The 72089-nt window shown below is 43.4% G+C and overlaps 4 protein-coding genes across 8 annotated transcripts in view; all 4 read right to left on the reverse strand.

The window, feature by feature from the left end:
• Nucleotides 1-6561: 6561 nt before the first annotated feature.
• On the reverse strand, nt 6562-10002 carry LOC139388384 (angiogenin-like). Its single transcript, XM_071135020.1, has 2 exons — nt 9895-10002; nt 6562-9384 (listed from the first exon to the last, which is right to left on the reverse strand). Exon 2 carries the CDS (start codon nt 9364-9366, stop codon nt 8770-8772), a length of 597 nt encoding a protein of 198 aa, XP_070991121.1. The 5' UTR covers nt 9367-9384; nt 9895-10002; the 3' UTR covers nt 6562-8769.
• Nucleotides 10003-14735: 4733 nt separating this feature from the next.
• On the reverse strand, nt 14736-27933 carry LOC139388394 (aryl hydrocarbon receptor nuclear translocator-like). Of its 4 annotated transcripts, none has more exons than XM_071135040.1 (19): nt 27661-27905; nt 26571-26664; nt 26335-26382; nt 26168-26212; nt 25340-25553; nt 24941-25154; nt 24717-24819; nt 24569-24634; nt 22871-22956; nt 20849-20925; nt 20627-20761; nt 19986-20212; nt 19493-19615; nt 17827-17908; nt 17408-17604; nt 17133-17307; nt 16464-16635; nt 16216-16352; nt 14736-16098 (listed from the first exon to the last, which is right to left on the reverse strand). In XM_071135040.1, the coding sequence occupies exons 1-19, from the start codon at nt 27695-27697 to the stop codon at nt 16015-16017; spliced, it is 2316 nt and encodes a 771-aa protein (XP_070991141.1). In that variant the 5' UTR covers nt 27698-27905; the 3' UTR covers nt 14736-16014. The 4 variants fall into 4 exon arrangements, with proteins under 4 accessions (XP_070991141.1, XP_070991133.1, XP_070991157.1 ...); XM_071135032.1 differs by having other exon boundaries at nt 16464-16638; XM_071135056.1 differs by lacking the exon at nt 19493-19615 and having other exon boundaries at nt 27661-27933.
• Nucleotides 27934-30294: 2361 nt separating this feature from the next.
• On the reverse strand, nt 30295-59427 carry LOC139388423 (ceramide synthase 2-like). The gene is made up of 11 exons (XM_071135081.1): nt 58207-59427; nt 45724-45897; nt 43659-43776; nt 42505-42623; nt 38135-38192; nt 37352-37402; nt 36778-36870; nt 35912-36040; nt 35505-35611; nt 35138-35291; nt 30295-32361 (listed from the first exon to the last, which is right to left on the reverse strand). The coding sequence occupies exons 2-11, from the start codon at nt 45894-45896 to the stop codon at nt 32230-32232; spliced, it is 1134 nt and encodes a 377-aa protein (XP_070991182.1). The 5' UTR covers nt 45897; nt 58207-59427; the 3' UTR covers nt 30295-32229.
• Nucleotides 59428-69586: 10159 nt separating this feature from the next.
• Nucleotides 69587-72089, reverse strand: part of LOC139388431 (CUGBP Elav-like family member 3) — an 82647-nt gene continuing 80144 nt past the window's right edge. For both annotated transcript variants that reach the window (XM_071135101.1, XM_071135093.1), the window contains exon 14: nt 69587-70501. The gene's annotated coding sequence lies outside the window, so the exon portion shown is untranslated. The remainder of the gene's footprint in view (nt 70502-72089) is intronic.

Genomic DNA, 72089 nt, shown 5'->3' on the forward strand with positions numbered 1-72089 from the left:
CCGCCCCACTAAGCTGGGTTGGAGGTAGCCTTAGAAGCCCATGTTTCTCAGCTCTGGAAGGATGGCCGCCCACTAAGCTGGGCTGGAGGTAGCCTTAGAAGCCCATGTTTCTCACCTTTGGAAGGATGGCCCGCCCACTAAGCTGGGTTGGAGGTAGCCTTAGAAGCCCATGTTTCTCAGCTCTGGAAGAATGGCCCGCCCCACTAAGCTGGGTTGGAGGTAGCCTTAGAAGCCCATGTTTCTCAGCTCTGGAAGGATGGCCCGCCCCACTAAGCTGGGTTGGAGGTAATGTTATGAAAGCTTGTTATTGTGTGTTTTTTTCCTGCTCCATTCTCACACAACTGGAGCACCTAAGCATTTCACTGCACATTTTATACCTGCTGTAAACTGTGCAAGTGATGAATAAATTATATTTTTGATTTGATCTTGCAGCAGAGGGCTACTCAGAGAGCTACTCAGAGGGCTACTCAGAGGGCTACTCAGAGGGCTACTACTCATTTTGCCATTGGGCAGAGCTACTTTTTTTTCTTCTTCAGATTTACAGCTAATTTCCTGCAATGCTACCCATTTGCCATTGGGTGGAGATACATTTTTGCAGTTTTAAAGCTAATTTCCTGCAATGCTACCCATTTGCCATTGGGTGGAGATACATTTTTGCAGTTTTAAAGCTAATTTCCTGCAATTCTACACATTTTGTAATGACTTATGTTATTATAATATTTGACTGCGAATGATGAACAAAATCCATGGGGGGCACCTGGAGGTTAGAGCCCCGGGCACGTGTCCTGCATGCCTGTTGGTATTCAGCCAACATTTAGATAGATGACTAGGATAACTACCAATCCCCAAAAATGTGTTGACATTGCTAATTGAATGACTAACCAGGTTTACATCCAAACTTTTTATAGGAGTAAAGTACATGTCCGATAAAATAAATCACTACAGGCCTAATGGAAACATTACATTTGTCAGTAAACTTTCCAAATGTCCACACAACAATATAAGCTAGACAAGGTGGGATCTTTTTGAGTTGTCAAAATTATGCGAGAAACGGTGGTGGAAACGACTTTATGCACAAATATCATATCACATCATATCGAAGTAAACTCGGAGTCACCTGGTGATGGTGTGTGGTCCGCCCACTACTACTCGGTAAATGTAGTTAATTAGGCTACAGATGAAATAAATGATGATGAACATCGCGGGGATGTGAAAGTGCACGCAATGAGCTTGATGCTCCTTTCCATTAAATATCGAAGGTCTAATTCTGGTGACATGATTGGCTGCCATTTGACAAATAAAAATAATCTTGCTCTTTTGTAATGATCTCATCATGTAGGCTATACTCGCACTGGATCTGCAAGCTGTTCAATAGAGCGCTCGTGCGAAGACCTGACCGAGACATTTGCTATATAACGCAAACATTTTTGTTACAAAACCGTCAGTATTGAAAATGCGATGGAAACCCATAAAAAAAATACAGTACCAGTCAAAAGTTTGGACACACCTACTCATTCCAGGATTTTTCTTTATTTTATATTTTATTATTTTCTACATTGTAGAATAGTAGTGAAGACATCAACACTATGAAATAACACATATGGAATCATGTAGTAACCAAAAAAGTGTTAAACAAATCAAACTATATTTTATATTTGAGTTTCTTCAAATAGCCACCCTTTCCTTGATGACAGCTTTGCACACTCTTGGCATTCTCTCAACCAGCTTCATGAGGTAGTCATCTGGAATGCATTTAAATAAACAGGTGTACCTTCTTAAAAGTTAATTTGTGTAATTTCTTTCCTTCTGAAATGCATTTTGTTTGTTGATTTGTTAAAAAAGTTTGAAATATCCAATAAATGTCGTTCCACTTCATGATTGTGTCCCACTTGTTGTTGATTCTTCACAAAAAAATACAGTTTTATATCTTTATGTTTGAAGCCTGAAATGTGGCAAAAGGTCGCAAAGTTCAAGGGGGCCGAATACTTTCGCAAGGCACTGTACATCTTCAATAATGTTCCAACTGGAGAATTCCTTTGTCTGTAGAAATGCAATGGAACAGAGCTCGTTCTCACGTGAATGCGCAAGTCTGAGCTCGTGGCTCTCTGGCAGACCTCTGACTCATTCCCCTGTCATTCGCCCCCACTTCACAGTAGAAGCCTCAAACAAGGTTCTAAAGACTGTTGACTTCTAGTGGAAGCCGTAGGAAGTGCAATATGACCCCATAGACACTGTGTATTCGATAGGCCAAGAGTTCTAAAACTACAAACCTCAGATTTCCCACTTCCTGGTTGGATTTTTTTTCAGGTTTTTGCCTGCCATATGAGTTATGTTATACTCACAGACATCATTCAAACAGTTTTAGAAACGGAGTGTTTTCTATCCAAATCGACTAATAATATGCATATTATTTTATGGCTGAGTAGCAGGCAGTTGAATTTGGGCACGCTTTTCATCCAAAATTTCCAATTTTGCCCCCTACCCTAGAGAAGTTAAGAACAAATTATTGTTTACAATGACATCATACCAGGGAACAGTGGGTTAACTGCCTTGTTCAGGGGCAGAACGACAGATCTTTTACCTTGTCAACTCAGGGATTCGATCCAGCAACCTTTCGGTTACTGGCCCAACAAGGCTACCTGCCATCCCATTTTATGGCAAGAACAGCTCAAATAAGGAAAGAGAAACGACAGTCCATCATTACTTTAAGACATGAAGGTCAGTCAATAAGGAAAAGTTCAAAGAACTTTGAAAGTTTCTTGAAGTGCAGTCGCAAAAACCACCAAGCACTATGATGAAACTGGCTCTCATGAGGACCCACACAGGAAAGGAAGACCCAGAATTACCTCTGCTGCAGAGGATGCGTTCATTAGAGTTAACTGCACCTCAGATTGCAGCCCAAATAAATGCTTCACAGAGTTCAAGTAACAGACACATCTCAACATCAACTGTTCAGAGGAGACTGCGTGAATCAGGCCTTCGTGGTCGAATTGCTGCAAATAAACCACCACTAAAGGACATCAATAATAAGAAGAGACTTGCTTGAGCCAAGAAACACGAGCAAGGGACATCAGACTGGTGGAAATCTGTGCTTTGGTCTGATGAGTCCAAATTGGACATTTTTGGTTCCAACCGCCGTATCTTTGTGAGATGCAGAGTAGGTGAACGGATGATCTCCGCATGTGTGGTTCCCACTGTGAAGCATGGAGGAGGAGGTGTGATAGTGTGGGGGGGCTTTGCTGCTAACAATGTCTGTGATTTATTTAGAATTCAGGCACACTTATCCAGCATGGCTACAACAGCATTCTGCAGCGATATGTCATCCCATCTAGTTTGGGCTTAGTGGGGCTATCATTTGTTTTTCAACAGGACAATGACCCAAAACACACCTCGGCTGTGTAAGGGCTATTGGACCAAGAGATGTATCAGATTACCTGCCCTCCACAATCACCTGACCTCAACCCAATTGAGATGGTTTGGGATGAGTTGGACCGCAGAGTGAAGGAAAAGTAGCCTACAAGTGCTCAGCATTGGTGGCAACTCCTTCAAGACTGTTGGAAAAGCATTCCTCATTAAGCTGGTTGAGAGAATGCCAAGAGTGTGCAAAGCTGTCATCAAGGCAAAGGGTGGCTACTTTGAAGAATCTAAAATCTAAAATATATTTTGATTTGTTTAACACTTTTTTTGGTTACTACATGATTCCATATGTGTTATTTCATAGTTTTGATGTCTTCACTATTATTCTACAATGTAGAAAATAGTAAAAAGAAAAACTCTTAAATGAGTAAGTGTGTCCAAACTTTTGACTGGTACTGTATATTCGGTACATGGGGATTTATACGGAAAATGTATGTTTCTGTGCACTGCATCACACACAGGGTTTTATCTGCAACAAGTCAATTAGATGGAAACACATCTCTGATGGGAAAACGTGCAGATTGTTTTTATGCTGATGTTAGAATATTCACATGGAAATCTGTCACCAATTGGATGGAAACCTGCTGTCAGTGACTGACGTCAGAGAAAAAATAATAAGGAAAACCTGCTGATGCACAACCAAATGTCGAAATTGTACCTGATTAATTCTACTAGTCTTACTCTCAATATTAAGTTGAGACCCTGACTCCGTTCAGGGACTCATGTTTGTACCATGTTTTGTGTTGCTACCATGTTGTGCTGCTGCCATGTTGTGCTGCTGCCATGTTGTGTTGCTACCATGTTGTGCTGCTGCCATGTTGTGCTGCTGCCATGTTGTGTTTCTACCATGTTGTGCTGCTACCATGTTGTGCTGCTGCCATGTTGTGTTGCTACCATGCTGTGTTTTCATGTGTTGCGTCCATGCTATTTTGTCGTCTTAGGTCTCTCTTTATGTAGTGTTGTGTTGTCTCTCTTGTCATGATGTGCGTTTTGTCCTATATTTTATTTGCAGAATAAATAAAAAATCCCAGCCCCCATTCCCTCAAGAGGCCTTTTGCCTTTTGGTAGGCCGTCATTGTAAATAAGAATTTGTTCTTAAACTGACTTGCCTAGATAATTAAAGGAAAGGTAAAAAAGCCATTAGTGACTGCTTATGCCTAGAACCAGCCGTGTATGTGAGTTTATGTTGCTTATGCCTAGAACCAGCCGTGTATGTGAGTTTATGTTGCTTATGCCTAGAACCAGCTGTGTATGTGAGTTTATGTTGCTTATGCCTAGAACCAGCCGTGTATGTGAGTTTATGTTGCTTATGCCTAGAACCAGCCGTGTATGTGAGTTTATGTTGCTTATCCCGGGAACCGGTCGTGTAAGTGAGTTTATGTTGCTTATACCTGGAACCAGCCGTGTAAGTGAGTTTATGTTGCTTATCCCGGGAACCGGTCGTGTGAGTTTATGTTGCTTATACCTGGAACCAGCCGTGTAAGTGAGTTTATGTTGCTTATCCCTGGAACCAGCCGTGTATGTGAGTTTATGTTGCTTATCCCGGGAACCGGTCGTGTAAGTGAGTTTATGTTGCTTATACCTGGAACCAGCCGTGTAAGTGAGTTTATGTTGCTTATCCCTGGAACCAGCCGTGTATGTGAGTTTATGTTGCTTATACCGGGAACCGGTCGTGTATGTGAGTTTATGTTGCTTATCCAGGGAACCGGTCGTGTATGTGAGTTTATGTTGCTTATCCCGGGAACCGGTCGTGTATGTGAGTTTATGTTGCTTATCCCGGGAACCGGTCGTGTATGTGAGTTTATGTTGCTTATCCCGGGAACCGGTCGTGTATGTGAGTTTATGTTGCTTATCCTGGGAACCGGTCGTGTATGTGAGTTTATCTCGCTTATCCCTGGAACCGGTCGTGTATGTGAGTTTATGTTGCTTATCCCGGGAACCGGTCGTGTAAGTGAGTTTATGTTGCTTATCCCGGGAACCGGTCGTGTAAGTGAGTTTATGTTGCTTATCCCGGGAACCGGTCGTGTAAGTGAGTTTATGTTGCTTATCCCGGGAACCGGTCGTGTATGTGAGTTTATGTTGCTTATCCAGGGAACCGGTCGTGTATGTGAGTTTATCTCGCTTATCCCTGGAACCGGTCGTGTATGTGAGTTCCCTGGAACCGGCCGTGTATGTGAGTTCAGTTACATAGTGTGCGCGTCAGTGGAGGCTGGTGGGAGGAGCTATTGGAGGACAGGCTCATTGTAACGGCTAGAATGGAATAAATGGAATAGAGTCACACGTGTGGTTTCCATACATTAGATGTGTTTGATACCGTTCCATTTATTCCATTCCAGCCATTATACTGAGCCCGTCCTCCTATAGCTCCTCCCACCAGCCTCCACTGGTGTACATGCGTGTGTCTGTGTTTGTGTGTGCATGCAGAACAAGTTTCACCAGGTGAGCTCCACATATGGCCCTCTATTTCTAGACGTCCCTCACACAGTGCATGTGTGATAGAGAAGCTGGACCTGAGTGGCCTATAGAACAAGGAAAGGGGTCACAGTGGAGCCCTGAATAGCCCAATAGTTGAGAATTGTCTAAACCACAAACAAACTTCCTCTTTCACATTCTATTCCTGTTCAATTGCCCATTGAGCAGAACCAGGCTAAAAGTGAATGCTGTCCACCCTATAGAAACACTGAAGAATGCCCACATTCCATCTCAATACTTTTGAAGTTCTTCCTGACCACGGCACTGCTCTGATACTTTCACAATGCATCCTTAAGTGCTCCTATCCTCGTGGTGGAAGTTTTAGACTACGTTTTCTGCAATTCTACACATTTTGCAATAGGGTGAAGAGAAATGTTTGCAGTTTTTAATATGATATCTAAGTGAGAGTGACTAACATAATCAATAGGGCCCCTCGGTCCATGATTTCTACAAGTTTAGATAGCTGGACACTAGACTAACTTACCAATCTAAAACATGTTAGCAGACATGGCTAATTGAGTGAATGTCATTGACTGACATAACAAGAGAAAAACTACTGATGCACAACCAGAGTTCAAAATTGCACCTTGTGTATTCTACTATTGTAGAATTCTACTAACTATTCTACTAACTCTCAATAGTAAGTTGAGACCCAGACTGAGTTCCTAAAAATCTTTTTTATTTCTCCTTTTTTTTGCAGGCCTACAAAAGCCAATCCATGTTGTAGGCTGATGGGGGTGTATTACATGTTTACATGCTCATAGTAAAGCACTTGCCTGCCAACTCGGAATGTGCTGCTTGTGTGTGACCACTCAGATGAGGCCATGTGGTTTTAAGTCCTATGGTGCTGGCTGATGATGCTGCTCTTCAACATTCTACCAAATCAGCCTTTATTGATAGTGCATATATTCAGCATGGTACAATACACTTTTTCAAATGAAGTACAAGGTAATGAAATGCTGAGGCCAACATTAGGCGGAGGCCCACAGCCATAGACAGATGCCTGGCTGGCAAACAGGAACAGGCAACACCGTCCATAACATACATATGACAAAACAGATAGATGTCGTGAGAGAACAAAACATGGCAGTCTATTAGCTGTTGTGTGTGAAACGTCATAGCCCTAGTCTGGTACGGGTACCAGTCTGTTTAGCTATCATTTCCCATCTTGCCACTCTTTTTATGCTAAACATCTTTGGCATATGACACAGAGTACAAGGTACCCAGGCTATCATAGCCCAGGGTCAGACCCAGGGTCAGACCTGAATAGATGGCAGTTTTAAATGTTGTGAGTGAAACATTATAGCCCAGGACGAGACCTGAATAGATGGCAGTCTTTTAAATGTTGTGAGTGAAACGTTATAGCCCAGGACCAGACCTGAATACATGGCAGTCTACACCCCCTAGAGTCGATGTCTGCGCCCCCCCGCTGAAATCTAATTAGAATAATAAAAAAAATCCCCATCAAAATCCCTCTGTTTAAAGATGTACTATTAAGAAATCACTCCGCCATTTCCTGGTTGATAAACTGAAATTAGGTAAACTATTCGAATTTTATGACAAAACAGGCAGTTATTGTGTAGAGAATCATAGTACCACCTAAACTGCTGTGAAATATTTTTTCAATAACCAAAAATATTGCTTGTGTACAAATCTGAAAGTAAAAGACGCGAAAACAGCACACATAGAACAGATCTACCGCTTCTTAGACTTGATCTATAGAGATCTATATAGTTATTGATCTATATAAGATCTATAACTCATATTTCTATATGAATTTGGTTGGGTTGCCCAAAAAGTTACATATTGTAGCTTTAAGCTAGAGAGATGTAGCTTTTTGGATGGGCTGCGTCTCAATTCACCACATCCGCCAATGGCGTCCTTCCGCATCTGTGGTGAAAGGTGACCAAGCTACTGTTTGTCAGACCATGAGACATGGCGGAAATCGTTCTTCTCACAAAAACGTCTGTAGCGTCCGAACGGTTTGGCCAACAAACTAATGCGACCCCTCTATGGAAAGATGAGACTCTCACCAACATGATGGTGTTCTCAGTTTTCTACGACCCCCGCAAGTCGGTACCACTGATCTGCCAACTTCTGTCTGTAGCTTCAGAACAGTTTGGGCTACTCACCAATGAATGGTAATATATATGGAAGTATACGGAACAAAAATATAAACGCAACATGCAACTATTTCAAAGATTTTGCTGAGTTACAGTTAATTAAGGAAATCTGTCAATTTAAATAAATAAATTAGGCCTAATCTATGGATTTCACATGACTGGGCAGGGGCGCAGCCATGGGTGGGCATAGGCCCTCCTACTGGGGAGCCAGGCCCAGCCTGGCCCAGCCAATCAGAATGAGTTTTCCCCACAAAAGGGCATCATTACAGACAGAAATATGCCTCATTCTGGCTATGGATACGGAGAACATCAACACAATAACATCAACACGCCAGAGGATGTACTTCCACTGGACTTCCACTGGACTTCCACTGGACTTGGGGCTCTGCTGGGAGTTTACCTCATGTTTAGATTTTATTATTCTGCTTTTGCCACTACAATCATAATAAACACTGAGAACAATAAAATATTGTGTTATTGTTGTTTTTGTTATGCGTATTACCTTTATTAATAATAGGGGAGAGGGGTCGTTCAAAAAATGTACCCCAAAGGTTCTTCAAAAGGTTCTCTGAGGATCATTAAAAGGGGTTCTTTGAAGAACTCATAGCGGTTCACCCACACATTAAATTTGAAGAACCCCTAAAGGAAACTCCGGGAACATTTTCTTTTTAGGACAGACACTTTAAAACTAACTTCCTTTTGATGTATTGTTTGACTATCTGCCCCGCCCCCCCTCCCCCTCCCCCCCATTAACCGTTCAGAAAAGGAGTTGTGAGAGAAACATGAGTATCAATGAAGATGCCAGCCACATTCCTGATACTGTGAAGCTCGAGCCCTTCCCTTTCTCCATGCTGCCACATCCTGCAGCGTTATTGTCGGGCTTGCTGCCCTCGCGGTTCCCCTCGAAGTGGACCGGCACACACCTGTTCTCCAGCACCTCACATGCCAGGATCAAATGCTTGGTCTCCTCCCGCACGCTGGACACACCGCAGGTCCCAGTCTCACTCCTCACAGTTAGAAACGTGAACGGGCTTTGGCTGATGCACAGGTTCCCCTGGTACCTCTTTCCCCCAGAGCTGGAGCAGACCGCGTCCACCCTCTCCCGGTCTTTGGGATGGAGGAAGGACTGCGTGGGTCTTGAGCAGTCGTTTTTTCCACGTAGATACTTCTCCCACGCGTTGCGGTCCGTCGTTAACGGGGTATTTGGACGCACATGCCGGTATAGGAACTTTTCATGGCAGTTATTGCATCGGGACCGTTGACAGGGTTCAACATTACTGTAGCCACTCACCCCCAGGTTGCCCAGCAACAGGCAGATGGAGAGAGAGAGGATGAGAAGTTTAAGGTTCTTCATCCTTTAGAAGTCTTGAAGCTGCAGAGAAACAAATAGCTCAGTGAGTGAAGTGGCTTGTAGGCCCCCCCATCTCATTTAAAAAAATCTATTACAGATGCCCATCTGGATTTAAATATGCACTGGAACTGAATGGGGCCGTCCCTATCTGATCCCTGGCTCCCTGTCATTCTCTGACCCCGTTAACACTCAGAGCTTCTACAACTGTTCTACAACCCATTGGTTATTCAATCAAAATGAAATATATAATGTGAACAGGATCTCTCTTCCTCCCATCTACAATCAAACAGGGTTCCAAAACAGGCATTGTTTACACGTGCACATTTAATCTGGCCATATTAGTCAGGCAGGCTGTCTGCACTGAGGAAGGTATTCACACACAGGAAGGGCTTGAGTCTGACTCACACACAGCTCTCTCACACACAGCAGTCTCACACTCAGCTCTCTCACACACAGTTCTCGCACTACTATTTACACACGTATCCCTCTCTAACACACAGAGATATGGGTATACATTAAGTTGTACATTACCTGGTTATGGATCCGTAATGTCTGCTGCAGTGTGTCTCTGTAATGGAACTCTGTTCCAGATTGGTGGAGAATAACTTCAGCCCTCAGCTCACACGTCTCATTCTTTTATTTTCCTTACTGGACTGTAGACGGGTGTGTCCCCATGTGTACGTAACGTCCTGCTGCGTGACTGCGTCACAGTGTGCATGTCTGCATGTCACAACGGGTTAGTGTGTGTGTCCACGGAGCTAGTTAAAGGCAGGGGTTTTGCAGTGTGGCCTTTATTCTCTGTTGCTGAAGGGATCAGGTTTCAGCTAAAAATACTGTCCAGTGGGGAGGATGGGTGGGGCTAGCGTATGTAGGATGCATGTGTGCCTGTGTGTGACTAAGATTTGTCAATACATGCTCTTCAAGACCTGAATGAGTTAGTGTATGTTAGTGCTGGGCTAGAACAAAAGCCTGTTCACCCTGTATATCTCCATGGTTGGTGACGCTGATGGTGTTTTTTAGCCATCTAGTCCATTGGTACTAAACACATCTAACAACAGTCTGTGGAACAACCAGCCTATGATGAGCCAAACGATGAGGGAGAATGAGAGAGAAGCTTATTCTAAAAAGAGCAACCTTTCACTACGTAGGGAAACCATCTGTGTTTCTATAGATGGACACATAGGATGGATGGATTTATGGACTGTCTCTCTGTTCCTCTCGTATATAGGTAGAGACCATGTGAACATACTGAACATTCTAAAGACGGTTGAGGACAAAGTCATGGGTTTTATGCATATGACTCACCTCATTTCAAATGTGAATTTGAGTATGTTATTTAAATATTTTTTTCTGTGTATTTTGGTATTTCCAAATACACAACCTAAAACAAATACTTTTATTTGAACTTGTATTTGTAAAAAAAAACAAGTAGTTGACCAAATTGTATTTGAAAGTGTTTTCAAATACTATTTAAATACCTGGGAGTGTATTTGAGTCAGTGTATTTGAGTACTTCAAACACAATCCAATATTAAACTACTTGTTTTTTTCAAATAAAAGGTTATATGAATACTTGTTTTGAAATGTATTGAAAAGTAATTGAAATACCTGAAATAGTGTTATAACCCAGGTCTGATGACTAGGCCTACACATTTTATACATAGGAGTGACGTTGTACAATCATCACATTTCTCAAAAGGAACAGTTCAAGTGTTAGAGCCCCCTGACCCCTAAAATAAACAAATATCCACCCACAAGTTCTTGACAATATAACAATTTAATAGAAAAACCAAACATTTCACTTTCTCTTGTTTAACATTTCATATACATTCCTATATTTGTGTATCTGTGTGCGCTATATAAACTGCAGCTCACATCATTGTAAAAACCTGGACAGGGAACAACCAAAGTGGTTTAAAACAATAACAAGACAACACAGTCATCAAACTGCCATTTTCATCGTGTGACTATTGACACATGATGGGTTTACATACAATTCACATGTTTCGGCAAGTCTGTGAATTACGCTCACAGACATGTATACATTATCAGACTTAAAATGAAAGGCCTACACAATAACAATTTTTGTATTTCAGAACCTTAAAATTCACAGCCCTCTGTTGCCCAATCAGAATTCTTAATTCCCTGTATAAGAGTGTTATAGTGACTTACTAAACATCACAATCGATTTCAGAAAACAAATGTTTGATTCAGATCATATTTATGAATGTCAAACTATCTCGATAAGGATGAACTTTGATTGAAAAAAAAGAAGAAAAAGTGTATTAATTGCCAAAGTCACAATCAACATCTACTGCTTAATTGATTATTGGGTCATGTGTTTGGAACACGATTAGGATGACTTGAATTTCAGGCCAAACATCATGGCATGATTCTGTCATATTGAATGAGGAATCTTGTCAGTTCTAAACTGGACCTTTCTGTCCTGAACAAGATGCCCTGATCAATATACATCAAAAACAACCTATCACGAAGTAGCAATGGAGATGGCTACAAAACAGGAAGAGCCAATCAAAAGGCCAGAAAATAAAAACATCAGTTGAAGAACATTTCAGTCAATCAAATCATGACTATTTCCTGTGTATTTCCATATTCAAGAACAATAATCATGACTATTTCCTGTGTATTTCCATATTCAAGAACAATAATCATGACTATTTCCTGTGTATTTCCATATTCAAGAACAATAATCATGACTATTTCCTGTGTATTTCCATATTCAAGAACAATAATCATGACTATTTCCTGTGTATTTCCATATTCAAGAACAATAATCATGACTATTTCCTGTGTATTTCCATATTCAAGAACAATAATCATGACTATTTCCTGTGTATTTCCATATTCAAGAACAATAATCATGACTATTTCCTGTGTATTTCCATATTCAAGAACAATAATCATGACTATTTCCTGTGTATTTCCATATTCAAGAACAATAATCATGACTATTTCCTGTGTATTTCCATATTCAAGAACAATAATCATGACTATTTCCTGTGTATTTCCATATTCAAGAACAATAATCATGACTATTTCCTGTGTATTTCCATATTCAAGAACAATAATCATGACTATTTCCTGTGTATTTCCATATTCAAGAACAATAATCATGACTATTTCCTGTGTATTTCCATATTCAAGAACAATAATCATGACTATTTCCTGTGTATTTCCATATTCAAGAACAATAATCATGACTATTTCCTGTGTATTTCCATATTCAAGAACAATAATCATGACTATTTCCTGTGTATTTCCATATTCAAGAACAATAATCATGACTATTTCCTGTGTATTTCCATATTCAAGAACAATAATCATGACTATTTCCTGTGTATTTCCATATTCAAGAACAATAATCATGACTATTTCCTGTGTATTTCCATATTCAAGAACAATAATCATGACTATTTCCTGTGTATTTCCATATTCAAGAACAATAATCATGACTATTTCCTGTGTATTTCCATATTCAAGAACAATAATCATGACTATTTCCTGTGTATTTCCATATTCAAGAACAATAATCATGACTATTTCCTGTGTATTTCCATATTCAAGAACAATAATCATGACTATTTCCTGTGTATTTCCATATTCAAGAACAATAATCATGACTATTTCCTGTGTATTTCCATATTCAAGAACAATAATCATGACTATTTCCTGTGTATTTCCATATTCAAGAACAATAATCATGACTATTTCCTGTGTATTTCCATATTCAAGAACAATAATCATGACTATTTCCTGTGTATTTCCATATTCAAGAACAATAATCATGACTATTTCCTGTGTATTTCCATATTCAAGAACAATAATCATGATAAAAACATGTAGGACAACAAAAAAGAATGGCTTTAAAAAATAACATCATTCCTGCTTGTAAATTATTGCTTTCCAATGTCTTTTTTCATTTTCCTTTTCCTAGTGTAAGTAGAAAAAAAAGCACACTTGGGAGGGTGATTGAGGAAGAGCATGAGTGGAGGAAGAGTGTGCTGGGTAACCCTGGGCAACAGAGGAAGGAATACAAACGAGTGAGAAAGGGACCCTGGGATTGCTGTGCATTCAGGTTGAGATCAATAAAGTTATACAAACACCTCCAGTAGACATATAACCGTATATAAAAACTTGACTTATATACTGGGTATATGTAGGAATACATCAGGTTGTAGTTTCATATCCCCCTCTTCCCTTTACTAGTCATAGACATCTCTCTCCCCCTCACTAGTCATAGACATCTCTCCCCCTCACTAGTCATAGACATCTCTCTCCCCCTCACTAGTCATAGACATCTCTCTCCCCCTCACTAGTCATAGACATCTCTCTCCCCCTCACTAGTCATAGACATCTCTCTCCCCCTCACTAGTCATAGACCTCTCTCTCCCCCTCACTAGTCATAGACATCTCTCTCCCCCTCACTAGTCATAGACATCTCTCTCCCCCTCACTAGTCATAGACATCTCTCTCCCCCTCACTAGTCATAGACATCTCTCCCCCTCACTAGTCATAGACATCTCTCTCCCCCTCACTAGTCATAGACATCTCTCCCCCTCACTAGTCATAGACCTCTCTCTCCCCCTCACTAGTCATAGACATCTCTCTCCCCCTCACTAGTCATAGACATCTCTCTCCCCCTCACTAGTCATAGACATCTCTCTCCCCCTCACTAGTCATAGACCTCTCTCTCCCCCTCACTAGTCATAGACATCTCTCTCCCCCTCACTAGTCATAGACATCTCTCTCCCCCTCACTAGTCATAGACCTCTCTCTCCCCCTCACTAGTCATAGACATCTCTCTCCCCCTCACTAGTCATAGACCTCTCTCTCCCCCTCACTAGTCATAGACATCTCTCTCCCCCTCACTAGTCATAGACATCTCTCTCCCCCTCACTAGTCATAGACATCTCTCTCCCCCTCACTAGTCATAGACATCTCTCTCCCCCTCACTAGTCATAGACATCTCTCTCCCCCTCACTAGTCATAGACATCTCTCTCCCCCTCACTAGTCATAGACATCTCTCTCCCCCTCACTAGTCATAGACATCTCTCTCCCCCTCACTAGTCATAGACATCTCTCTCCCCCTCACTAGTCATAGACATCTCTCTCCCCCTCACTAGTCATAGACATCTCTCTCCCCCTCACTAGTCATAGACATCTCTCTCCCCCTCACTAGTCATAGACATCTCTCTCCCCCTCACTAGTCATAGACATCTCTCTCCCCCTCACTAGTCATAGACATCTCTCTCCCCCTCACTAGTCATAGACATCTCTCTCCCCCTCACTAGTCATAGACATCTCTCCCCCTCTCTAGTCATAGACATCTCTCCCCCTCACTAGTCATAGACATCTCTCCCCCTCACTAGTCATAGACATCTCTCTCCCCCTCACTAGTCATAGACATCTCTCCCCCTCACTAGTCATAGACATCTCTCTCCCCCTCACTAGTCATAGACATCTCTCTCCCCCTCACTAGTCATAGACATCTCTCCCCCTCACTAGTCATAGACATCTCTCTCCCCCTCACTAGTCATAGACATCTCTCCCCCTCACTAGTCATAGACCTCTCTCTCCCCCTCACTAGTCATAGACATCTCTCTCCCCCTCACTAGTCATAGACATCTCTCTCCCCCTCACTAGTCATAGACATCTCTCTCCCCCTCACTAGTCATAGACATCTCTCTCCCCCTCACTAGTCATAGACATCTCTCTCCCCCTCACTAGTCATAGACATCTCTCTCCCCCTCACTAGTCATAGACATCTCTCTCCATCTCTCCCTCACTAGTCATAGACATCTCTCTCCATCTCTCTCTCACTAGTCATAGACATCTCTCCCCATCTCTCCCTCACTAGTCATAGACATCTCTCCCTCTTTTCCACCTGAAACCACCATAACCACATTGTTAGGTGACATCGTCAATGTAGAAATATAAAATGTTTGTACAGTGTTTGTATAAATCTGCCTGCGTGAGGACTGTCCTTTTGAACATGTTACGGGTCGCTAAGTTAAAACAGCGAGGGGAGCAGATAGAGGATATTCACAGGCTTCAGATCAGAATATTCCCATATATATATTCCCACATATTCCCCCAAAGCTGTAGATCACCTGGATTGCCTGAGGCTTCAAGTGAATGATTGGACTGATCTATCCATATGATGTACAGACCAGTGGAGCAGCATAGATCTAAACACACAGCTGACTCGGTTAGTGAAAGGCCATTGTGTGTTACTGGTGAAGCAGTGCCTGCCTCAGGGCCTTGTGCATGCTCAGGTGGGATTGTGTGTTACATCTCTACAACAAATCCACTGGCTGTGGAGCTTGGGCAATGCTAGCTACAGATGTCATTTTACATTTGCCCAACTATCGCTGAACCCTGAATCTCTTCTCTCTCTCTCCCCCTTTCACGTGTTTATTGAACCTGCATTTGCATACCTAAACTTGGTTTCACTCTCTCTTTTCCCTGATTAACTCGCTTTCTCCATCCTGGCAGTGCAATCATCTGAGCGATAATTAGACATGCTCTCTTTGGATCACGACAGGCGAAGAAAGAGAGCAAAGTGCACCAAATGAGAGAGAAGGAGACATTTGAGAGACAGAGGAGGTAAGTGGAAGAGTGTATGTGAGGTCACTCGTTGAAAGAGGGGTAGATGGGAATCTCAAAGTCATCGTTGTTGAAGTTGGCTGGCTGGTCCAGCATGGCGAGAACATCCTAGAGAGAGAGAAAGATTTAACTTGAAAGCAACATGACAACACATAACAAAAGGTACAGATGGAGACATGGGGAAGGGAAAGGCAGAATGATATAGGTAGAGGGAGAGAGACTTACAGGGAAGATATCAGGCTGGTTGTTCTGTGTGTGGGGGTGCTGCTCTGCCCTGTTCTGAGCCTGCTGCTGGCCCTGCCACTGGGGCCACACTGGCTCCATTGCCCTGGAGGGGAACTGCTGCCCCGACCCCAAGCCATCTATCAGAGACAATGGGCGATTCAGTATCTAACTACACCAGCATACACAAACACATAAAAACACTACTGTAGTTGACACACACACACACACACACTCTAAGGGTCACGTACCATATCCGTTGGAATTGAGGCTGGCGCGGGGGTTGATATTTGGGTAGTTAGCCCCCATGGTGGGGGTCGGAGCGGCAGTGGTGGGCATCGCCCCAAATGAGGAGGAAGAGCCCCCAACAAAACTCCCCATGGCAAACTGGGGAGACAGGGCCTTCCCTGCCTGGGGCACCACCTGCTGGGCGGGAGGTGAACAACACCATGTTATTATTCACACTTTATAAACGTACAAGGTTTCTGTTCTACATTTACTGTTGAACCTGTCTGGGTGTGATACTCAAAACACAGGTTACACAGGAATAACAGACGAGGTCCTTTACAACGCTAAGATACAGAGATGCAAGAGCCTCAGAGCACTCATCCCCATCACGCCAGCTACAGATGTAGGATTTCAATTTGATAACCCTGTTCAAGGAAAACGGTCCTGCAATGCAGCCAATTTTAAACTTGGATTGTATTTGAGGTTTAAAAAAAGCTTCTGACAATTGTAATTTCCACAAACAAATTATAATCCACAAAATAATTCATATTTCCTGTTGCTGCAGGATTATTTTCCTGCTGTAGAAAAGTCTTAAATTAAGATTCTACATCTGTAGCACTTTGGGCAACAACAGAGGGTCTAAACTTCAGGTTGTTTGGACAGCTTCTACCTGCAGCTGCCAGCTGTCTCACCTGGTTGTTGAAGGGGGGTCTAGCCCCTGCTGCTGGCCCCGGCCAGCTCACCGCTGCCCCTCCCTGTAGGGGGCTGCTGTTGGAGGGGGGTGCCCCGTTCTGACGGGACATCTGAGCCAGCACCTGGCCTGCGGAGTGGGATGGCTGCACCATCTGAGGGGCCATCCCTACTGACCTGGAATTAGTTCATAACAACAGGACATTACAATCTCTTATTCAGTATACATGGCCCTTAGATCAGTTTAAAACAGTACAACAGAGGCTAGTGGTCATACCTGCTGTATGTGTCGTTGGAGCGGTTGGCAGTGGTGTAGTTGTTGTTGTCCTGAGGGTAGATGGGTACTCCGGGGGCAGAGGTGGAGGGCAGGAACTTGGCCTGGTCTGGGTTGGGGTACATGGAGGGGTGCATCTCTGCATTGTCCATGGTCTTACTGTGGTCAGTTCCAGCTGCGGTCACGGCCTGGACAGGCATCTGACATGGACAACGGTCAACAAGCGGTCAATACTCACTAAAGGCTTGGAGGTAGGTACAACAATACAACTTTATTGTCCATGTTACAGCGAACAGTAGAAGGATCTCGCCCCCAAGACATCACACATACAGTGAGATCAGCACAGGATCAAGCTGCAGTCCAGAACCGCTGGATGGAGGGCTTGTTGTGGGGTTAAGGCCCCAGTTAGGTGTGTGTTTTACCTGTGGAAGTGTAACCTGTCCTGCCTCGTACAGACCATCTCTCCCTCCTCCCCCCAACTCTGCTTGCTGCTGCTGCAACTGTCTGGAAAGGGGGGGAAAGGGGAGAGAGACAAAAGAGAGGGAGAAAAGAGGGGGTGGTAGAGAGTGGTAGAGGGAGAAAATAGGGGGTGGTAGAGAGTGGTAGAGGGAGAAAATAGGGGGTGGTAGAGAGTGGTAGAGGGAGAAAAGAGGGGGTGGTAGAGAGTGGTAGAGGGAGAAAAGAGGGGGTGGTAGAGAGTGGTAGAGGGAGAAAAGAGGGGGTGGTAGAGAGTGGTAGAGGGAGAAAATAGGGTGTGGTAGAGAGTGGTAGAGGGAGAAAAGAGGGGGTGGTAGAGAGTGGTAGAGGGAGAAAATAGGGGGTGGTAGAGAGTGGTAGAGGGAGAAAAGAGGGGGTGGTAGAGAGTGGTAGAAGGAGAAAAGAGGGGGTGGTAGAGAGTGGTAGAGGGAGAAAAGAGGGGGTGGTAGAGAGTGGTAGAGGGAGAAAAGAGGGGGTGGTAGAGAGTGGTAGAGGGAGAAAAGAGGGGGTGGTAGAGGGAGAAAAGAGGGAGTGGTAGAGGGAGAAAATAGGGGGTGGTAGAGAGTGGTAGAGGGAGAAAAGAGGGGGTGGTAGAGAGTGGTAGAAGGAGAAAAGAGGGGGTGGTAGAGAGTGGTAGAGAGAGAAAAGAGGGAGTGGTAGAGAGTGGTAGAGGGAGAAAAGAGGGAGTGGTAGAGAGTGGTAGAGGGAGAAAAGAGGGAGTGGTAGAGAGTGGTAGAGGGAGAAGAGAGAGGGAGTGGTAGAGAGTGGTAGAGGGAGAAAAGAGGGGGTGGTAGAGTGGTAGAGGGAGAAAATAGGGGGTGGTAGAGAGTGGTAGAGGGAGAAGAGAGAGGGAGTGGTAGAGAGTGGTAGAGAGAGAAAAGAGGGAGTGGTAGAGAGTGGTAGAGAGAGAAAAGAGGGAGTGGTAGAGAGTGGTAGAGGGAGAAAAGAGGGGTGGTAGAGAGTGGTAGAGGGAGAAAAGAGGGGTGGTAGAGAGTGGTAGAGGGAGAAAAGAGGGGTGGTAGAGAGTGGTAGAGGGAGAAAAGAGGGAGTGGTAGAGAGTGGTAGAGGGAGAAAAGAGGGAGTGGTAGAGAGTGGTAGAGGGAGAAGAGAGGGAGTGGTAGAGTGGTAGAGAGAGAAAAGAGGGAGTGGTAGAGTGGTAGAGAGAGAAAAGAGGGAGTGGTAGAGAGTGGTAGAGGGAGAAAAGAGGGAGTGGTAGAGAGAGAAAAAAAGAGAGTGTTAGCAGTGACAACAGAAAATATCATTTGTCAAGGCCCTCCACCACTGCTCGGGAAACCAAAACACCTGCCGACCAACAGCACTTGCCCCACCACCAGTCACTATGGTAACCAAGAAGAAAAGAGCAGAGGGGGTTCATTACCAACACCGTGGTCATGATGGATATCTTACTGCTGTTGAGGAGGGAGAGGGAGACGGGGAATCACCCAAAAACAGAAAGGTCCGGTCAAGTCAAGTAACAATCCACAGCCCTTACCAAGGGGTGAACTCTGAACCAGACCAGAGAGAACAAGAGATAAATAGAGTTGTAGTCTCCAGTGAAGCAGCAGCAGCAGCCCCAGCTGACCCATGCTTAGAGGGGGGGTCTGGTCTCACCTGGCAGCCACCTGCCCTGGGCTGTGGGACACAGGGGGGAAGTTAGGACTGCTCTCCCCCAGCGAGGGGGGCAAAGACACCCCTGAGGACGAGAGGGGGGTGAGGGTGTCCTGAGTCGAGGTTCTACTGGCCCACAACAAAAACAAGGGGTGAGGAGGAAAGGAAGGGAGAGAAAGATATGGAGGGGAGGTGAACATACTGACAAACACACATCCTGGAAGAGATGACATCACATTTCCTAAGGTGGCTCAACAGATTGGTTAGACAGAGTGGAGATGTTCAGATGTTGAGGTGGAATAGAGTTGTGGTGTCTATGTGTTGTAGGCGTCTCACACTCAGGTGACTTGCGTTGGTGTAGATAATACGTGTGTGCGTGTTGATACTTGAAGTTTGAGTTGGTGCAGATGTGTGTGTATGTGTGTGTGTGTGTGTGTGTGTACCTACTTGGCGTTGGTGCAGATGATGTGTGTCTGTGTGTGTATACAGCACCTACTTGACGTTGGCGTTGGTACAGATGATGTACTCTATCTCCTCAGAGAAGGGGTTCTGGAAGGTGAAGGAGCTGGTCCTGATCCAGAGCCAGTCTCTAGTCTTGGACAGGAAGCGGAACATGACGGACAGCACCTGACCCTTCAGCTTGACCACCTGCTGGAAGCTGTCTCTCAGCAGTTCCTGGTCCTCAGGGTGGGCCAGTTCCAAGATGTTCTTACCCAGCAGTTCCTGGGGAACACACACACACACACACACGCACCCACACACCAACACACACAACACAGAAAAAGTTAGATCAAGCTTACAGCTGTCACAGAGTTTAAACACATACTGTATTCTGGTACACAGTTTAAACACATACTGTATCCTGATACACAGTTTAAACACATACTGTATCCTGATACACAGTTTAAACACATACTGTATCCTGATACACAGTTTAAACACATACTGTATCCTGGTACACATTTTAAACACATACTGTATCCTGGTACACAGTTTAAACACATACTGTTTTCTGATACACAGTTTAAACACATACTGTATCCTGGTACACAGTTTAAACACATACTGTATTCTGATAAACTATGAAATGCGATGCTGGGTGTTTGTCCTACTCTAGCCCCAGGCTGTGAGGCCTACCTGAGGCTGGTAGCCCACTGTGGCCATGCAGCGGTGGTCTACGAAGGTAAAGAGGCCCTGGCAGTTGTGACGAGAGATGAACTCCACCGGAACACTGATGCTGTTTATGTCTGTGTCGCTCGGGCAAGAGGTCACCTAGACAACAAGGGGGGAACAAGTGTCTGCAAGATGGTGGTTCCATGAGCCCATCCAAACATTGGACATTAAGTTGTCCCATCTTACCTGAAGTCTACCGATGGCGACTAGACAGTAGCGACTCCCCTGAATATTGTCTGCTTCCTCATCTGTTAGATTCACCCCTGAAATGCGAGCAGGCAAACACACACGACTCAGTATGCAGCAGTAGTGTATACATTGGATATATGCCAGTACAGGGACAAAGTGGAGTCGCAATTCAACGGCTCAGACACCAGACGTATGTGGCAGGGTCTACAGGAAATCACAGACTACAAAAAGAAAACAAGCCTCGTCACGGACACCGACATCTTGCTTCCAGACAAACTAAACACCTTCTTTGCCCGCTATGAAGATAATACAGTGCCACCGTCGCAGCCGACGTGAGTAAAACACTTAAATATGTTAACTCTTGGAAGGCTGCTGGCCCAGATGGCATCCCCAGTCGCGTCCTCAGAGCATGCAGACAGGCTGGTGTGTTTACGGACATATTCAATCGCTCCCTATCTCAGTCTGATGTCCCCGCTTCAAGATGGCCACCATTGTTCCTGTACCCAAGAAGGCAAAGATAACTGAACTAACTGACTACCGCCCCGTAGCACTCACTTCTGTCATCATGAAGTGCTTTGAGAGACTAGTCAAGGATCATATCACCTCCACCTTACCGGCCACCCTAGACCCACTTCGGTTTGCATACCGCCCCAACAGGTCCACAGACGATTCAAGCCATCACACTGCCCCAAGAGGAATACCTATGTAAGAATGCTGTTCATTGACTACAGCTCAGCATTCAATACCATAGTACCCTCCAAGCTCAAAATTAAGCTTGAGGCCCTGGGTCTCAACTAGAGGTCGACCGATTAATCGGAATGGCCGATTAAATAGGGCCGATTCAAGTTGTCATAACAATCGGTAATCGGTATTTTTGGACACAGATTTGCCGATTTCATTTTTTACACCTTTATTTAACTAGGAAGTCTGACTAGCAAGTCACTTAAGAACACATTCTTATTTTCAATGATGGCCTAGGAACGGTGGGTTAACTGCCTTGTTCAGGGGCAGAACGACAGATTTTTACCTTGTCAGCTCGGAGATTCGTTTTTGCACCCTTCCGGTTACTAGTCCAACGCTCTAACCACCTGCCTTACATTGCACTCCACGAGGAGCCTGCGTGGCAGGCTGACTACCTGTTACGCGAATGCAGTAGAAGCCAAGGTAAGTTGCTAGCTAGCATTAAACATATCTTCTAAAAAACAATCTTAACATAATCACTAGTTAACTACACATGGTTGATGATATTACTAGTTCATCTAGCTTGTCCTGCAGTACCAAACGGGTGATGATTTAACAAGCGCATTTGCGAAAAAAGCACTGTCATGCACCAATGTACCATAAACATCAATGCCTTTCTTTAAAATCAATACACTACCTGCCCTCCAGGACACCTACAGCACCCGATGCCACAGGAAGGCCAAAAAGATCATCAAGGACAACAACCACCCGAGCCACTGCATGGTCACACCACTACCATCCAGAAGGCGAGGTCAGTACAGGTGCATCAAAGCTGGGACCCAGAGACTGAAAAACATCTTCTGTCTCAAGGCCATCAGACTGCTTAACAGCAATCACTAACTGAGAGATGCTGCTGCCAACATTGAGACCCAATCCCCGGACAATTTAATAAATGGATCACTAGTCACTTTAAACAATGCCACTTTAAATAATGTCACTTCAATAATGTTTACATATCTTACATTACTCATATCATATGTATATACTGTATTTTATACCATCTATTGCACCTTGCCTATTCTGCTCGGCCATCGCTCATCCATGTATTTATATCCACATATTCTCATCCACATATTCTCATTCACCCCTTTAGATTTGTGTGTATTAGGTAGTTGTTGGGGAATTGTTAGATTACATGTTAGATATTGCTGCAGTCGGAACTAGAAGCACAAGCATTTTGCTACACTCGCATTAACATCTGTTAACCATGTGTATGTGATCAATAAAATTTGATTTGATATAAGAGCTATGCCATAGGTTAGTTAGTTAGTTAGTTACCTGTGGGGGGCCAGGACTTGATGTATCCAGTGCAGTGGACCACCACATACTGAGGCTCTCCATCCTTGGGTGGGCCCAGACCATTCCTACAGGGGAGAACACTACCAGTCAAGGCATAGTTCACTATACATTGCATTCGAGAAAGTATTCAGACATCTTGACTTTTTCCACATTTTGTTAAGCCTTTTTCCTCATCAATCTACACACAATACCCCACAAAGACAAAGCAAAAACAGGTTTTCAGAAATGTTTGCAAATTTATAAAAAAAACTGAAATATGACATTTACATAAGTATTCAGACCCTTTACTCAGTTGTTGAAGCCCCTTTGGCAGCGATTAGAGCCCAGAGTCTTCTTGGGTATGACGCTACAAGCTTGGCACACCTGTATGTGGGGAGTTTCTCCCATTCTTCTCTGCAGATCCTCTCAAACCCCGTCAGGTTGGATAGGGAGCGTCGCTGACCAGCTCTTTTCATGTTTCTCCAAAGATGTTCGATCGGGTTCAAGTCCGGGCTCTGGCTGGGCCACTCATGGACATTCAGAAACTTCTCCCGAAGCCACTCCTGCATTGTCTTGGCTGTGTGCTTAAGAGTCATCGTCCTGTTGGAAGGTGAACCTTCGCCGCAGTCTGAGCTCTCAGGAGCAGGTTTTCATCAAGGATCTCTCTGTACTTTGCGCTGTTCATCTTTCCCTCGATCCTGACTAGTCTCGTAGTCCCTGCCGTTGAAAAACATCCCCACAGTATGCTGCCACCACCATGCCTCACCGTAGGGATGGTGCCAGGTTTCCACCAGGCGTGACGCTTGGCATTCAGGCCATAGTTCAATCTTGGTTTCATCAGAACAGACAATCTTGTTTCTCATGGTCTGAGAGTAATTTAAATGCCTTTTGGCAAACTCCAAGCGGGCTGTCATGAGCCTTATACTTAGGAGTGGCTTCTGTCTAGCCACTCTACCATAAATGACTGATTAGTGGAGTGCTGCATAGATGGTTGTCCTTCTGGAAGGTTCTCCCATCTCCACAGAGGAGCTGTCAGTCTTCTTGGTCACCTCCCTGACCAAGGCCCTTCTCCCCCGATTACTCAGTTTGGCCGAGTGGCCAGCTCTAGGAAGAGTCTTGGTGGTTCCAAACTTCTTCCATTCAAGAATGATGGAGGCCACTGTGCTCTTGTGGAACTTCAATGCTGCAGAAATATTTTGGTACCTTTCCCCAGATCTGTCTCTGGTACCTCTAGACAATCCTGTCTCTGAGCTCTATAAACAATTCCTTCAACAACGTGGCGTGCTCTGACATGCACTGTCAACTGTGGGACCTTTTATAGACAGGTGTGTGTGTACCTTTCCAAATCATGTCCAATCAACTGAATTTACCACAGGTGGACTCCAATCAAGTTGTAGAATCATCTCAAGGATGGTCAATGGAAACAGGATGAACCTGAGCTCAATTTCAAGTCTCATAGCAAAGGGTCTGAATACTTATGTAAAGGTATTTGTTTTTTATTTTAATAAATGTACAAAAATGTATAAAAGCCCGTTTTCGATTTGTCATAATGGTATTGTGTGTAGATTGATGAGGAAAAATGTCTATTTAATACATTTTAAAACAAGGATGTAACATAACAAACTGTGGAAAAAGTCAAGGGGTCTGAATACTTTCCGTATGCACTTTTTACAGTAAAATATACAAGAATGATCTCACCTGTTCCTGCTCCGCAGGAAATTCAATCTGTTCATAGACATGGGCTCCACTGGACACGAACCACATCTACAAACACACACATTTCAGAATACACACGCCCAACACAGGTGCATACAGCCATATACACATGCAAGCTCATCACACACACCTCATCCTACATATGAAGGATCGTCTGGCTCCCATACACATCCTGACGGAGGACTGCTGTCCCTCCTTCTTAACTGTTCCTGTCTTCAGGTCTAACATCCTCCCTGAGAAAGAGAGAAAAGGGTCGTTACCCACAGTCATTAGTGTTGTGTGTGTCTCCTACCTGTATTATAACTCTGCAGTACAGAGCTGCTCCTGTAGTTCATCTGTACCACCTGTGTGTACCTGTATTGTTACTCTCTGCAGTAGAGAGCTGCTCTCGTAGTTTGTCTCCGTCATCCGGGTGGAGCTGGTCGTAGAGTGAGGAGCCTAGCCAGTCGGACTGTGATTGGTTAAGAACAGGGGTCAGGGAGTCTGACACGTAGACGACCCGTCCACTCTCACACGACACCACAAACAGGAAGCCATCAGCAGCTTCCAGGATCAGGTGCTTCAGCTCCTACAAAGAGAGGGATGGGGAGAGAGGGGAAAAGAGAGGTAGAGGAGAGAGAGAACGATGGAGGGAGAGATGACATGGAAGATACACTTAGTTATTATTGTGCAACAAACACACATGATAACATTTCCCCTTTTCATCTCTCAGCCCCCTCTCCTCCCTTTCCTTCCTGCCTCTCTTTCTCTAACCTGGTCGGTGAGGAAGGATGGTTTGTATGTCCCGTCTGCTGCAGTGTTGCCGCTCCCTCTCAGAGACTTCATGTGGGACACGGCCATGCGCAGGATGGTCAGCTTATCTGGTTTCCGTGCCAACGCGCTGCAGGTGGGAACCATGTCTGACAGCTCTGTGATGTAAGCAGTCATCTTGTTCCTCCGCCGCCGCTCAATCTCACTGTGGTTCTCCCTGGAGCGAGGGAATGAGGGAGGAGAGGAAGAGAGGAGAGTAGGAGGAGGGACAGGGATGGGGTAGAGATGGGAAGAAATAGGAAGGGCAGAGAGTAAGAGGTAGAGGAGGGATGGGGTGGGGTGGAGAGAAAGAGGGGGGGATATAAATGGGAAGAGGTGGGCAGGTAGGTGGACAACATGGAGTAGAGTTTAGTGTTGGCGTAACCAAATGATATTTGCAGATTAGGATGAGGTAGGTGGAACAAGCATGGATTGATAAATATAACAAGGAGTGAATGATCCATCAATACGATAGATAAATGTAGAGATTGAGATAGAGAGAACCTGGTCTTTCAAAGCGAGACGGAGTGATAGAGGAGAGGAAGTGCTGAAAGAAAAAGACTTCAGAGATCCTGAGAGAGAGAAGCAGAGAGGGAAGGAGGGAGAGAAAGGGGTTGTGCTCAGAAGAAAGGGATTGACAGGAGTGAACAGGTGTCCCTGAGCTCAGGGGTTAGTAGTAGTGACAATAATCACAGTGGTGTGATAGGGAATCTGGTGTCTCGGGATGTGTGCATGCAGAATATCTGTATTATACACACGCACAAACACGCACCAACAACCTCCTTATTCTACCTGGCAAATCGCTCTTTGTCTCCTCCTCCTCCATCGTCATCACACCTGGTCAAAGACAGAGAAGAAGATCTGTCATCAAAACAACCAACACAATACAGTCAGATCAGATAGAGAGAGGGAGAGAGATGAGAGAGCAAGAAAGAGCGAGAGACAGGTGTCAGTCCTACCTGAAGAGCTTGCTTCCATCATCATCATCATCATCATCGAAGTCTGGCCTGTGAGGAAGTAGACAGAATCCATGTTTGTAAAGTTAACACACAAGAATGGATCAACAACTTATCGGTGTGATTCTGATTCTGCACCTATGGACAACTTCTACCCTGTGCTGCCATAGCTGTAGACCGTCTGTTAAAGTTGTGACATAGTGATTGACTGATTCATTGGCATTGTATACTATACTCACGCAGCTCGTCTCTTATTGGACCCTTTTGGCACAACAGCACTGCTGCTTGCCTGGGCCCCACCGGCTCCCAAACCCAGAGAGTCATCTGGTATGTCTGCCAGACACACACACACACACACACACACAGACAGACAGACAGACAGACAGACAGACAGACAGACAGACAGAGATAAATTATGCAACGTAACGTTACACGATGCTACAAGTGTATCCACTTCAATAACACAACTGTTTGTTTAATTTATTTAGCCATAAACGTATCTACCGAGACATATTTTGCTCCAGACAGCCATGTAGTAACACACCTGAGTCAACTAACGTTAATCAACCAATCGTAAGAATTGATTTAGACGAATAAAATGAAGGTGTGTGAATGCTGGATTGAACCATGCAGCTCTCCAAGCCAGAGCGTGTGACCACTGCAGTTGTGAGTATAGCGAGCTAGCTATTGCCTCTCTGGTAATGAAACTGGCTATGCGTTAACTTACCTAGCCACAAAGCTAGCTAGCTAACAAATACTGTAGCTACAACTAACTCGCTAGCTATGCTAAGCCAAGCAGAACAAGCTAACTGTCAGCTGGTCAAAAAAGCTAATCATTCGTTCAAAATAACACTTGTTTTGATGAAATATTGACACAAACTAGCTAGCTAGTTAGTAGCTAACTTATCTGAGCATAACCTACGCAAGTCTGTCACCTAGCAAGCTAGCTAAAAATGATAACTAGCTAAGCTAACATGGCGAGTTGGCAACATTAACCTTAGGTCATGCCAGCTAAATGTAAGACAAGCTATTTGCCCAGGTTGGTAGCTAACTTGCTAACTACGATGTTGCAAGACAGAAACGTCAATAGCTAGCTAAGTAGTTAGCTAGTTAAATTATTAAATTCAAAGTAAAATATTCAGTTAGCTTGCTTTCGCTGGCCAGTTAGCGCAGCTGGGGCTAAGCTATCTAGCTCCCTAATGCTGTCATCAGACGCAATCTGGAGAAAGTGACAGATTCGGTCAAAGGGCCACGGATCGCCAATTTTCCATCTGCATTATCACCTGTAACATTTGAACTTATTCCCACAAGTTTAAAACTTTACTGTACCTGGGTTAGAAGAGTCCATGTCCGGGTTGAATAACATAAACAAACCCAAGTTACAGTAAACTGCGGAAATTTCCTCAGTCCACAATCCTCTCAGATTTACCGATTTTAACTATATCAGCAAATAAAGAGGGGACGTCATGACTCGTGTTTCTTCATCATCAGCCAGTGGGGGAAATGACAAAATAAGAATGAAAGTATCTATTTTCCTATTTTCCCCGTTTAGAAACCTTCTAGATCCAAGATGGCGTTCACGGCTAATAGCAATAACTGTATAGGCTCTAGCTATGTAACACTTTTCTTCAATCATTAGCGGGATACAAGTGACATCCAATAAGAGGGCAACCCCAATGTTTGACCACTTACACAGAATCACAGGCCAGAACCATCTGTATAATATTTTATTTGAGTCAAAGCAAGATCTTAATCTTTTAAGATTATTTGAGTGATATGTTATACTCACATTATAATGTAATAAACCAGCTACTCCTATTTCAGAAACATATTGTATGTGTGTACACTAAAATAAGTGCACAATATACAATCCCTGTGTTTATAGAAGGTTATAGGCCTCAGTACCTAAACCAAGACATAGGAAACCTATAGATACTCTCCCCTTATCCATCAGTGAGGAGAACTTCATAATTTGAGTGTGTAAAACAAACATTGAAGTAGACAAGTTTGGCGTAGTGATTCATGATCGTTGTTTTTATTATTAATGATAATACTTAAGCATCATAATACACACTAAAAAATAACACTGTAATTACGTGACTGTTGTTTTTCCAAAGCGACGGGGGAAGAGAGGAAGATTGGTCAAGGTTAGTACAAATGAACGAGGGTTGGAATGGGGATGTGAAAGGCTGTGAGGGGAGGATCTCAGAATGAGGGAGGAGATGGATGAGTAGGAGTGGGCAACAATAAGAAGCAAAAGAAAGAGGGAGAAAGGATGAATGAGGATGAGAGGAGCTGAAGAAGGTAGAAAGGTGAGAGGGTAGGCTATCCCATACATTACAGATAAGGCACTTAACATACAACAACAATTGAAAATATATAATGATAAAAATACAACACTTCCATTGTTCCATGTATCATACTTTTGCTTACTGAGCAATTGAGTTGCTAAAATCCAAACTCTTCTGAAACAATGATGTCAAACATGAAACATGACTGTAAACCTGTTTCTCATAGGAATCATACCTCAAATCACTCTAGAATAACAGAAAAACACATACCACACACACGGGATAATCTAATCCAGGGCAGTATGGCCTAAAAAATCTGCCCTAAATAAAGCATAAATTACAATGGCCCTTTCCAGTCTCCTGAGAAGAAATGTCCTGTTCTGACCAACCAATCCAGGCCCCCGATGAATATCCATCATGATGCATGATATCATCAATGTGGGTCAGGATTCTACTGGATCATTGTGCCCAGAAACAGATTGGACTAGACCAAACCAGACTGGCATTCAACTCTGCAAACATTTGCAGAAAACTTTAGTCCTTACAAGGTCATTGTTGGAAGAAAGAGTACACAATCAAGTGTTTTCAATAGAATAGAACAGTTCGCTCCTGTTGTCGAACATTCTTGGTGAATTGGATTGTTGGTGGGCGCTCAGAGTTGGGAGCTTCATAATCGTTAGCGGAGTTGAATGCATCTCTAGTCGATGACATGCGTCATACCACACTGGAATGAAACCACAACTGGTCCATACTGGTCTTAACTGGTCTAACAGTTAAAATATTGCTTAAAAAAAAATCTGAATTATTGACATTCTATTTGGGATCCTGACTGGCTGGACTGTTGTTTTTTGCCTTTACATTTACAAATGGCAATTTTTGTTTTGCAAAAACTATTGAAATATACTGAAAATAAAGTTCTGCCTGTGTAAAACTGTTTGATAACAAGTATTTTCCTCTCCAATGTCAACGGAGAGTGTCTACAGACAGAGCGTTACCACTGGCACATAAACATGACATCAGCAGAGGAAGGAGAGCATCATTCAGAATCAGCAGAATCTCAATATACCCCCCAAAACTATTTAACACTTTGTTTGAAGGACTGCTTATAAGCTGCTTATAAACATGATTACATCGTTTATGAACCAGTTATTCACATTATTACATTGTTTATTAACCATTCAATAAAGCAGTTTATAAACAGGCCCTCAAATCAAGGTCCATACAGTGCAGTATTTAAACCCATGCTACCAGTGAGGGAGACAACCAGACTCATGGCTTCTACAAGCTTAGAGGTGTCCCAAACAACGGCCATTCCGATGCACTACAGGAGCTGAGCAGAAAAAAACATAATTACATAGAATCATAAAAACCAGGGCCGGCGAATCTGTATGTAAGCCCCAAACATTCACACAAGGACACAGTCACATGATTGTGTATTTGTGTGTCAGGTTAAATCTTGTTGTCTCTCTTTTCTAAAGTCTGTCTTTCATGGCAACTGGAGTATTGGACATAAAGGCACATGGACAAAACATGCTTATAGCAGGTTGAGCAACAACAAGGTAAGTGAAAAATAACAGAATAAGGTAAAAGCACCATAGTCTGGCTGTAAGGCACATGAGTACAGTAAGAAGAGCCATACTAGAAGCAGCATCACACTTTATCCCCTCCTTCCTTTTCTTCCTTCTCCCCTTCCTTCTCTTCTTCCTTCTCCCCTTCCTTCTCTTCTTCCTTCTCCCCTTCCTTCTCCTCTTCCTTCTCCCCTTCCTTCTCCCCTTCCTTCTCTTCTTCCTTCTCCCCTTCCTTCTCTTCTTCCTTCTCTTCTTCCTTCTCCCCTTCCTTCTCCCCTTCCTTCTCCCCTTCCTTCTCTTCTTCCTTCTCTTCTTCCTTCTCCCCTTCCTTCTCTTCTTCCTTCTCCCCTTCCTTCTCCCCTTCCTTCTCCCCTTCCTTCTCTTCTTCCTTCTCTTCTTCCTTCTCTTCTTCCTTCTCCCCTTCCTTCTCTTCTTCCTTCTCTTCTTCCTTCTCCCCTTCCTTCTCCCCTTCCTTCTCTTCTTCCTTCTCCCCTTCCTTCTCCCCTTCCTTCTCCCCTTCCTTCTCCCTTCTCCCCTTCCTTCTCTTCTTCCTTCTCCCCTTCCTTCTCCCCTTCCTTCTCCCCTTCCTTCTCTTCTTCCTTCTCTTCTTCCTTCTCTTCTTCCTTCTCTTCTTCCTTCTCCCCTTCCTTCTCCCCTTCCTTCTCTTCTTCCTTCTCTTCTTCCTTCTCTTCTTCCTTCTCCCCTTCCTTCTCTTCTTCCTTCTCCCCTTCCTTCTCCCCTTCCTTCTATTCTTCCTTCTCCCCTTCCTTCTCTTCTTCCCTTCATTCTCATCATTCTATCCTCTCTTCCATTCACATCATTTTGAACACTCTTTTAGAGGGACTGAAATCACACAGACGTTCCCAATGCTATTCCTTAACTTGTGTGTGTGTGGGGAGGTATTCTCATGAAACCAGTTTTAAAATGTCTGGATTGAAATTGAGTTACAAAACTATGAAATCAACTATCATTCTTAGGACTAAGATGTCTAGTTTTAGGGGAAAATGTCATGTAAAAAAAGGAAAAATACATTTTCATTACTGAAATGCCTCCTGATTAAATTCATGGTAATTTTATAAAAATACATATTTAGAAAAACCTAACTTATTTAAATAAAACAAAATATGTTGCTGTAGTTTCTCCATAAATTATACAAATTGTATACTAGTTGAAGTTTACATTAAACTATAATATTTATTACATACAAGCAGTGTCTGTGGATATGTCTCATTACCATTTTTTTCAAGTTCCTATAAAACTCCAGTTTTTAAATAAACATTTCTTCACCCATGATGCATCATCTAGAGTAGTCCTTAGAAAACAGCTAAAGAGCTCAAATTGGGAAAAAGTATTTTCATTTTATAATAATTGTAATTTAAAATTATTTGTCTCAGGCATTTTCATTAGGGAAGCAATGTTAAAAAAATATATAAATATTGATTTATAACTTTTTTGGACAAAAACGAATGAGAATTTTATGAAAATGTTAGTATAATATCTGATAAAAACTATTAATAATTATGAAATAGATGCGTATAGATCCTAATCTGTTATTCAAGAGGACATTTTGTGAAAAATTACTAAATGTATATTTTAATTACAGTTTCGTGAGAATTACCTGTGTGTGTGTGTGTGTGTGTGTGTGCTATTAATGGACTATAATAACAGGTCCATGCCAATTAATGTAGTATATCCAAAATTGTGTGTGTGATTGAGTGTTTATAATGTAGTACAGTGTATCTAACCACAGGTACAGGTCTACCTGTAGTTCTCAGGCTTTAGGAATGCCTTTCCTTCTCCTTCGTCCATTTTCCCTACCACTCTGTCCCTTTCCTCTTCTTTCCATCTCTCCTTTTCCCCTTCCCTCCCTTTCCCCTTCCCTCCATCTCTCCCTTTCCCCTTCCCTCCATCTCTCCCTTTCCCCTTCCCTCCCCCCCCCTTCCCTCCATCTCTCCCTTTCCCCTTCCCTCCATCTCTCCCACTCTGCTGAGTGAGGGATGTGAATTCTTCACACTCTTACTTCCTGGCACACGTTTTCATTACTCCGTCTTGCGGTGGTTGTTGTGAGCGGCGTGACCATTCTGCACCGCACCTTTCTTCTCCACCCCCCCCTCTTCCTCCCCTGACTCGTCTGTCTCTTCTTTATCGCTCCTCTCGTCCTCCACCTTTTCCTGAAGCGAAAGGAGAGAAAGAAAGAGAGGTGTGTTCAGAAACAGGTCATCCGTCCAGAGACATTACTTTTCCTTTCGGCAAACTGAACCCAAACCAGACTGCTGCTCTTTATCAGCTGGGCTTTCCAACACATATCATCAACGTGTGATTTCTGAATAAACTTTCTCTCTCCTCCACCCACCCCTCCTCTCCCAGTCTCTCTCCTCCACCCACCACTCCTCTCCCAGTCTCTCTACTCCACCTACCCCTCCTCTCCCAGTCTCTCTACTCCACCTACCCCTTCTCTCCCAGTCTCTCTACTCCACCTACCCCACCCACCCCTCCTCTCCCAGTCTCTCTCCTCCACCCTCCCACCCCTCCTCTCCCAGTCTCTCTCCTCCACCCACCTACCCACTCCTTCTCTCCCAGTCTCTCTCCACCCACCCACCCCTCCTCTCCAGGTCTCTCTCCTCCACCCACCCACCCTCTCCCAGTCTCTCTACACCCTCCTACCCCTCCTCTCCCAGTCTCTCTCCTCCACCCACCCCTCCTCTCCCAGTCTCTCCTCCACCCACCCACCCCTCCTCTCCCAGTCTCTCTCCACCCTCCCACCTCTCCTCTCCCAGTCTCTCTCCTCCACCTACCCACCCCTCCCCCCCCAGTCTCTCTCCTCCACCCCCCCCCCCACCTCTCCCAGTCTCTCCTCCACCCACCCACCCCTCCTCTCCCAGTCTCTCTCCACCCTCCCACCTCTCCTCTCCCAGTCTCTCTCCTCCACCTACCCACCCCTCCTCTCCCAGTCTCTCTCCTCCACCCACCCACCCCTCCTCTCCCAGTCTCTCTCCTCCACCCTCCCACCCCTCCTTTCCCAGTCTCTCTCCTCCACCCACCCCTCCTCTCCCAGTCTCTCTCCTCCACCCTCCCACCCCTCCTTTCCCAGTCTCTCTCCTCCACCCACCCCTCCTCTCCTCTCCCAGTCTCTCTCCTCCACCCTCCCACCCCTCCTTTCCCAGTCTCTCTCCTCCACCCACCCCTCCTCTCCCAGTCTCTCTCCACCCACCCACCCCTCCTCTCCCAGTCTCTCCCTCTCCTCCACCCACCCCTCCCAGTCTCTCTCTCTCCTCCACCCACCCCTCCCAGTCTCTCTCCTCCACCCACCCACCCACCCACCCCTCCTCTCCCAGTCTCTCTCCTCCACCCACCCACCCCCCCGTCAGGGTGTGTGTGTGTATATAGTGTTGTCAGGGTGTGTGTGTGTGGTGTATAGTGTTGTCAGGGTGTGTGTATAGTGTTGTCAGGGTGTGTGTGCATAGTGTTGTCAGGGTGTGTGTGTAGTGTTGTCAGGGTGTGTGTGTAGTGTTGTCAGGGTGTGTGTGTAGTGTTGTCAGGGTGTGTGTGTATAGTGTTGTCAGGGTGTGTGTGTGTGTATAGTGTTGTCAGGGTGTGTGTGTATAGTGTTGTCAGGGTGTGTGTGTGTGTATAGTGTTGTCAGGGTGTGTGTGTGTGTGTGTGTGTGTGTGTAGTGTTGTCAGGGTGTGTGTGTGTGTAGTGTTGTCAGGGTGTGTGTGTGTAGTGTTGTCAGGGTGTGTGTGTGTAGTGTTGTCATGGTGTGTGTGTGTAGTGTTGGCATGGTGTTGTCAGGGTGTGTGTGTGTGTGTAGTGTTGTCAGGGTGTGTGTGTGTGTGTGTATAGTGTTGTCAGGGTGTGTGTGTGTATAGTGTTGTCAGGGTGTGTGTGTGTATAGTGTTGTCAGGGTGTGTGTGTGTATAGTGTTGTCAGGGTGTGTGTGTGTATAGTGTTGTCAGGGTGTGTGTGTGTATAGTGTTGTCAGGGTGTGTGTGTGTATAGTGTTGTCAGGGTGTGTGTGTATAGTGTTGTCAGGGTGTGTGTGTAGTGTTGTCAGGGTGTCTGTGTATAGTGTTGTCAGGGTGTGTATGTGTGTGTGTGTAGTGTTGTCAGGGTGTGTGTGTGTGTGTAGTGTTGTCAGGGAGTGTGTGTATAGTGTTGTCAGGGTGTGTGTGTATAGTGTTGTCAGGGTGTGTGTGTATAGTGTTGTCAGGGTGTGTGTGTATAGTGTTGTCAGGGTGTGTGTGTGTGTGTGTGTGTGTGTGTGTGTATAGTGTTGTCAGGGTGTGTGTGTGTAGTGTTGTCAGGGTGTGTGTGTGTGTGTGTGTGTGTGTAGTGTTGTCAGGGTGTGTGTGTGTGTGTGTGTGTGTGTGTGTGTGTGTAGTGTTGTCAGGGTGTGTGTGCAGTGTTGTCAGGGTGTGTGTGTAGTGTTGTCAGGGTGTGTGTGTGTATAGTGTTGTCAGGGTGTGTGTGCAGTGTTGTCAGGGTGTGTGTGTGTGTGTGTGTGTATATAGTGTTGTCAGGGTGTGTGTGCAGTGTTGTCAGGGTGTGTGTGTATAGTGTTGTCAGGGTGTGTGTGTGTGTATAGTGTTGTCAGGGTGTGTGTGTGTGTGTATAGTGTTGTCAGGGTGTGTGTGTGTGTGTATAGTGTTGTCAGGGTGTGTGTGTGGTGTTGTCAGGGTGTGTGTGTATAGTGTTGTCAGGGTGTGTGTGCAGTGTTGTCAGGATGTGTGTGTGTGTGTGTGTAGTGTTGTCAGGGTGTGTGTGTAGTGTTGTCAGGGTGTGTGTGCAGTGTTGTCAGGGTGTGTGTGTGTGTGAATAGTGTTGTCAGGGTGTGTGTGCAGTGTTGTCAGGATGTGTGTGTATAGTGTTGTCAGAGGGTGTGTGTAGTGTTGTCAGGATGTGTGTGTATAGTGTTGTCAGGGTGTGTGTGCAGTGTTGTGTACATACATCGCTGCTCAGGAAGCGGACGGCCATACGCAGAATGAGGATGGCCCAGAAGATATGGAGACACTGCAGCACCATCATAAGGAAATTCAGGAAGTAGTATCCAAAGAACGGAGAGTACATAGTCATTGGATAAATGTACGTAGAATAAATGATACTGAGAGAGAGGAGGGGGGGGGGGGGGGGGGGGGGGCAAGAAGAGCAATAACATCAGTAACAACCAACAGACAATTAACAGACATTTATGATGCTAATCAGAATTTGTTGTTCACTGACTTGCCTAGTTAAAGGTTACATAAGTAAAACAATCAGAATGGCTGTGAGAGACAGATCATTGGTGTGTGGTGGGAGAGTTCAGGTGTCATCTCACTAGAAGGGGAAGATATAGAGTCTAGTGAAGATGAAGACGGCAGCGAAGAGGAAGAAGACGTAGTTACTGGTGTTTCTCCATCCAGCATAGATAAATATCTTAGCGGACTATCAGAGAGAGAGGGAGAGAGAGAAAGGTTGTTAGAAAATAATTCTAATGTCATATTTCTTCCACCAGGTGACAGTACTAAATCTCTCCATATCCCCACTTCTCCAATATCAGTAGTACTTTGTCCACTTCCTGGTTTATCAAATAAAATGGGATTTCCTTGTGGGTGATTCCCCTGTGGGCCCCACCTACAAACTACATGTGCTAACTGTATTATTGTGTTTATTATCGTATCATGGCAGTGATATTATTATCATCATGTTATGTTGGTGACCCAGCTCTCCTGTAATTGGTTGTACCTCCAGTAAATAGTCGGAGGAGTCGTGCAGCAGCATGATGAGCGTGCCCGCTCTGATGTAGTTGACACACCAGGAGAAACTGATGAGGAAGATGGTGGCCATATGGTGAACCATCTGCTCCTTAAAGTCCTACCGAGAGGAAGGGAGGGAGAGAAGAGGGAAAGAGAGAAATGCAGGGAGGGAAAGAGAAGGTTAGAGTTTGTGTTTTGTTACCTTGATAACATGATAACATTCTGATCCTTCACACACACACATGCACGCATGCACATGCGCAAACACACACACACTATAGTAAATCATGCCAGAGGGCCATCAGGTGACTTTATTTAGCAGGTACATACACACGGTCTGTTCTGACCTGACCCTAGCGGAGTAGAGTCCACTGACAAACTCCCCTTTAACCTCCGGCTCCACACACACAAACACGTCATATCAGTCCAATGTCCACCTCCTGCAGTTGCCCCCTGGCCCCTGTCCACTGACACTTACATCAGTGCCATGACAGTAACCCCTGGTCGTCAGTACAGGGGCAACACCATGGCGACAGCAGGAGAGGGATCGGAAAGACTTGCTTACTGCTTTCAATGAATCACTTGTAGCTAACAGAGTGTGCAGCCTTGGTTAACCACTATCCCTGATCTTGTCAACTGCACTCCCCCATGTATGGAAGAATCTTCGGGTGATCTGCGTGCTGTAATTGATTGACTCTTAAAGTGAATAGGACTGTAAGTAAAGGGATTCTGTGCCACCATTTTTAGTGGTTGATTTGTATACTGTATTCTTGATTGTTACAAGCATAGTGTGTTTCATAGAGCAGGCACGGTGCACATAGTGTGGTTCATAGAGCAGGCACGGTGCACACTTACTTTCCGTTTGACGTCTGATGCCACACTGAAGATTAGAGAGACGTAGAAACCCAGCTCTATCATATAGTACCAATACTGAGACGGCAGGAGAGTCTGGGTGAGAGATGAGAGATTGAGGGATGGAGAGAGAAATAGATGAGGGATGGAGGGAAATAGATGAGGGATGGAGAGAAATTGATGAGAGATGGAGGGATGGAGAGAAATTGATGAGAGATGGAGGGAAATTGATGAGGGATGGAGGGATGGAGAGAAATTGATGAGAGATGGAGGGATGGAGAGAAATTGATGAGAGATGGAGGGATGGAGAGAAATTGATGAGAGATGGAGGGATGGAGAGAAATTGATGAGAGATGGAGGGATAGGGAGAGAGATGGGATGGGGAGATTATAGGGGGGAGAGAGAGGAGAGAAAGAGCAAGATAATATCAATAACATACATTGATACTTCCATAATATACTTTCTGAACACAGTCAAACACTGGACATGATATGATTGATTATGATATATGCCTTCCAATGACTTTCCTATGTTACAATGTATTAGTTACCACTCATCAATAACCAGAGGGACATACCAGAATAGGGAAGCCCTGCCACATCTCCTTAAAGTCATACAGCCAGGGTTTCTGAGAGAGAGAGAGAGTCATACATAAATCAGACAGTTCTAACTTCAGTCACAGAGAAATAACATCTCCTTAAAGTCATACAGCCAGGGTTTCTGAGAGAGGGAGAGAGTCATACATAAATCAGACAGTTCTAACTTCAGTCACAGAGAAATAACATCTCCTTAAAGTCATACAGCCAGGGTTTCTGAGAGAGGGAGAGAGTCATACATAAATCAGACAGTTCTAACTTCAGTCACAGAGAAATAACATCTCCTTAAAGTCATACAGCCAGGGTTTCTGAGAGAGAGAGAGTCATACATAAATCAGACAGTTCTAACTTCAGTCACAGAGAAGTACAGCATTGAAACAGATAAATCATTTTCACACCCTCTTTCCCTCTATATATATTAATGTGGCTTTATAATTCTCTTCCAGTGTCATTCGTAACTTCTTTATTAATCATGTTAGAAAAACATCAAATTGTATAACATTTGTTTTGGATACTCCGTTGTCCCTGATATAACCAGCCCTGTTGTTGACAAGGCTTCTATTCTATCTTATTATCCTGTAACACATTAATGCTGTCAGTGAATAGGCTCTGTTTCTCCCATCAATGGTTTAACTAGGATCTAAAGTTGAAACGGTGAGTTATGACAGAGGTCAGATGACGCGAGTGACCAATGAGGTTGCAGGGAGATTAGCTTGGAGACAGGCGAGAGTTTTAAAGGTCAAAGGTGAAACAGCAGTACTCACGTCAATGAGGGCAGCCAGGCCAGCAATGAAAGCAAGAAGGTAAAAGGTGAATCTCCAACTGCAAGAGAACATACACAATCATTGGACAACACACACAGACTTTATACTATAGTGCATTTGGAAAGTATTCAGACCCCTTGACCTTTTCCACATTTTGTTACGCTACCGCCTTATTCTAAAATTGATTAAATGTTTTTCCCCTCATCTATCTACACACAATACCCCATAATGACAAAGCAAAAACAGCTTTTTAGATATTATGGCAAATGTATTAAAAATACAAAACTTAAATATCATATTTAAATAAGTATTCAGACCCTTTACTCAGTACTTTGTTGAAGCACCTTTAGCAGCGATTATGGCCTCAAGTCTTCTTGGGAATAAGCTTGGCACACCTGTATTTGGGGAGTTTCTCCCATTCTTCTCTGCAGATCCTCTCAAACTCTGTCAGGTTGGATGGGGAGCTTCGCTGACCAGCTCTTTTCACGTTACTCCAGAGATGTTCGATCGGGTTCAAGTCCAGGCTCTGGCTGGGCCACTCAAGGACTGTCACGACTTCTACCGAAGTCGGTCCCTCTCCTTGTTCGGGCGGCGTTCGGCGTCACCGGTCTCCTAGCCATCGCCGATCCACCTTTCATTTTCCATTTGTTTTGTCTTGTCTTCCCACACACCTGGTTTCAAGTCCATCATTACATGCTGTGTATTTAACCCTCTGTTCCCCCCATGTTCTTGTCCGGTAATTGTTTATTGTAGTGCTTGTGCACGTTATGCTGGTGTGTAACGGGTTCTGTACCCATTGATTTATTGTTCTGTTTACGGTGGTTTTATTTATTAAACTGTGCCGTTGTAAATCAGTTTTTGCTCTCCTGCGCCTGACTTCTCTGCCGCCAGTACGCACCCCATACAAGGACATTCAGAGACTTGTCCCGAAGCCACTCCTGCGTTGTCTAGGCTGTGTGCTCAGAGTCATTGTCCTATCGGAAGATGACCCTTCACCCCAGGCTGAGGCCCTGAGCAGGTTTTCATCAAGGATCTCTCTGTACTTTGCTCTGTTCATCTTTCCCTCATCTCCAAGTCCCTGCTGCTGAAAAATATCCCCACAGCATGATGCTGCCACCACCATGCTTCACCGTAGGGATGGTGCCAGGTTTCCTCCAGACGCGACACTTGGCATTCAGGCCAAATAGTTCAATCTTGGTTTCATCAGAACATATCATTTTTTCCAAGCAGGGCTGTCATCTGCCTTTTACTGAGGAGTGGCTTCCGTCTGGCCACTCTACCATAAAGGCCTGATTGGTGGAGTGCTGCAGAGATGGTTCCCCGGGTTGTCAATTATGGCAGCCCCCCGCATCTCTCTGATTCAGAGGGGTTGGGTTAAATGCGGAAGACACATTTCAGTTGAATGCGTTCAGTTGTACAACTGACTAGGCATCTCCCTTTCTGGAAGGTTCTCCCATAGTGACCTTCGGGTTCTTGGTCACCTCCCTGACCAAGGCCCTTCTCCCCTGATTTCTCAGTTTGGCCGGACGGCCAGCTCTAGGAAGAGTCTTGCTGGTTCCAAACTTAGTTCATTTAAGAATGATGGAGGCCACTGTGTTCTTGAGGACCTTCAATGCTGCAGACATTTTTTGATACCCTTCCCAGATCTGTGCCTCGACACAATCCTGTCTCAGAGCTCTATGGACAATTCCTTCGACCTCATGGCTTGGTTTTTGCTCTGACATGCACTGTCAACTGTGGGACCTTATATAGACAGGTGTGTGCCGTTCCAAATTATGTCCAATCAATACATTTGACCAAATGTGGACTCTAATCAAGTTGTAGAAACATCAAGGATCAACAATGGAAAAAGGATGAACCAGAGCTCAATTTCGAATCTCATAGCAAATGGTCTGAATACTTATGTAAATAAAGTATTTCAGTTTTTTATTTTTAATACATTTGCACAAATTTCTAAAAACCTGTTTTCACTTTGTCATTATGGGGTATTGTATGTAGATTGATGAGGGGAAAAATATAAGTAATCCATTTTAGAATAAGGCTGTAATGTAAAGAAATTTGGCAAAAGTGAAGGGGTCTGAATACATTCCGAATGCACTGTATATGTACAGTAAAGAGAACATACACACATTCTGTTAAACTGTAATGGATCAGTCCCGTGCAAACTTCCCAGCACACAATAAGAACAGTCATACAGTAGCCTCCCAGTTCAGTCCTGTCACACAGAGACCAGACCTCCAGTACTGTACTGTACAACAACCTGCCAACTACAGATAGAGACCTCCAGTACTGTACGACACAACAACCTGCTGACTACAGACAGAGACCTCCAGTACTGTACGACACAACAACCTGCTGACTACAGATAGAGACCTCCAGTACTGTACGACACAACAACCTGCTGACTACAGATAGAAACCTCCAGTACTGTATGACACAACAACCTGCTGACTACAGATAGAGACCTCCAGTACTGTACGACACAACAACCTGCTGACTACAGACAGAGACCTCCAGTACTGTACGACACAACCTGCTGACTACAGATAGAGACCACCAGTACTGTACGACACAACAACCTGCTGACTACAGATAGAGACCACCAGTACTGTACAACAACAACCTGCTGACTACAGATAGAGACCACCAGTACTGTACGACACAACAACCTGCTGACTACAGATAGAGACCTCCAGTACTGTACGACACAACAACCTGCTGACTACAGATAGAGACCTCCAGTACTGTACGACACAACAACCTGCTGACTACAGATAGAGACCTCCAGTACTGTACGACACAACAACCTGCTGACTACAGATAGAGACCACCAGTACTGTACGACACAACAACCTGCTGACTACAGATAGAGACCACCAGTACTGTACGACACAACAACCTGCTGACTACAGATAGAGACCTCCAGTACTGTACTGGAGGTACTGGTTGTTGTCTACACTAGTGATTGTGATATTAACTACAGGTTGTCTCTACACTAGTGATTGTGATGTTAACTACAGGTTGTCTCTACACTAGTGATTGTGATATTAACTACAGGTTGTTATATACACTAGTGATTGTGATATTAACTACAGGTTGTTATCTACACTAGTGATTGTGATATTAACTACAGGTTGTCATCTACACTAGTGATTGTGATATTAACTACAGGTTGTCTCTACACTAGTGATTGTGATGTTAACTACAGGTTGTTATCTACACTAGTGATTGTGATATTAACTACAGGTTGTCTCTACACTAGTGATTGTGATATTAACTACAGGTTGTCATCTACACTAGTGATTGTGATATTAACTACAGGTTGTCTCTACACTAGTGATTGTGATGTTAACTACAGGTTGTTATCTACACTAGTGATTGTGATATTAACTACAGGTTGTCATCTACACTAGTGATTGTGATATTAACTACAGGTTGTCCCCTACACTAGTGATTGTGATGTTAACTACAGGTTGTCTCTACACTAGTGATTGTGATATTAACTACAGGTTGTTATCTACACTAGTGATTGTGATATTAACTACAGGTTGTCATCTACACTAGTGATTGTGATATTAACTACAGGTTGTCCCCTACACTAGTGATTGTGATATTAACTACAGGTTGTCATCTACACTAGTGATTGTGATATTAACTACAGGTTGTCCCCTACACTAGTGATTGTGATATTAACTACAGGTTGTCTCTACACTAGTGATTGTGATATTAACTACAGGTTGTTATCTACACTAGTGATTGTGATATTAACTACAGGTTGTTATCTACACTAGTGATTGTGATATTAACTACAGGTTGTTATCTACACTAGTGATTGTGATATTAACTACAGGTTGTTATCTACACTAGTGATTGTGATATTAACTACAGGTTGTATCTACACTAGTGATTGTGATATTAACTACAGGTTGTTATCTACACTAGTAATTGTGATATTAATGTAAGTATTAGTGTAACACAGCCACTGTCTCAGTCCAATAACAATGACACACACTGTTGGGATATAAATTGATTCTGCTGATAGGGCCAAACTGTCTCCTGGGACTGGTGAGGGATGTGAGGGGCGGGCGGCGTATGTGTGTGTGTGGGGCCAGGGGGGTAGGAGGAGCCTTGATAAAACCAGGCTGGCAATATAATGAGTGTCAGATATACTGTAAATAGACTCATGCTTTAACACTCAGACATGTGTGTGTGTCTGTGCATGGGGGAGTGTTGGTGACAGATTTGCATTAAGCAGCTTTTTGTGAAGCAGCTGTGTTGTTATCTTGTTTTGTGCCTGTGTTCATGCATGTGTGTGGGAGTGTGTATGCATATGGGTATTTGTGCATGTGTGTGTGTGTGTGTGTGTGTACCTGGCCTCTTTGAACTTCTTCAGTAGACTGGGTCGGTCCTGGTTCCTGCGTCTCCTGAACCATCTCTGCACCTGTCTCTCTGAACAACCTGTCTGCTTACACAGACTGTCTATAGAACTCTGTAGGAGGGAGGGAGAGCGGGGGATAGGGGGAGAGAGAAAGGGAGGAGGGAGGGAGAGGGAGAGAGAAAGGGAGGAGGGAGAGAGAGCGGGGGATAGGGGGAGAGAGAAAGGGAGGGAGAGCGGGGGATAGCGGGAGAGAGAAAGGGAGGGAGAGCGGGGGATAGCGGGAGAGAGAAAGGGAGGAGGGAGAGAGAGCGGGGGATAGGGGGAGAGAGAAAGGGAGGAGGGAGAGAGTGCGGGGGATAGGGGGAGAGAGAAAGGGAGGAGTGAGAGAGCGGGGGATTGGGGGAGAGAGAAAGGGAGGAGGGAGAGAGAGCGGGGGATTGGGGGAGAGAGAAAGGGAGGAGGGAGAGAGAGCGGGGGATTGGGGGAGAGAGAAAGGCAGGAGGGAGAGAGAGCGGGGGATAGGGGGAGAGAGAAAGGCAGGAGGGAGAGAGAGCGGGGGATAGGGGGAGAGAGAAAGGCAGGAGGGAGGGAGAGCGGGGGATAGATGGAGAGAGAAAGGGAGGAGGGAGGGAGAGCGGGGGATAGGGGGAGAGAGAAAGGCAGGAGGGAGGGAGAGCGGGGGATAGATGGAGAGAGAAAGGGAGGAGGGAGGGAGAGCGGGGGATGGGGGAGAGAGAAAGGGAGGAGGGAGAGAGAAGGGTAGAAAGGGATACAGTTTAGCATAATGATTTGTGTGGTGCTGTATACAGATGTAGGATCTTAATTTGAGTCAGTTTGCTACAGCAGGAAAATAATTCTGCAGCAACAGGAAATGTGAATTATTATATGGATTATAATTAGGGGTTGATACATTTTTCATTAGGGCAAATCAAGTCTGAAATGACCAACTTTAGAAGCCTTTTTAAAACTCAAATACACACGTTTACATTTCCTGCTGTGCTGAATTATTTTTGCAACAAAAGACTGAACAAATTAAGATCTGTAGCAATTGTGTAGTGTTAATGTGTTCATGTGTGTGTGTGCGTGCCTGTGTGCATGTGTCTCTGTGCTGGCGTGCATTGGTGTAGTCTTTTTTAGTTGTGTTACCTGTGAGGGGTTCTTGGTTGTGTTACAGTAGAAGGACTCCAGTGTGGGGTTGTGTGAGACTATGAGCCGAACTTTCTCCTTCACCCCCATGACAGCAGCCAGTGGGGTGGCCACTAACCTGCACACACAGAGAGGGGGGAGAGAGGGATGAGATGGGAGGAAGAGAGAGAGACGGCATGATACGGTTTGATATTATCATGAGGGAGGATGGAGAGGTATGAAGGGAAGGAGAGAAAGTGATAGAGAGTGACAGAGAAAGGTTACGTCTTGACTGATTGCTATTGCTAAGCTAACACACAACATACAGGTGGGTTCTAAAAATATGAGACAAGAGAAGAGAGAGAGGGAAAGGACACAGAGGAGAAGAGGAAGCAGAGACATGATCAGAGTTACTCAGTGAAAACAGACCGAGATTAAATTACAGATTGAAGGTAAAATAATGTAATTAAAGATTAGCGGTGGAGAGGAAAAGATGGACAAAGGGAAGAGGGAGAGAGGGGGGGGGGGGGTGTAGGAATATAAACATGTAGACAGATGGTGAAAGAGAAGAGGTATAAACATGTAGACAGATGGTGAAAGAGAAGAGGTATTAACATGTAGACAGATGGGGGAAAGAGAAGAGGTATAAACATGTAGACTGATGGTGAAAGAGAAGAGGTATAAACATGTATACAGATGGTGAAAGAGAAGAGGTATAAACATGTAGACAGATGGTGAAAGAGAAGAGGTATAAACATGTATACAGATGGTGAAAGAGAAGAGGTATAAACATGTAGACAGATGGTGAAAGAGAAGAGGTATAAACATGTAGACAGATGGTGAAAGAGAAGAGGTATTAACATGTAGACAGATGGTGAAAGAGAAGAGGTATAAACATGTAGACAGATGGTGAAAGAGAAGAGGTATAAACATGTATACAGATGGTGAAAGAGAAGAGGTATAAACATGTATACAGATGGTGAAAGAGAAGAGGTATAAACATGTAGACAGATGGTGAAAGAGAAGAGGTATAAACATGTATACAGATGGTGAAAGAGAAGAGGTATAAACATGTAGACAGATGGTGAAAGAGAAGAGGTATAAACATGTAGACAGATGGTGAAAGAGAAGAGATGTAGACAGATGGTGAAAGAGAAGAGGTATAAACATGTAGACAGATGGTGAAAGAGAAGAGGTATAAACATGTATACAGATGGTGAAAGAGAAGAGGTATAAACATGTATACAGATGGTGAAAGAGAAGAGGTATAAACATGTAGACAGATGGTGAAAGAGAAGAGGTATAAACATGTAGACAGATGGTGAAAGAGAAGAGGTGTTAACATGTATACAGATGGTGAAAGAGAAGAGATGTAGACAGATGGTGAAAGAGAAGAGGTATAAACATGTATACAGATGGTGAAAGAGAAGAGGTATAAACATGTATACAGATGGTGAAAGAGAAGAGGTATAAACATGTATACAGATGGTGAAAGAGAAGAGGTATAAACATGTAGACAGATGGTGAAAGAGAAGAGGTATAAACATGTAGACAGATGGTGAAAGAGAAGAGGTGTTAACATGTAGACAGATGGTGAAAGAGAAGAGGTATAAACATGTATACAGATGGTGAAAGAGAAGAGGTATAAACATGTATACAGATGGTGAAAGAGAAGAGGTATAAACATGTAGACAGATGGTGAAAGAGAAGAGGTATTAACATGTAGACAGATGGTGAAAGAGAAGAGGTATAAACATGTAGACAGATGGTGAAAGAGAAGAGGTATAAACATGTATACAGATGGTGAAAGAGAAGAGGTATAAACATGTATACAGATGGTGAAAGAGAAGAGGTATAAACATGTATACAGATGGTGAAAGAGAAGAGATGTAGACAGATGGTGAAAGAGAAGAGGTATAAACATGTAGACAGATGGTCAAAGAGAAGAGATGTAGACAGATGGTGAAAGAGAAGAGGTATAAACATGTAGACAGATGGGGGAAAGAGAAGAGGATTAATCTTATGAGGGGTGACAGCCAGACAGCCAGCCAAACAGACAGACAGACGGACAGAAGAACAGACGTACCTCTCGAAGATCTGTCGTATTACGAGGAAGGCTAGGGCGATGGGTAGCACCACCCAAAGGTCGCTGGCCTTGGCGTAGACACGGCCATCTTTGTCCTCCAGGTCAGCCCAACCCAGCCCCTCAGGGAACCACAGCCGCTCATTCCAGAACCACTCGCTCAGACTGGACACCATACTGGGGAGAGAGCAGAGAAGACAGTTAATATACTGACATTTACACACACACACACACACACACACAGCTGGCAGCATGCTGCCTCAGAGGGATGGGAGAAAGGAGTGGTTACATCATCCTTTATGGTTATTTGAATTGCTAGTTAATGAAAGGATGTGACCAGTTGTCCCATGTGTAGCTTACTTCCTGGTCTCTTTTATGACACAATGTCTGTCTAATCCTTCTCTATCTCATCCTAGCCAGACACAGGAAGAATGGAAGGGGTTAAAATCCCTAACTGAATGAATGTTTATTTATCCATTTCTCTCACCGCAGTTAAACAACAGGAACCATCCCAATCAGAGGAAATGTTCATACCTCAACAATCGTCTGAAGTCAGATCCATATTCTAATCTATACCATCTGTTGTGTAAACTCCACATAACACGCATTGGAAGAAATCTGCAGGACAATTGAATAGGAAAGATTGGCACCAACTAATTAGATGTAATGCAAATCTTCCCCATTCAATTACAGATGTAGGATCTTCATTTGATCACCCTGTTGTAGGAGAACTGTCCTGCAATGCAGGAAATGTAAAACTTGTTGTGTGTTTAAGATTTAAAAAGGCTTCTGAAGTTTGTAATTTGCATTTCGAAATTTCAGACTTAATATTAAATTACGTAAAATGTATCAATCCCTACAAAAATGTAAATTAATTATAATCTACATAATTATCACATTCATGTTGATGTAGGATTATTTTCCTGCTGTAGCAAACTGGCTCAAATTAAAGATGGAATCCAAAGGTCGCGGGCAACCTCATGCGGGTTGTTTTCTCACTTTCAACGAAAACAAGGGGGTTGAGCTAATAAAGTTGGTTAATAAAGTCTGATTTTATATACACTGCTCAAAAAAATAAAGGGAACACTAAAATAACACATCCTAGATCTGAATGAATGAAATATTCTTATTAAATACTTTTTTCTTTACATAGTTGAATGTGCTGACAACAAAATCACACAAAAATGATCAATGGAAATCAAATGTATCAACCCATGGAGGTCTGGATTTGGAGTCACACTCAAAATTAAAGTGTAAAACCACACTACAGGCTGATCCAACTTTGATGTAATGTCCTTAAAACAAGTCAAAATGAGGCTCAGTAGTGTGTGTGGCCTCCACGTGCCTGTATGACCTCCCTACAACGCCTGGGCATGCTCCTGATGAGGTGGCGGATAGTCTCCTGAGGGATCTCCTCCCAGACCTGGACTAAAGCATCCGCCAACTCCTGGACAGTCTGTGGTGCAACGTGGCGTTGGTGGATGGAGCGAGACATGATGTCCCAGATGTGCTCAATTGGATTCAGGTCTGGGGAACGGGCGGGCCAGTCCATAGCATCACTGCCTTCCTCTTGCAGGAACTGCTGACACACGCAACATGAGGTCTAGCATTGTCTTGCATTAGGAGGAACCCAGGGCCAACCGCACCAGCATATGGTCTCACAAGGGGTCTGAGGATCTCATCTCAGTACCTAATGGCAGTCAGGCTACCTCTGGCGAGCACATGGAGGGCTGTGCGGCCCCCCAAAGAACTGCCACCCCACACCATGACTGACCCTCCGCCAAACCGGTCATGCTGGAGGATGTTGCAGGCAGCAGAACGTTCTCCAAGGCATCTCCAGACTCTGTCACGTCTGTCACGTGCTCAGTGTGAACCTGCTTTCATCTGTGAAGAGTACAGGTCGCCAGTGGCGAATTTGCCAATCTTGGTGTTCTCTGGCAAATGCCAAACGTCCTGCACGGTGTTGGGCTGTAAGCACAACCCCCACCTGTGGACGTAGGGCCCTCATACCACCCTCATGGAGTCTGTTTCTGACCGTTTGAGCAGACACATGCACATTTGTGGCCTGCTGGAGGTCATTTTGCAGGGCTCTGGGAGTGCTCCTCCTTGCACAAAGGCGGAGGTAGCGGTCCTGCTGCTGGGTTGTTGCCCTCCTCCACGTCTCCTGATGTACTGGCCTGTCTCCTGGTAGCGCCTCCAAGCTCTGGACACTACGCTGACAGACACAGCAAACCTTCTTGCCACAGCTCGCATTGATGTGCCATCCTGGATGAGCTGCACTACCTGAGCCACTTGTGTGGGTTGTAGACTCAGTCTCATGCTACCACTAGAGTGAAAGCACCGCCAGCATTCAAAAGTGACCAAAACATCAGCCAGGAAGCATAGGAACTGAGAAGTGGTCTGTGGTCACCACCTGCAGAACCACTCCTTTATTGGGGGCGTCTTGCTAATTGCCTATAATTTCCACCTGTTGTCTATTCCATTTGCACAACAGCATGTGAAATGTATTGTCAATCAGTGTTGCTTCCTAAGTGGACAGTTTGATTTCACAGAAGTGTGATTGACTTGGAGTTACATTGTGTTGTTTAAGTGTTCCCTTTATTTTTTTGAGCAGTGTATTTGGCTGTTTTTACTGAATAATATTTAGAAGTAGTCCCTTTTCACGTTTTGAAGACGGAACTGCTAAATGCTACATCTTTAAATCTAAATCCAACATCTTTAGGTTCGGGGCCTGCAGACTTGTCCTAACTAGTGGTCAACATACTATCAACATAACATTTAGGACCGAGACCTGCAGACTCCTAACTAGTGGTCCACATACTATCAACAACATTTAGGACCGAGACCTGCAGACTCCTAACTAGTGGTCAACATACTATCAACAACATTTAGGACCAAGACCTGCAGACTCCTAACTAGTGGTCAACATACTATCAACATAACATTTAGGACCGAGACCTGCAGACTCCTAACTAGTGGTCCACATACTATCAACAACATTTAGGACCGAGACCTGCAGACTCCTAACTAGTGGTCAACATACTATCAACAACATTTAGGACCAAGACCTGCAGACTCCGAACTAGTGGTCCACATACTATCAACACAACAGGTGTAGGAGAGGCCCAGTGGCCCACAGAGGGGAAGTACAACTGAACATAAATCACTTCTTCATTCATCCACCACATGGACATGGCCACATGGACATGGCATAGCAATGCCTATATACAGCCAGCACAGGCGAAACACAGTTTATTTTGTGTGCATATGTTTTCACCACGGCCTGTAGGTCCAGGTTACTGGCCAAACTGTTCTCTATACTGAGTATTGCTAACCCAGACAGTCTTTCCTGTGGCATTATATGTCCATTGCGCTGCACACAATTTAAACAGTCTTGAATGATGTATGCCAAGGTATACCTGAGATAAGGCACTGTTGAGTTTGCAACCCCACAACTCAAATGCCGGTTCACCAGTATGAACGAAATAGCAAACAGCTTTTTTGTTCAAGCCCTCAAGAACTGTTGGCCAAAGTTGATAATCTGTTCACATCTGCCAATTTATTGACTGTTAAGTATTCAGACGACCTGTCCCCAGAGCTTTCAATAGGCTACAGTTAATCTCTTTCCGTAACCTGTTGAGGCCGGCAATTAAGGAGAATCAGAGGCTAAATTAAAGATGTTGCAGAACTGCTGTATTTGAAGAACAACTCTTCTGCCCAGTTCCCCTGATGTTGCTATGGCAATCAAGATGTTTTTACCATCCCTGTAAAACTGTCGCTTTTGCGGCGAGATCGTTTTCAAAACTAAAACTCCTTAAAAAACTCCCTGTGAAGCATTAGGCTCTCGGTCTCATATTCAGGGCGGCAGGATAGCCTAGTGGTTAGAGTGTTGGACTAGTAACCGGAAGGTTGCAAGTTCAAACCCTCGAGCTGACAAGGTACAAATCTGTCGTTTTGCCCCTGAACCCACTGTTCCTAAGCCATCATTGAAAATAAGAATTTGTTCTGGTAAAATAAAACAATTGTTTTTGAACAGCTCCACTCATTGCCCTGGTGCCTTCGTAGCTGTTACCACAGCATTTGTTGTTCACTGATATCCCAGTCTGGTCTCATAGCCTAGACGTAACATAGTAAACATAAATCCAGAACACTAAAATGAGGATGATATGTTATATTTTGTATGCTTACGTAAGATATTAGGTTACTTAAAGCAAAAACGAAAGGAGGGTGGTTGTTAGGGGTGGGAATATAACGCAAACGTCTAGCAACACGAACATCTAGAAACCAAAAGGTTGCAAGTTACCGGAGATTTCTGGGGGGAATGGCCCTAGCCCTCACCCTCCGATCCAACTGGTCCCAGACGTGCTCACTCAGTGGGATTGAGATCCGGGCTCTTCCCTGGCCATGGCAGACCACTGACATTACTGTCTTTCAGAAAATCACACACAGAATGAGAAGTATGGCTGGTGACATGCTGGAGGGTCATGTAAGGATGAGCCTGCAGGAAGGGTACCACATGAGGGTGGAGGATGTCTTCTCTGTAATGCACAGCGTTGAGATTGCCTGCAATGACAACAAGCTCAGTCCGATGATGCTGTGACACACCGCCCCAGACCATGACGGACCCTCCACCTCCAAATCGATTCCGCTCCAGAGTACAGGCCTCAGTGTTTTTGCCAGTCCTGTCTGGTCCAGCGACAGTGGGGTTGTGCCCATAGGCGACATTGCTGCCGGAGATGTCTGTTGACGATCTTCCTTACAACAGGCCTACAAGCCCTCAGTCCAGCCTCTCTCAGCCTATTGAGGACAATCTGAGCACTGATGGAGGGATTGTGCGTTCCTGGTGTAACTCGAGCAGTTGTTGTTGCCATCCTGTACCTGTCCCGCAGGTGTGATGTTCGGATGTACCAATCCTGTGCAGGTGTTGTAGTGGCAGACCACGTGTAACGAGGATGATCAGCTGTCCGTCCTGTCTCCCTGTAGTGCTGTCTTAGGCATCTCACAGTACGGACATTGCAATTTATTTGCCCTGGCCACATCTGCAGTCCTCATGCCGCCTTGCAGCATGCCTAAGGCACGTTCACGCAGATAAGCAATTCTTTTGATGTTTTTCAGTCAGTAGAAAGGCCTCTTTAGTGTAGTAAGTTTTCATTACTGTGACCTTAATTACCTACCGTCTGTAAGCTGTTAGTGTCTTAACGACCGTTCTACAGGTGCATTTTCATGAGTTGTTTATTATTCATTGAACGAGCATGGGAAACAGTGTTTAAACCCTTTACAATGAAGATCTGTGAAGTTATTTGGATTTTTACAAATTATCTTTTAAAGACAGGGTCCTGAAAAAGGGACGTTTATTTTTTTGCTGAGTTTATGTAGCATGTTAGCTAACCCTTCCCCTAACCCTTTCAGCCAACCCTTCCACTAAACCTAACCTTAACCCCTAGAGCTAGCTAACATTAGCGTTAGCCACCTAGCTAATGTTAATGAGCATTTCTCCTTTGCCAAGATAATCCATCCACCTGACAGGTGTGGAATATCAAGAAGCTGGTTAAAAAGCATGATCATTACACTAGTGCACCTTGTGCTGGGGACAATAAAAGGCCACTCTAAAATGTGCAGTTTTGTCGAACAAGACAATGTCACAGATGTCTCAAATTTTGAGGGAGCGTGCAATTGGCATGCTGACTGCAGGAATGTCCACCAGAGCTGTTGTCAGAGAATGTAATTTTAATTGCTCTACCATAAGCTGCCTCCAAGGTCGTTTTAGAGAATTTGGCTCACAACCGCAGACCATGTGTATAGCATCATGCAGGCGAGCGGTTTGCTGATGTCAACGTTGTGAACAGAGAGACCCATACTGGCGGTGGGGTTATGGCATGGGCAGGCATATGCTACAGACCACAAAACAATTGCATTTTATCGATGGCAATTTGAATGCACAGAGATACCGTGATGAGATCCTGAGGCCCATTGTCGTGCCTTTAATCTGCTGCCATGTTTCAGCATGATAATGCACAGCTCCATGTCGCAAGGATCTGTACACAATTCCTGGAAGCTGAAAATGTCCCAGTTCTTCCATGGCCTGCATACTCACCAGACATGTCACCAATTGAGCATGTTTGGGATGCTCTGGATAGACGTGTACGATAGAGTGTTCCAGTTCCCGCCAATATCCAGCAACTTCTCACAGCCATTGAAGAGGACTGGGCCACAGGCCACAATTAACAGCCTGATCGGGAGATGTGTCGCGCTGCATGAGGCAATATTTGAAATTGTTGCATGTTGCATTTTTATATTTTTTGTTCAGTATAAATGGAGTGTTTGGATTTACGTACAGAATAATACAAAATGCTCTGAGACCACGTTGCAAGATGATATCACCTTCCTTTCAATCAGTTATTTTCTTCTTTTTCAAGGCCTGAGGCACTTCTTCAGTTACATTCCAGAAGCCCAAGAAACAAACACTTGGCTTCCTGATTTATGACAGGCGCTTCGTGGTTTCAGAGAGAGAAAAGTAGAGAGAAGCTTTACTTTGACTGTGATTTGGGTGTGGTAGGATGGGGACGGGAGTTGAGTGGGGGACGGTATGAATCATGGCTGAATTTTTTGCTGTGAATCATCTATATGTGCTGAGTTAGAATGTCCTCCCACACACCACTCAACCCTGCTCCCTAAACCCAGCACCTAAACCACTACCCTAATCCTCTCTGATGCCACCCTCCTACACCCTACCCAACCCACTCCCCCGATTCTCCTCAGCCCCCAAACCCCTCCCCTATCCACTCCCCCTCCCTGATCCCTCCAGGACTTGCCTCATTGAGTAGGTTCCCTCCCCAGCTGACGGAAGCTCTGAGAGGCAGAGCGAGGCCTCCCTCCCTCCATGCCTACATCGCTGCCTGCCTGCCTGCCTCCCTCTTTCCTTCCTTCCCTGCCTGCCTCCCTCCTTCCTTCCCTGCCTAACATTACTCCCAGACCCAGACACAGAGCAGGCCTGGCTCTCTCCTTCCTTCCCTGCCTAACATTACTCCCAGACCCAGAGCAGGCCTGCCTGCCTGCCTCCCTACTTCCTTCCCTGCCTAACATTACTCCCAGACCCAGACACAGAGCAGGCCTGGCTCTCTTTCAACTATGCAGCTGGATTTACACACACATTAAAGACTGATATACAGCCAGGGAAGGGAGTGCCGCTGACACCCAACGGTAGCATACACTGAGATAAACTGGGCTTTTCACATTGGTTAACATTGAAACGGATAGGAGCTACCGGCTAATACAGAACTGACCCTTTGAGCTTCAATAAAAATGTTAGCTAACGCTGGGCTAGCTTTGGATAGCTTAGGTTACGTAGGCGTGGATCCCCATACACCAGTCACACTAACAAGACGGTAAATGAAGTTACAACAGAAGCCTTCCCTTCTCACACACACTCTCCCCTGAGACACTGTCATTGTTCAGTTAATTCCACATCATAGCAGGTTACTCATCAACACCAGACACATTTCCTGTCACAACTCAGAGAGAGTGCATCTCAATCGTCTTCCCCTCCTCATCTCCTTTCCTTCATCAGGGGTGTATCTCAATACTCTAAAATGCCTTCCTCTCGTCATCTCATCTCCTCTGTCAGCACTGATCTGATAGAAGCGGACAGGACAGCTGGACCTCTGCTATAAAGCTTCCACCTATCCAGTCTATTGAGATCAGTGCAGGTGATGTTAAAAACAAGAAGTGGTGAGATAGACACATGTTGATGTGTCTAAAGTAGTTTCTCCAACAGGGGCTATAGGATGCAGGTTTTGACAAAACCCTGCACCCTGTTGTAGAAACGCTGCAAGGTTGATGACACTGAGTCCTGGGGGGTTGCTGCTGCTATTGAGACAGCATTAGTGCTATTGTTTCACCCGTCACTCCTCTGCAGCATAGCATTCCTGCTAGCATCATGGGATTACTGATACAACATCATCCTGCTGAACTCAGAGGCAGGGAGGAAGGGAGGGAGGGTCCATGTATTCACTGGGAAATCAACACCTCCACAACACAGACAGGAGGGGGGGGCAGGTGAATGACCCTGTTGACTTTCTGTGAGCACACTAGCAGAGATATTGAACTCTTCTACTTTCCATGCCTTTAGGGCACATCACCCAGATTGCCTGCTATTCTAAAAATGTAGTACGGAACTCTGTAAAATGCTGTTGAAGATCACAACACTAACGAGCAGATGTACACAGAGCAAAGAGGAGGGTAGGACACAGTACATTGCTTACAACTACCGCACACTCCTAAGAAAAATTCCAAATGCCCTAGACAATTTCATTCTCACAGACAATTCTTAGGTTCCTCTGTCCTACTGTGTTTTAGGCAGTTGATTATTGTATAGGTGAGTCTTCTAGGCAGAGTTAACCACAACAGCACAGATACGGGGGATCTTCCCTGCTACAAAACAGAGCCACAGAGCAGTCCAAAGATCATAACACATCACACACAGCAGAGAAGCAATAAAGGCCGGACTCACTTCCCTGTGTGATAACCACTGGTCCCAACTCACAATATCATGTGGATCAGTATGCTAACGTATGGTCTAGAGGTCTCTCCATGGGAGGAATCATAGATTTCATTTAGATAAACATTAGAAACATGGTGGTGACATTTCAGTCAATACCAGTGTTCTTGAGTCTAAGAGCGTCAGTATGTGTGTGTGTGTGTGTGTGTGTGTGTGTGTGTGTGTGTGTGTATGTGTGTGTGTGCGCATCGCAACAGATCAAAGAAAACAACTTTTTCAGGTCAGCCAGAGGATCCAGCCTGCTACAGCACTTTTCCTGACAGAAGCCCAACTCCCCTTCCTATTGGCTGACAGGATCATGTGACCGGACTCTGGCCATTTTTCTGAGCCAATCAGACGGAGGATGTCTCTCTGGCTGGATGGGAGAGTGGAAGTGCCATCTCTCTTCCTCCCTCTGTTTCTGTGGGGCTGTCTGACAGGAGAATGTGAGTCATAACGCATATCATACATCCTCTGGCACACAGAGATGACCAGGATAGAGTAGAGAAGTGTGGAGCAATAATATATATATATATATACATATACATATACATATATATATATATATATATATATATATATATATGAGAGAGAGAGAGAGAGACCAGTCTAGTTCAGTGATCTTAATTGTAATTTGAGATCAGCGTTCATAACTGAGACTGCCATGTTGTAAATCATGCTTCCAGTCAATGGGAGGTTTACGTGACAGGCAGACCTCAAATTAGGATTTGGCCTACTGAGATAAAATCTCTTGAATAAGATAGACTTTGTCCAACAGTGGGTCTAAATTATGTCAGGTTAAATTATTTAGAGTCAGTGTAATTTCAACATAAAGTAATATAATCCACAACCAGATTAAAGTCCACATTCTGGTTTGGTTAATCTCAAACTAAAAATGGGATTTCATGACCTCGGATTACAAGGTTTAGAGATCCAGAGCGTGACCCTCTGTATCCTCACCAGTCACACACACACACTGATGTTATATTATTATGACTGAAAATTCACTTTAATGCAGGTCATGCCTGAGACATTTTTAACAGCAATATTCTGTTCTGTCTGTCTCCAACTGGCAGAGGGAGAGGATGTTGGACTGTACTCCTTGCTGTGACCCTGTAAAAGAGCACTTTACTGAAATTAGAGGGCCACACACAGACATGCAATAAAATGTACACATAAAAATGACAAGTGATTGAAGGAGTAAAGCCTAATGGATAGATGCAGGGTAGAGAGTTAGGACTCAGATCTTTGATGTGTTAACAGTCAGCTATTGATCCATCAGTGTGATAACGATCAGTGACATCATGCTGTCTGCGTGACATCATGCTGTCTGCGTGACATCATGCTGTCTGCGTGACATCATGCTGTCTGCGTGACATCATGCTGTCTGCGTGACATCATGCATTTTAATAAGGATGCATTTGACAGTCAAAAGTTGAAGATATATTTTAAAATATAAGTTATGAAGAGTAAATGTGATCTTATTCATTGCTACATGCCACTCCATATGCTTCCCATTCCTGTTTTTACCACTTTTACCTTCGCTTTTGTACACCTGCTTCAAACAGCTGAAAATTCTATATTTGGGGTTATTGAAAATGTATTTATTTCACAGTGGTTTGGATTGTGAAATTATTATCTACGCTTGTTTTGTCACATAAACTGAAATTAGGCAAAGTATTCGAATTTTAGTAACCAGGAAATGGCTGAGCGATTTCTACATATAGTACGTTTAAGCTTTTTTTATTTTACAATTTGTCAGAAGGATCCAAACACAATATACCTTATTCAAAATAACTGATAACTCGAAAAAAAAACAAGCTCCCACTCAGAAAAATAACAAAACTCGGAATTCCAACTCAAGAACTCGGACCGCTTTCTAGAACTCCGACTTTTTGACCTGAAGATCACCGACGTCATGATTTGACTTCATATTTTTCCGAGTTCACAATTATCTCATCATATATGGAACACCGTTTGGGTCTTTGCGTGTCAAAAAAAAATACATGTCAATTAACACTATTTGACGCATCAAATAACACTATTTTACACATTAAATAAGCTTTTCATTTGACACGTCAAATAACACAATTCTATTATAGAATGTTTTGTGTGCTGAATTTGCACGTGTAAGCCAAGCGCCACCACTACTGTCAGTAGCACTGTCAAAGCTGTACATAAAAAGTCTGCAAACAAGCACACACCGGCCACGAACGATATGTTTACAATCCTGCTTTAATTATAAGGCATTATTTGTTCGACAGCAACTTCTAGGGTAGCTAGCTAGCTTTAACTTGGTACCTAGCTAGCACCAATACAACCAGCCTGAAAACAATGATCAGTCGAAACTGCAGTCATTTTCATTATTCTTAGCAATGATTTAGGAATCCTTGCGAGTAAGTATTAGCTAGGTAGTCACTTGTTGTTCGCCTATTGAAATTGAACTTCAGTTCATGGAAATAAATAGCTAATAAATAGCTATAAATATCAATTACTTCGACACCGGTGCCCCCCGCACATTGACACATTAACTCTGTACCGGTAACCCCTGTATATAGCCCGGCTATTTACTGCTGCTCTTTAATTTGTTGTTATTCTTATCTCTTACCTTTTGGGGGATTTTCTTAAAACTGCATTGTTGGTTAAGGGCTTGAAAGTAAGCATTAAGGTCTACTACACCTGTTGTATTTGGCGCATGTGATAAATAACATTTGATTTGATTTGCTGACAGAGTCGTGATGCTTGACTGGAACGATTATGTGTTGTGAAGCTAGCCACAATAAGGATTAGGCACAATAGTGGAATTTACTGGTTGCCTTCAAAATAAAAGTACCTCTTTGAAAGTGATGCAGAATGTTACTGGTGGAATCATGCCATATTTAGACTAGATCATGTTAAACAAAGTTAGAATGTGAAGCAATGAAATGGGGTATCAGTCTACTCGGTGACACCCAGAGAACACAGTGAAATAAGTATGCTAAAGTCTAATATATCCAGTGTAATTTCAACGTTTTTTTAATGTACAAATTATAATCATTTTTTAAATTTTATATTACAACATTCCAAACTCGTTTAGCATGATCTATTTAACTATGGCATAATTGACAGCGATTTGCGTCACTGTCAGTGACATACTTTTATTTTGAAGGCTAACCTCAAAATCCAGTATTGTGGCTAATCCTTATTGTGGCTAGTTTCACATAGATGGGTCCGTCCACCATTAATCAAATACAAGCTGTTATAAATTAGGGTCCTTTTAAATTATGACACCTAGCTATATAGTTAATTGTCTAACTATAGCTACTGAAACAGATGATGTCGTTTTGCTATGTTTTTGGGGAAGAATATTGTTTGCATCCATCAGCTAGCTAGCATCATAGCATACGTGTCGGTGAATCGTTGTGACATATGACATACGAGTGATTGTGTAATCAATGTGTAATACCTACGTAAAAGCTTTATGAACGCGTTAAATGATTATGTGACGTGCAGTCATATTCAGATCCAACAAGCTTATTTGACACATCAAATAGTGTTATTTGAAGTGTAGATTTTTTGACACGAAAAGACCCAAACGGCGTTCCTTTAATCATAGGATAAACGTACATGGCTTGCGTAATGACGCGTGTCCAAGTGATCGCGCTTCATTGTGGGCTGCATGCCTAGATAACCGAAAGGATTAGCGCAGCCACAAAGTCCAAATTGGCTATTGTAGAGAATCATGAAAAAAAATAAGCCTTTTGTTAGTAATTTAATGTTAGGGTTAGGCATAAGGTTAGCAGTGTGGTTAAAGTTAGGGTTACGGGTAGGATTAGGTTGAAAACCTTCAACACTTGAACAGACAACAGAGTACTGGCTATTGTAGAAACACTGCATATTCAGACGAAACCGTTATTCAGTTTATACCACAATAACAGTCTTACTGATGTGATTGAGATAACGGTACTTACTTTGGTCCCAATCCCCTCTCACTGAGGTCCAAGGCGATGTATGAGACTTTGGGTTAGAGCACACGGAACAGATAGCGGTAGCCTATATGCAATTTTCAGAAAGTTCGACCGCTGAGCAGAAAATCAGTCCAGCCAGAGAAAGTATAGCTCCGTGTGTTGAATATATTCTGCCTGCTGCGTTCGTGACGGCCCGGGTGTCTCGTTGTTTTAGATTAGGGTCCGACCTGACCACTTCCGCCGTTTATCCACATCTTTCCATCCAGTCAAAAACTATTTTAATAGGAAGAAGGATTGAGATAAAAAGAAAGAGTAGGTGGGAGAAGTTGAGAGACCGCGAGACGAGTAAAGGCGGGGTTTCTTTCTGTGTCGATGGATATCCGCTCTGATTGTCCTGGATAAATCTAAACTACAAGCTAGGATACTTTATCTTTCGTTGTGTCCCATGTATTCTTTCTCTTCTCTCTGGGGGATAGGGTGGTTGGCCGGTAATAGGCGTAGACCAGCCGAGCTGCTGCGTCTGGAGAACGGACCGCGAGAGGGGTGAGACTAGGAGTGAAATAGAAAATAACTGTGAGGAAGAGTCACAGATGACGTTTAGGCACACGAGAACACTTGGCTGACACACACACATCCGCATTTTGTTTCCGGACCCAATAAACACTTTTACCCTTCTCTCCATAATAATGGTGCGATTAAGGCTATTTACATTACCAACTATTAGTGCGTAAACGACCAAAAAATACAATATAGGCTAACCTAAAAAAATACAATATAGGCTAACCTAAAAAAAAAAACTATATAGGCTAACCTAAAAAATACAATATAGGCTAACCTAAAAAATACAATATAGGCTAACCTAAAAATACAATATAGGCTAACCTAAAAAAAACAATAGGGCCCAGGGTTCCCCAACTGGCAGCACACAGGATGATTTTATTTTGCTGAGTTTTCATTGTTGGACATTAAAGACTGTAAGAACAGCAGGAAATTAGCTCCAAGTGATTTTCAAGTATTTCCACGTGTAATAGATAGACACATTAGATCGTATTCCAATGTAATGAAGGTTTGTTTTGGTCAAATATTATATATGTTTGGACTTCTTGTGGTCAATTACAGTGTACAATGTTATTTGTAATTATCCGCTCAAGAAAAAATCATCCGGCAGCTGAGTGTAGTTTGGGACCCCTGCAAGAGGCCATCTAAATACATGCAATTATGAACAAAAAGTAGCCTAAAAGTGACTTGTTTTATGGGTTTGGACTTTAGACATTATTTGATGACTTGAATGTAGGCCTATCAGTAGCTGTGTGTGTATAAAATCAGTGAGGCAGCCAAGCCAGTAAAAAGCCATATTACAACCTATGTTGTGATAATTGCATTGTTTACTCTATAACCCATTCGTTCATACCCCACCGTGATATTCAGTAAGGCTGTGACAGCACAAATACGTCACACATTGGCGGAATAAATTCAACTACACATACGTTTGTTTCATCATAAAATAGGATCGCAACATCTGTCTAGTGAAGTCCACAAAGCAAATATTGCATACAATCAGTTTTATCACCTGCAGCAGGGTCATGCAAGTTCGTGCTTTCGACAGTTTACTAAGTAACTACTGATTTAGAACCATTGAGTTACTGCAAGTCAGCACAAAGACAACAGGAATACTGCCTTCACTATTCCAGCACCATTTAAACTTTAACATTTAAACATCAAATCAACAAGGCTATATATGCTTAGTTTAAACTAAACTTGTTGATTTGATGTTTAACAACAAACCTAAAGATACCAAAATACATTTAGTCCAATCAATAATGCTAAATATCCTGTGGCTGTCCATGGCACTGATTTCTGTGTGTATGTGTGCCTGTAAAACAATAAATGTTGCCTCACCCTACTTGAAGACTAGTTGAACGCCAATGCCATCCTCCTCTCTTTCATGTTGGCAAACCGGTCTATTTAGTTTAGCTTAGTTTATTCATTCGACCATTTAAAAAAACAAGCACACATAAAACTTGAAAAAGACATACATGCACATAAATAAAATCATGGAGGATAACACGCAACAAAGTCTGGGACTTATTTCCATTGTGGTCCTCTTGAGACAAGATGGCTAGACAATATCGAACACAGTTAAACACAGTATGGCAGTGAAATAGTAAAACAATAACAGAGGAGAAGAACACCTATCTCGTCATTCCAGTTACTGGGGTTATTCATATGGGCACAGAAGACATCAAACATATTTTTACTTTATTTTTATAGCTGCCCAGAGAGGAAGTTTTTTTGTGTTTTTTTTAAAGGTATTCTATGGCTCTGTCACACAGTACAGTTTTTGTTTTTGTTGTCATAGGCTACATTGCTAAAATGCTTGCTAGCCTGACTTCCTTGCATGGACAATGAACCAGCTAAGTTCAATCAATCAATCAAATGTATTTATATAGCCCTTCGTACATCAGCTGATATCTCAAAGTGCTGTACAGAAACCCAGCCTAAAACCCCAAACAGCAAGCAATGCAGGTGTAGAAGCACGGTGGCTAGGAAAAACTCCCTAGAAAGGCTGGAACTTAGTAAGAAACCTAAAGAGGAACCAGGCTATGAGGGGTGGCCAGTCCTCGTCTGGGTGTGCCGGGTGGAGATTATAACAGAACATGGTCAAAATGTTAAAATGTTCATAGATGACCAGCAGGGTCAAAATAATAATAATCACAGTGGTTGCAACAGGTCAGCACCTCAGGAGTAAATGTCAGTTGGCTTTTCATAGCCGATCATTCAGAGTATCTCTACCACACCTGCTGTCTCTAGAGAGTTGAAAACAGCAGGTCTGGGACAAGGTAGCATGTCCGGTGAACAGGTCAGGGTTCCATAGCAGCAGGCAGAACAGTTGAAACTGGAGCAGCAGCACGACCAGGTGGACTGGGGACAGCAAGGAGTCATCAAATAAAAGTACTCAAAAATATAAAAAGTAAAGTACAGATACCCCAAAAAACAACTTAAGTAGTACTTTAAAGTCTTTTTACTTAAGTACTTTTACACCACTGCCACTGAGACATATAGTGTGGCGCACATGTAGGCTATACCAAAAGTTGCGCGTAATTGGAATAGCATTTTGAATTATGTCACCACTGGTCCCCTATAGCTGAGTGGGCGGGACAGATGGGGACAAGAGTTAAAACATCACTGACTTCTATGCAACCGGATAGTAAGTGGCTGATCGGGCAATTTGCACGTGAAGCTGAACATCGAGTTCAAAGGGAGGATGAGATGAGACCAGACAAGCACAGTGCTGAACATCGAGTTCAAAGGGAGGATGAGATGAGACCAGACAAGCACAGTGCTGAACATCGAGTTCAAAGGGAGGATGAGATGAGACCAGACAAGCACAGTGCTGAACATCGAGTTCAAAGGGAGGATGAGATGAGACCAGACAAGCACAGTGCTGAACATCGAGTTCAAAGGGAGGATGAGATGAGACCAGACAAGCACAGTGCTGAACATCGAGTTCAAAGGGAGGATGAGATGAGACCAGACAAGCACAGTGCTGAACATCGAGTTCAAAGGGAGGATGAGATGAGACCAGACAAGCACAGTGCTGAACATCGAGTTCAAAGGGAGGATGAGATGAGACCAGACAAGCACAGTGCTGAACATCGAGTTCAAAGGGAGGATGAGATGAGACCAGACAAGCACAGTGCTGAACATCGAGTTCAAAGGGAGGATGAGATGAGACCAGACAAGCACAGTGCTGAACATCGAGTTCAAAGGGAGGATGAGATGAGACCAGACAAGCACAGTGCTGAACATCGAGTTCAAAGGGAGGATGAGATGAGACCAGACAAGCACAGTGCTGAACATCGCGGTAATGAATGTAAAGTCCTCTATATGCTCAAATCACTGTTTATTGGTCGCATACACAGTTTAGCAGATGTTATAGCGGGTGCAGTGAAATGCTTATGTTACTAGCTCCTAATGCAATGCAGTAAAATGTCAAACAAGTAGGCTCCACAAATAATAAAACATTATAAATAAATCTTGAAATGTTGGAATGAATCCAGTTAACCCAAATGGCTCTGTAACAGTTATCCAAATGCAATCTATAAGGATATACACCGGATGAATTTACACAAGATATACTAAGAATGACATGTACAGCCAACACAACACTGTACACCAGTAGATATATTACAGTGAGCTACTCTATGTCAAACATCTAGTATATAAGTAAATATGTGGTGTGGTGTGTAGTAGAAATAATAGAAGGAGCTATGTGGAGAATACAGTATTTTAATACACAGTACATAATCCCATTTGGCAAAATGGAGTTGCAGGAATTTAGCTTCCGGACCAGAGTCTGAAATATAAAAATACAGTAGGCCTATATGCATGGGGATTTTGGAATAGGTGGGACACTGTCACGTTCTGACCATAGTTCTTTTGTGTTTTCCTTGTTTTAGTGTTGGTCAGGACGTGAGCTGGGTGGGCATTCTATGTTGTGTGTCTAGTTTGTCTATTTCTATGTTTGGCCTGATCTGGTTCTCAATCAGAGGCAGGTGTTAGTCATTGTCTCTGATTGGGAACCATATTTAGGTAGCCTGTTTTGTGTTGGGATTTGTGGGTGGTTGTTTCCTGTCTTTGTGTTTTATGCACCAGTTAGGACTGTTTCGGTTTTCACGTTTATTGTTTTGTATCCTGTTTGAGTTACCTTATTAAATGAACATGAACTCTAACCACGCTGCGTTTTGGTCCGCCTCTCCTTCCCAGGAAGAAAGCCGTTAGACACGCTTTGCATTTATGTCTCCTGTAACCTTTTTCGACATCTATCCAACATATCCCAAAGCCACATAATACATTTCTGAAATCCTCAAGACGTTTCCTTATCACACACACACACAAAATATCATATTCACTGGAGACATAAGACACACATTTGTGTACGCTGAGTCAAAACCATATTTTCAGTTTGTATTGGTAGACTGGGACAGCAGGTCAGGTGAACTAGAACACATTGTTATAGTGTTAATTGTAACCCAATGACAATTTGATTTTGTGTGATTAGGAGACATCTGAGGATTTCAGAATGTATCATGTGTAGGGCTAATTTGTTGGCTAGAGGTCTGAAGAGGTTACAGAAGAGGGAAATGCAAAAAGGGTCTCACTTTTTCTGAATTGACTCAAATAGCAGTACTAATAACAGTACTACAAGAGAACAGGATATAGTTATACAACAACAGAGCCCTGTCTAGCCTAAGTACAGGAGGTCCCTAATGTAAACTGGAACTCTTTACTCCATTGGAAAAGCCTATAAGACTGTCCCACTTCAGCTTCTCCATGCGGTCCCACTTCAGCTACTCCATGCGGTCCCACTTCAGCTACTCCATGCTGTCCCACTTCAGCTACTCCATGCCGTCCTACTTTAGCTACTCTATGCTGTCCCACTTTATCTACTCCATGCTGTCCCACTTCAGCTACTCCATGCCGTCCCATTTCAGCTACTCCATGTTGTCCCACTTCAGCTACTCCATGCTGTCCCACTTCAGCTACTCCATGCCGTCCCATTTCAGCTACTCCATGTTGTCCCACTTCAGCTACTCCATGCTGTCCCACTTCAGCTACTCCATGCTGTCCTACTTCAGATACTCCATGCTGTCCCACTTCAGCAACTCCATGCCGTCCTACTTTAGCTACTCCATGCTGTCCTACTTCAGCTACTCCATGCCGTCCTACTTTAGCTACTCTATGCTGTCTCAACTTAGCTACTCCATGCTGTCCCACTTCAGCTACTCCATGCCGTCCTACTTTAGCTACTCTATGCTGTCTCAACTTAGCTACTCTACGCTGTCCCACTTTATCTACTCCATGCTGTCCCACTTCAGCTACTCCATGCCGTTCTACTTCAGCTACTCTATGCTGTCTCAACTTAGCTACTCCATGCTGTCCTACTTCAGCTACTCCATGCCGTCCTACTTTAGCTACTCTATGCTTTCTCAACTTAGCTACTCCATGCTGTCCCACTTCAGCTACTCCATGCCGTCCTACTTTAGCTACTCTATGCTGTCCCACTTTATCTACTCCATGCTGTCCCACTTCAGCTACTCCATGCCGTCCTACTTTAGCTACTCTATGCTGTCTCAACTTAGCTACTCCATGCTGTCCCACTTCAGCTACTCCATGCCGTGCTACTTTAGCTACTCTATGCTGTCCCACTTGATCTACTCCATGCTGTCCCACTTCAGCTACTCCATGCCGTCCTACTTTAGCTACTCTATGCTGTCTCAACTTAGCTACTCCATGCCGTCCTACTTCAGCTACTCCATGCAGTCCTACTTTAGCTAGCTATGGTTGAAAAACAATGACTGAATTACAAAATGGAAACATAATATTAGCAACTTTTGAATGTATTTTGATGCACCAGTACATAGTATGCACATTTACATCACCATTTGGCACAGAGCATTATTTATGACAGTTTTATACCTTAACATCAAAACAGAAAAAAACGTTTGAAGTTTGCTCTGACCCCCTTGATGAGGTGACACCAATGAATTGATGTGATTTGGATCATGTGGTTTCTCAGCAAGGATTTAGTAACCAAGACCAATAAATAAACCCTTAGGATTAAGCTGTGCCAGTTGATATGATGTCCCACTCTTTCTGAACTCACCCTAAGTGAATGGTGTGTGTAAAGACAGTATGGACAGTATGTGAATAGAAAAGGTGTGTACAGCAGTAGTTATATAAGATAAGCCATCACTAGAATACAGTATAAACAATGCATTAGGAAAGTATTCAGACCCCTTGAATTTTTCCACATTTTGTTACATTAGTCTTATTCTAAAATATATATATTTTTAAATTCTCATCAATCAACACACAATACCCCATAATGACAAAGCGAAAACAGGTTTTTAGAAATGACTTATGTAAATATCTTATTTGCATAAGCATTCAGACCCTTTGCTATGAGTCTCTAAATTGAGCTCAGGTGCATCCTGTTTCCATTGATCATCCTTGAGATGTTTCTACAACTTGATTGGAGTCCACGGGTAGTAAATTCAATGTATTGGACATGATTTGAAAAGGCACACACCTGTCACAGATGATGCTGACATGCTTTTGCATGTCAGAGCAAAAACCAATCCATGAGATTGAAGGAATTGTCTGTAGAGCTCCGAGACAGGATTATGTCGAAGCACAGATCTGGGGAAGGGTACCAAAAAATTTATTATTTCTGCAGCTTTGAAGGTCCCCAAGAACACAGTGGCCTCCATCATTCTTAAATGGAAGAAGTTTGGAACTACCATGACTTCCTAGAGCTGGCCACCCGGCCAAACTGAGCAATCGGGGCAGAAGGGCCTTGGTCAGGGAGGTGACCAAGAACCCGGTGATCACTCTGATAGAGCTCCAGATTTCCTCTGTGGAGATGGGAAAACCTTCCAGAAGGACAACCATCTCTGCAGCACTCTAACAATCAGGCTTTTATAGTAACAGACGGAAGCCACTCCGCAGTAAAAGGCACATGACAGCCCACTTGGAGTTTGCCAAAAGGCACCTAAAGATTCTCAGGCCATGAGAAACAAGATTCTCGGGTCTGATGAAACCAAGATTGAACTCTTTAGCCTGAATGCCAAGCATCACGTCTGGAGGAAATCTGGCACCATCCCTACGGTGAAGCATGGTGGTGGCAGCATCAGGCTGCGGGGATGTTTTTCAGTGGCAGGGACTGGGAGACTAGTCAGGATCGAGAGAAAGATGAACGGAGCAAAGTACAGAGAGATCATTGATAAAAACCTGCTCCAGAGAGCTCAGGACCTCAGACTGGGGCGAAGGTTCACCTTCCAACAGTACAACAACCCTAAGCACACAGCCAAGACAATGTGGCTTCGGGAGAAGTTTCTGAATGTCCTTGAGTGACCCAGCCAAAGCCTGGACTTGAACTCGATCGAACATCTCTGGAGAGACCTGAAAATAACTGTGCATCGATGCTCCCCATCCACCCTGACAGAGCTTGAGAGGATCTGTAGAGAAGAATGGGAGAAACTCCCCAAATACAGGTTTGCCAAGCTTATAGCGTCATACATACCCAAGAATACTCAATGCTGTAATCGCTGCAAAAGGTGGTTCAACAAAGTACCGAATAAAGGGTCTGAATACTTATGTAAATGTCATATTTCCGTTTTTTATTTTTAATACATTTGCAAAAATGTCTAAAAACCTGTTTTTGCGTTGTCATTATAGGGTATTGTGTGTAGATTGATGAGGGGGAAAAACAATTGAATACATGTTTGAATAAGGCTGAAACGTAACAAAATGTGGAAAAAGTCAAGGGGTCTGAATACTTTCCCAATGCACTGTACATGTAAAGTGGGTAAAACAGTATGTAAACATTATTAAAGTGACCAGTGTTCAATGACTATGTACTGTAGATGGTGCATCAGTCTCTAAGGTGCAGGGTAGAGTACCAATGGTAGCTGGCTAATGATATTGTCTAAGTTTCAGGGCAGGGCACTGCTCATTTTTCAGTATAACATTTAGAATGTTGATTCAGGTGTTAACTCTCTAAGAGTGCAGTTAACACTCATTGGTGTAAAATAACCCCAGTGTTGGTGTTAATTACTAGTGTTGAGTGTGACAGTTTGTGTCATTTTTACTTAGTGGAGAATAAAACATTCCCATCAAAACCACGTCCATCATTATCATATTTCCCAGCATGCCCACTGCAACTAGATTTTTTTTAGGATTGTTTTTAATAACTGTGTTTTTGCATTACACTAATTGATTGATTAATCTTATGCAACACAAAGATAAACAACATATATATTTTTTAACTAATCCAATCAGTTAATTAGATGTATTATCAATGACTCTATGTACAGTAGATGGTGCATCAGTCTCTAAGGTGCAGCCTGGTTCCTCTCCAGGTTTCTTCCTGAGTTTTGGCCTTTCTAGGGAGTTTTTCCTAGCCACCGTGCTTCTACACCTGCATTGCTTGCTGTTTGGGGTTTTAGGCTGGGTTTCTGTACAGCACTTTGAGATATCAACTGATGTACGAAGGGCTATATAAATACATTAGATTTGGATTATTTTTTGTTGTTGATTGAGTTACACCAACGAGTGTTAATAATTTGTTCCTAACCCTGAAAGTTGTTCTGAATGCAGGTTGTGTCACACCCTGACCTGAGTATTCTTTGTTTTCTTTATATATTTTGGTTAGGTCAGGGTGTGACATGGGTGATGTATGTGTTTTTGGACTGTCTAGGTTTTTTTTGTAGGTTTATGGGGTTGTTTACCATCTAGGTGTTTATGTATGTCTATGGTTGCCTAGATTGGTTCTCAATTAGAGGCAGCTGTTTATCGTTGTCTCTGATTGGGAACCATATTTAGGCAGCCATCTTCTTTGGGTATTTCGTGGGTTATTGTCTATGTGATGTTGCATGTTTGCGCTCAGTATTGATAGTGGTCACGTTTGTTTAGTGTACTTCATGTTTTTTCGTCTATCATTAAAAGGATGTATTCACATCACGCTGTGCTTTGGTCTCCTCACTACGACGATCATGACAGGTTGCGTGTGAATATAAATGTAAACTGTTGGATGTCCTAACTCTAGCTGGATTCCAATGGGAGTTACATGTCACTTTGCAAGCCAGAAAAAGTGTGATATATTATTAGAAACAGTTTAGTATTAATGATAACATTCACATACAGTAGAAACTCACTTTGTCAAGTCCATGGAACTGAAAATGAACGAATTCAACAACCATGTCTCTCTCACTAACAAATACAGTCATGGGCGGTAACACTACAATTCACATAAAAAGGCAAGGCACACTGGATAATTATATTGGATTCGTGAGGGCGTGGCATTCAAATAATTATTTTTGGCCACCCGTAAGTGGAAGTGATGTACCAGTTTTATGAGTCTATGGTTATGCTAATTAACATTTGAGCATCTCTGCTACCATTTCTGAAGTTTTTATTAACACATACATAAGAGCATGTGGAAAAAAAGACTTAAAATACTACATAAAGTGTTATTGTATAACCCCATTTTTGTAAACTATATACACTTCATACTGATCAAAATACTATGAGTTGTTATTGCATTTGACTTATTAGGATCCGATGCCAATGGTGACAGCTCGTCTTACTGGGGCCCGACATATAACGAGAAAGACATTACAGACAAAATACTTCACAATTTACATACATTTAAAAACATTAACTTATATGTATGTGCATAACACTGAAAGTGTTCAGTCCCAAACACGGACTCTAGCTCCGTTAATACATGGTTCTAACTTGCGTCCTTTGTCCTGGTCTTGTCCACATGCTCATTGTGCCCACATTTGTAGACAGGTGTAGACAATCAAACGACCCCATACACCTTCAGAGGTAGTCGGACACATATTCTGTCTGTATATCGTACAAGTGTAGACAGATCTGGACAGAGAAACCATTTCAATCGTCATTATCCTGCCCTATAAAAGCATTGACAGGTGGCACCATTAACTGATTACATCAATATGTGTCTTACAATAAATACATAAATATTATTTTGAAAGAATAGCTGTGAAATAATTTGCAGAAAAGAATGGACCAGGAAGTGTAACAGCGTCAGCACTAGCACGGTAATAATTGAACACTCAAAAGTGTGGACCCGTATAGACACTGGCCAGCCTCAGACTTCAGTGCAGAGCTAACCTTTGACTGTGATCTGATTACAATCACATAGCCATCATGCAGTAGCTTTCCCAACTATTTATAAACACCATGCACACTCAGGCTCTCATAAAGAATGACTAATAAACTCTCTCACCCTTGAACACATAAACCTAGATAACTCCTGGTGGTTTGGGGCAGGACTATACCCTACCTACCATATCTACCAGAACCTCTCGAGAGATAACTAACTACCTACGGAGGTGGAGACTGGAATGTGCCTGTCTCGCCCTCTACTGGTCAATTACAATCTATACTGTTCCTTCTCTCTCTCTTTTACATATTTTAACTGTTCCTTCTCCCCTCCACCTCTCTCTCACGGACTTCTCTCTCTCTCTCCCCCCCTCTATCCCTCCCTCTCTCTCTCTTACACACACACACACACACACACACACACACACACACACACACACACACACACACACACACACACACACACACACGCACACGCACACACACACACACACACACACACACACACACACACACACACACACACACACACACACACACAAACACAATAAATAAAACGTATTTGATGTATAATACTTTTTATTTTAACTTAAAAAGAGATTGGATCAAAAACAGACTCAATAAATAAGAAATAAATATCATTGTTGTAATAATTCATTCATAATTATAATTACTCTGACAGAGTCTGACAGAAACAGACCCTTTTTTGCTCTAAAAAAATTCTAAAATCAGAAACTCGTAACCCCTTTAAACCCTTCATCATTTCTCCCCATTAACAAAAATAATTGATAAATTAGTCAATAAATAAAACATTGTTCAGATATTGAAACCTCCCAGAAAAGGTGCAGTCCCTCCCTCCCACATTTATCCTACAATCTAAGTAGAAATTGAAAATATGTTTGTGATTCTCCCTTTTCTTTATTTCTAATACAATATCCCCTAACGAAGATAATAATAATAATAATAACAATAATAATAATAATATTGTGTCATTTTTCAGTGATTTATCTAAAGTACTCTTCTTTTTGCATTTTTTTGTAATTTTCTAAATGTTACTCTTCTTAAACTAAATTATTTACAGGCCATAAGGATCTCTCTCCAAAGTTTCTCTAAATGACTCATTTTTGTCTCAATATTTTTTCCTGTTTTCCTTTTTTTATTACGAAATGGAGGCCTTCCTATTTGTATCATGTTATACACATGTAATAGCCATGTAATATGACATGTTATGGTCCAAAGAAGTGATATATCACCATTATTCATCATCTCATCAATGACTTTAGTAAGTACTTCCTGGGTCGTGTATGTGTGTGATCTTCACTGCCCTACACACTCCAGACAAACTCCTCACAAACCATTTTCAAACTGAGTCCAGTTCAAAGGGTACGATTACTGACATATATGTATTTGAAAGTATGTCAGTGTTTGTGTGTGTGAGGACTATAATATTTACATTGGTCAATATCTGTGCCTTGGTCCTTTTAGAGTGCAATGTGTGTGTGTGTGTGTGTGGTATTTGTGTGTGTGCTGTTCCCCGTCGCTCAAAAGAAAGGTAGTAGGTCTGAGGGCGCAATGCACGCTGGGATTCCACCATGGCCAGAGTCTGAGAGAGAGAGAGAGAGAGAGAGAGAGAGAGAGAGCTTGTTAGGACATGGATATAGTCTTGTGGTTATTAACCTCTACTATAATCCTCTATATATCAGAGAACAAAGAAATAACAGTATAGAAACAATTCATCCCTCATGTGGATGACATTTCCAACAAAAATATTACCAGAAACCATTTGCACAAAACAGTTTACCTCTACTAAGTCTGCATCATTGGTTACTATAGTAAACCTCTGTGTTTTTCAACAGGGATAACGTCATGGTGCTTTTACACATAGACATACAGAGTGTCCAGGGCATGCAGCTCAACACAGTGAAATATCCATGAATGTTGTTGTCGTCATTTGGGAGGCCTTTTGCCTTTTCTGTAATTGTATGTATGTCTGTGTGTGTGTGTGTGTGTGTGTGTCCGTGCACGCACACGTTGTACTTGTGTCTTAGATCACGGCAAGCAAAGGTTCCCAACATGCATCACTCTCTGGCAGTTGCAGTATAGAAATTCTGGGTAACAGTCTCCCTTAGTCCACAAGTAGCTTAGAATTCTGTGTGGTAGCTTCTCTGGTAAATTTGTAAATTAAAGCAATTACAATACATTTTTCTCATTTGTTGTCTTTTAATGTTATTATTAGATTATTCAGATAAACTGATCTAAGGTCAGTTTTGTGTTTTCTCCCATATGGTTAACGTTTTGATTTGGGGCAGGTTAGCTGATCCTAGATCTGGCTCTATGGGTAACCTCTACCCATACCAAGACACAATTTTTCCTTAATGTTATTAATTCTCCCAGAATTCCTATAGTTTAAGTCTGTTCTCCAATCGACAAGAGGCAATGTTTAACACCATAACAACCACAAACCATTACCTCAAGACACCGGCCAGGGGGGTGAGAGAAGGGGAGAGAGAAAGGAAGCAAGAGAGAGAAAGAAGGAGAAAGAAAGATGGGAGGGGATAAAAGGAGAGGAGTGATAGAGAGATATAAAACAGGAGGGGGAAATAGACTGGTAGAAAAGAAGGGGAAATAGACACCAATCAGAAAGTCAGGCCAGTCCACAGTCTTACCAATCAGAAGTCAAGGACACACAGCCTACCAATCAGAATCCAGATCAGCAGAGTTTAGTGTCATCAGAGGTCCACAGTCCAGTGCTGCATCTGAATAGTCTGAAGTAACTTCCTCTCTCTCCCTGTCTCTTTCCTCTCTACGCTCATCTGCTCATCTTCCACCATATTGTTTTCAGCTATTACTTGGTTTCAGTGCAGATGAAGGAAATGCGACCGGGTGATGAAGGCTCTTTAAACTATGAGATGGACTTGGACTTATCCTAGGAATGTGTGCTGTTTATCGGGAGTTATTTACAATTCCTTGCTTAGCTTACACATGCAAAATAATTTCACACATTTTCCTTACAAATGAGTTACCCACCTCTATATCCACATAGGCTATGATCAGCACCAAATGCAGATGGCTGGGCTGGACTAGGCTGGGCTGGGCTGGGCTGGACTAGGCTGGGCTGGGCTGGACTAGGCTGGGCTGGGCTGGGCTGGGCTGGGCTGGGCTGGGCTGGACTGGACTGGGCTGGACTAGGC

The sequence above is a fragment of the Oncorhynchus clarkii genome, chromosome 3 (assembly GCF_045791955.1).
Source record: "Oncorhynchus clarkii lewisi isolate Uvic-CL-2024 chromosome 3, UVic_Ocla_1.0, whole genome shotgun sequence".
Taxonomy (NCBI): Eukaryota; Metazoa; Chordata; class Actinopteri; order Salmoniformes; family Salmonidae; genus Oncorhynchus; species Oncorhynchus clarkii.

What these genes read in the sequence shown, in the direction of transcription:
- LOC139388384 (XM_071135020.1), bottom strand. Translation starts at nt 9,366, where the DNA reads ATGAAGAACCTTAAACTTCTCATCCTCTCTCTCTCCATCTGCCTGTTG.
- LOC139388423 (XM_071135081.1), bottom strand. Translation starts at nt 45,896, where the DNA reads ATGGTGTCCAGTCTGAGCGAGTGGTTCTGGAATGAGCGGCTGTGGTTC. An exon ending in GGCAGGGCTTCCCTATTCTG is followed by an intron (nt 36,871 to 37,351) that starts GTATGTCCCTCT and finishes TCTCTCACCCAG; the next exon opens with ACTCTCCTGCCGTCTCAGTA. An exon ending in CTCTATATCTTCCCCTTCTA is followed by an intron (nt 35,292 to 35,504) that starts GTGAGATGACAC and finishes CCTCTCTCTCAG; the next exon opens with TATCATTTATTCTACGTACA.
- LOC139388394 (XM_071135032.1), bottom strand. Translation starts at nt 27,697, where the DNA reads ATGTTATTCAACCCGGACATGGACTCTTCTAACCCAG. An exon ending in GATGGAAGCAAGCTCTTCAG is followed by an intron (nt 26,213 to 26,334) that starts GTAGGACTGACA and finishes GTCTTTGACCAG; the next exon opens with GTGTGATGACGATGGAGGAG. An exon ending in GACCCCCCTTCAACAACCAG is followed by an intron (nt 16,639 to 17,132) that starts GTGAGACAGCTG and finishes CCTCCCGCCCAG; the next exon opens with CAGGTGGTGCCCCAGGCAGG.